The 72,089-nt window shown below is 41.0% G+C and overlaps 1 protein-coding gene and 1 long non-coding RNA gene across 2 annotated transcripts; both read left to right on the top strand.

Moving 5' to 3' along the window:
- The first annotated feature begins 16,748 nt into the window (after positions 1-16,748).
- LOC309974715 lies at positions 16,749-41,097 on the top strand. Its single transcript, XR_014326900.1, has 3 exons — positions 16,749-16,789; positions 18,605-18,670; positions 41,053-41,097. It is a non-coding gene; the product is annotated as an uncharacterized lncRNA (long non-coding RNA).
- A 69-nt stretch (positions 41,098-41,166) lies between these two features.
- SERTM1 (serine rich and transmembrane domain containing 1) lies at positions 41,167-41,554 on the top strand (the record flags this gene model as incomplete). The annotated part of the gene is made up of 1 exon (XM_082859412.1): positions 41,167-41,554. The coding sequence occupies exon 1, from the start codon at positions 41,231-41,233 to the stop codon at positions 41,552-41,554; it is 324 nt and encodes a 107-aa protein (XP_082715538.1). The 5' UTR covers positions 41,167-41,230.
- Positions 41,555-72,089: the final 30,535 nt, after the last annotated feature.

Genomic DNA, 72,089 nt, shown 5'->3' on the forward strand with positions numbered 1-72,089 from the left:
TAACAGAAAAAGATTCCATGGTCATAGTGAGCCCCAGGAGACTGTAGGCTATAACTCTTGTGATACTTTAAAAATTTGAAATGGGGTTGGATGGTCATGAAAGTCAGTCCTTCACATATTATGGGCAAAAAACACTCAGGCATCTCCTGAGATTCTTCCTTAAAACACAGCTAGTAGGACATGCCACCACTTTCCCTTTTTTCTTTTTCTTTTTTTTTTTAAACATCTTTCCCATTTTTCTTTATCCCTTCCTCGATCCTGCTGCTGAGAACATGGCTGAAGCTCTTAGCACCATCTTGGATCATGGGGACAAAGGTCACATCTTAGGGATGGCGGGATAATGAACTGGAAGGAGCCAGGGTCCCAGGGGACCTCAAGGAGTAGTTCTGGGCTTTCTATTCCCGGATCCCTATGTGAAACAGAAACAAGCTTCTATCTTGTGGGTCTTTATTATTCACTGTCAAACACAATGCTAACAGCTACAAGCTCAGGTAATAACAATAACAACAGCTAATATTTATTGACCTCTGACTTTGTCAGATACTGTGCTGAGCACTTTATTTGCATTACCATCTTCAACCTTCAGAACAACCTGTGATGCAGGCACTATTATTTTACAGAGTAGAAAACTATAACTCGAGGAGGCTAATTAACTGACCAAGGCAATGCAGCCAGTAAGTGGTAGAAATGGGATTCAAGCCCAGCCATCTGACTCCAGCACCCATGCTCGGGTCATTAACCATGGTGGGGAATATCTTTGTGACTATGACTCATGGTTCCTCTTTACAGTACATCTATTTCATTTCAAGCAATATTTTTTGCCTCAGTTCTTGGAACTTCCCTACTTCCAAACACCCTACCTGTTAATCAAATACTTACTTTAATAGGTTAAAATACTCTGTGTTATCCAAGGTTAAGGAAGACGGATGAAATTTATTCTGATGGAGCATACACATAACTGGCTTGTGCTTTGTAGCAAAAGGCATAACTTCATTTTCCTAACTGCTGCACAATGGGGAAAAAAGAAGTAAAAGACAGAGACAACATCTTGAAGAATGATTCAGTAAGGAAGGATGTGGTCAGAGAACAATCTGCATTCAGTACTGTTCCAGTGCAATCCTCCACAACATAATATTTAAAGTACTTTATAGGCCAGCAGCCTAAATCCTTCTTTAAAAAGAAATTGTCATTATCCCTAAAAGGAAAATATATTTACTCCATATTTAGGGTGGGTTGGAACTTAAGGTCATTTTATACAAATGACATTTTTGTTGATAAAGTCTTGGACAAGGAAACCCAGTTTCTATGTAGGTACTAGACTTTTTTCTGGACTCAGGGTTTTTAAAGATAATTATGATATTGGAATGTCCAAAGAGAAATATGGTTGAAGGATGAAGGAGATTGGAAATTAACCCTTTAACCTTATTCCACATGGCTAGAACTTCATATCAAATGCTAGGCTTCACAATTTAAGGCTCAGAATTTTGAGAGAGAAGGAAGTCATGAGACCATAATCTGGTGCCTTAAATTACAGAGGGAAATTGAGGTCCTGTAAGGACCTGGTCAAGACTACACAGTAGGAAGAATGACAAGTAGAAGTCAGAACCCCGAACCCCTAATTGAGGCTCCATCCACTAGGCCATATGGCTCATGAGAGACACAGAGAGCTTGGAGAGTCTCAGAAAAGGCTGAGGGCTGGAAAATAGGGTGTAGAATGAAAGGTCAGAGGATCTGGGATTATGTAACTTGAAAGGAAGAGACCGAAGGGATGCCTGAATAATTTCTCAGTACAAAAAAAAAAAAAAAAATCTTTTTATCTCTCCTAATGAGATAGATAATAAAAGTTTTCTACACAGTGTTGCCCATGCTGTTCTTTCCATTTTAAATGTGGCTTTCCTTTACTCTCCACCTACCCAAATATAACTTCCCTTCAATGTCATTAGACAAGACCTAGGTCTTTCTAAACCTTCCCCAGATGAGTCCGTTAACATTGAACTTTATCTTCTCAGGTTTCCTCCTTTAGTGCTTATGGTTGGGACCACAAAGATTGACACATACATTGTCATTATGACTAAATGTTTCACTGGGGTGTTTCTCCTTTGGAGAAATCTATCCCAGTCCTTCAACTTGTAATCCTTCTGTCATGTAACCCTCCATGGAACTTCTATCATGGTTAGGACTGACCTTAGAATAGATACTCAACACTTGTAGAATTTAATTAATCTATGGCATTGTATCAATAATTTATGTTAAATATAAAATATATTTTTCTAATGGTGAATGTTATCATTAAGTAGTATACAAAATATACTGTAAACTTCCTTAAAAACAGATATATTATCTATCTGGAAAATTTAAGGTCTGAAGGCAGAAGGATGCACGGATGAATTACAATCCTTTTTCAAGTCTGAGCCTTATGATTCTGTCATTAACTACACTGAATTAAAAATATGTATTATAGATCTCAAATATACTTCATTAAGAGATGGACATAGAGGTTTCAGCTATCTCTAACATTGATTCAAACCACTGCAAAGTCTAGCTGATGAATTAATTGATGAGATATTTGTCATGATTTTTCTGTGGCACATAAATAAATAAACTGAATGGTTGATTCAATAATCATATGATTAGAATGTTCTAGTTCTATCCAAGTAATGAGAATCACACTCTAAAAGCCACATATATTGCTCTGATGTTACAAAAGATGATGGATTATAGATGTGTTCACTCTTTATGACTCTATTACCTATAGTATTTATAAAATATAATTTTTTCACAAATTTTTCTGTAGACTTTTTTTTTTCAATTTTCTTATTTGTACTTACGCATTTACTGAAGTAAGTGATACGCTGGAGAAGAGAGGATACCACTAAATAACCTTGGCAGATGAAAAGAGAAAATCCCTTATAAGAGACCACCTTGCTGCATGCTTTAAAAGATCACTCTTACAGATCTCTGCGGCTGTTTTAACTAACATCACTCTAATCTCATCCTTCCAAGGGTTTTACTTTCACTATAAAACATAAGCACGGGGACTTGTCCTTTTATTAGCATGTAAATCTATTAATATAATAAACATGATATTTGGGATAATGAATTATCTGATCTCCAGTGGAGCTCATTAAACTGTTGCCTCTCAAATTGCCTTCCTAAGAGGCAGACCTCTTTAAAAAATTAATGGGAGTCATGAATTGAGTTTGTGAAATCTGTAGCATCTCCTTTCAGTAACAGCTACAAGTTTCCTATAGAAAAAGATGGTATTTGGCTCACTCTGGGAGGTTTTCTTGTTTAATAATGTTAAATATAATATAATTTTAGAATAAGTAGTACTTTTAAATGTCATTTTAAAATGACATTTTAAATGCTTAATGAAAAGCAAGAACCTAAGTGTCTTTGTCACTTCAACATATTTCAGGATTCTACTTTGTCTGATTTAGGGTCACTTGAAAAACAGCCATGCTTGACAGCAGGATTTGAAAGGTGGCAGTGTCTGGAATAGATAGTTCTCTCAACGCCAACATGGATCCACAGTGAAGTTAATGAAGCTGACCCTTCAGGGTCTCTCCCTTGTACAGAGCTATGAATGTCATGAGCTATGAATGTCCTAATGTCCTAGGAGGGACCAGCAAGCAAGGTTCTAATCAGAAAGCATTCCTATGTATTCATTTCTGGTAAGTTGCCTAAAGAGATCTCTGAATCTTCAAGCCTTCCATAATTTGTTGTGATTTATTTCCTCATTTTAATGAAGATCTCTTTTATAACTTTGTAGTTTTTTTTCTTAGAGGCACCCCAAAATCATGTGTTTCAGGCCCTATAAAACTTAGATCTGTCCCTGTCCAACAGCAAGAAGGATTTCACTGCAAAGGAAATTTGTTGCAAAAAATCTGTTTAGTTGACATTTTCTAACTAAGTTTCATTAGCTTCACCAAGGCCCCCAATGTAATTTGTGTGAATATAGCCAAATGGTCTGCATAAATCATCATTTGGATATCTGGAGTTAAGGACATGAACACTAGGCCTCAGGGGCAAATGAGGGCCCTAGTTTATATAGGTGGATTAGTGCAACAAAAATGATCAAGCAGATGTTAATTCCAATCTTATTACCAGGTAGGAAACTTCTACAGGGTCTGCATGAGGTTCTGACACATCGACTAAAAGTCAAGGGAAAAGGCATAATCTATCCTGTGTCAAACAATAATCACTATTGAGGCTGCAAAGAACAAAGAGCTTCATTTGAGGTCTTAGGAATTGCAATTCAGGAGACACAGACTCTGATAAAACCGTTTAGAATGTTCCTGGAGATCAGAAAGAGTTGGGGGCTTATAAAGGCAAAAGCCACCACAAGGTTGTTCAAGAACTATGACTGACTTTGATACAATAAAGGAAACATTTGACCTTAAGGGATAGGCTGTCACAAATTGTTTCAGAGTAAGGGTCGGATAAGCATCTTGAGTTTCTGGAACATTGGGCAGATGTTCTGGGTGCCTATGTTAAGATAAGAAGTGGTCCAAGTTCAGATTTCTCCAGGCTGAGAGGTGCTTGAGTCACACATCTTAAGTTCCCTCCCAGCTCTATTTTAGATATGTCTCTTGTCAACACCAACTCCATTTTGATTTTCCTTTTATACCTGAAATCTCTCAGCAAAAACTGAGTTCAGAGACATAGAAGATTCAGCAGTCAGTGCATACCATGACAAATAACATGGCACAGAGATTCAAGCCAGTATGAGGAAAAAAAAGGTATCAAAGACTCACAGAGCCCTCTGAACACCATGTATTCTGCTGACTCTATTCTGCTGAGCTAAGGCATCACAACTTGTATGTGAATCCATTTCTGATTCACTGATACTTGTCAATTATCCTTCAAGAGATGAGCTAAGAGCACATAAATGGTCGGCACCCAATTAGGAAAACATATTCCTCTCACTTTTAATTTTATGACTTAGTAACATGTCTTATACCCTAGAAAATTCACCCACATTAATAACAAGGATATGGCAGTCCTCCACTGTAGTCAAGATGGAGTAGGTTGTTTTTAAAAACAAATTATTTTAAGGTAACTTCTATCATTTGAATGAAATAAACTTTCAACATTTAAAATAAATATTTTTCTAATATTCTCCACAAAACTTAAAAAGTCAGAAGACAGTCTCTCCTAAGATAAGAAGTACAACTGGGCTTCCTTGGTGGTGCAGTGGTTGCGAATTTGCCTGCCAATGGAGGGGACACGGGCTCGAGGCCTGGTCCGGGAAGATCCCACATGCTGCGGAGCAACTGAGCCCGCGTGCCACAACTGCTGAAGCCCGGGCACCTAGAGCCCGTGCTCCGCAACAAGAGAAGCCACCGCAGTGAGAGGCCCGTGCACCGCGGCAAAGAGTAGCCCCCACGTGCCTCAACTAGAGAAAGACCACGTGCAGCAATGAAGACCCGATGCAGCCAAAAATAAATAAATAAAATAAATTTATAAAAAAAAAAAGTACAACTTCTCAGCCCAATGGGTAAAGGCATTGGTGGTGGGAGATGGGGGGTGGCAAGGGGTGGCAAGGGGTGGAGGCAGGGAGATAAAAGATCAAGGTTAAAACTTGTGAGAAGACTCATTGACTTTCTCAGGAGAAACTGGCTATTAGCCAACACCTTAGGACAGCAGTACTCCAAGTATAGGCCATGGACCTCTGAGGGTCCCTGAAGCCACTTGCAGAGTATTTGAAAATTCAAAACTATTTTCATAATAATACTAAGACATTATTTGCCTTTTTCATTGCATTGTTTTGCATCAATGGTACAGAAGCAATAATGGGTAAAACTGTTGGTGGCTGAACACAAATCAAGGCAATGGCCCCAAACTGTACCAGTATCATGTACTAGTTTAATGTGAAATCAGTGCGCTACTATAATGTACATTGTACTTCACTGCCACTTACTGGTAGGAGAAAAAAAAAAAAGCCAGAGAAGAGTTTCACCTTACAATGAGTGTTATGAAGCAATATAAATTATTAACTTTATTAAATGTAGGCCCTTGGATGTACATCATTTTTTATACTCTGATGAAATGGGAAGTATGCAAAAAGTATCTCTAATATATACCGAAGTATGATGTTTGTCTCAAAAAGAAGCACTTAGATGGTTGTTTGAGTTGTGAGCTAAACTAGCCACTTTTTTCACAGAACACCATTTTTTACTTGAATTGGTAAAGAATCATGTTTATTTAGACTTGGGTATTTGGCAGACAGTTTCTCAACAATGAACCAATGAGACCATCACTTCAAGGAAAACAACTGACAGTTTTGTTTCCAAGGATAAAATTCAAGCTTTGCAGTGAAAATTAGAATTTTAGAAAAATTGTATCTGTCAGTGTAAGCTTGGCAGCTTTCCAATGCTCAAAGACTTTTCTGATGATTAGTAACATTAACAAATATAACAGTTTACACTGTACAATGAAATATGCCAACATTTGAAAGAGCTGCATAATTCAGTGAATCAATATTCCAAATTACCAATGCATCATGTTAAAAAATGCATCATATTACAAAACATATGGGTAAAATATCGATTTAAAGTACAAAATAAACGAATAAATTTTAATGTAACAGAATTTGAAAAGTTCATGGATATGGTTTCAGATTCCATAATGCAACTCACTTTTCAGAAACCAGCATCTGGTGTCACATCTAAGAATACCCACAAACTATCTGAGAAGGTTATTAAAAGACTCCATTTTCCAAGTATATATGTGGGATTTCTTAAAACATATCAACCAAAACAAGACATCACAACAACTTGGTAGTAGCTTTAAAATATGTCCACAGATTCTCTGACAATCCTCCCCTCAACAGGTGAATTCTGAGGGTCAGACCTTTTTTATTGAAATACAGTTGATTTGCAATGTTGTGTTAGTGTCAGGTGTACAACAAAGAGATTTGGTTATATATGTATGTATATATATTCTTTTTCAGATTCTTTTCCCTTATAGGTTATTACAAAATATTGAATATAGTTATCTGTGCTATGCAGTAGGTCCTTGTTGGTTATCTATTTCATATATAGTAGTGTGTATATGTTAATCCCAAACTCCTAATTTATCCCTCCCCTGCCCTTTCTCCTTTGATAACCATAAGTTTGTTTTCTATGACTGTGGGTCTATTTTTCTTTTGTATGTAACTTCATTTGTATCATTTTTTAAGATTCTACATATAAGTGATATCACATGATAATATGTCTCTGGCTTACTTCACTTAGTATGATAATCTCTAGGTACATCCATGTTGCTGCAAATGGCATCACTTCATTCTTTTTTATGGCTAAGTAATATTCCATTGTATATATATACCACATCTTCTTTATCCATTCCTCTGTCAATGAACATTTAGGTTGCTTCCATGTCTTGGCTACTCTAAGTAGTGCTGCAATAAACATTGCGGTGGTGGGGGGCGGTACATGAATCTTTTTTTTCTTATTTGGCTGAGCTGGGTCTTAGTTGCGGCATGCAGGATCTTTCGTTGCAGCGCGTGGGCTTCTCTCTAGTTGTGGCACATGGGCTCTTTAGTTGTGGCACACGGACTCCAGAGCACACAGGCTCAGTAGTTGTGGCACACGGGCTCAGTTGCCCCACGGCATGTGGGAACTTAGTTCCCCGACCAGGGATCGAACCTTCATCCCTTGCATTGGAAAGCATATTCTTTACCACTGGACCACCAGGAAGTCCCACAGGTATCTTTTTGAATTATGGTTTTCTCCATATATATGCCCAGGAGTGGGACTGCTAGGTCATATGGTGGCTCAATTTTCAGTTTTTTAAGGAACCTCCATAGTGTTCTCCATACTGGCTGTACCAATTTACATTCCCACCAACAGTGTAAGAGGGTTCCTTTTTCTCCTCACTGTCCCTAGCATTTATTATTTGTAGACTTTTTGATGATGGCCATTCTGACTGATGTGAGGTTATACCTCATTGTAGTTTTGATTTGCATTTCTCTAATAATTAGCGATGTTGAGTATCTTTTCATGTGCTTTTTGGCCTTCGGTATTTCTTCTTTTCTGAGGGTCAGACTTAATGACTCATTTCTAGCAAACAGAATGTAACAAAAGTGACAATGTGTGACTTATAATAGTTCATAAAGGCATTGTGGTTTTCTCCTTGCTCTCTCTCAGAAAACCTGGGGGAGGCCAGCTGCTTTGAGGACACCAAAAGATTTGAGAATCTTAGCCTTCAGTGACAGGTCAAAGTATCAAGCCAAACGTCTGCATATTGACAATGTGAGGCAAATATTCCCTTTAGGTAACTTCAAGATTCAGCTACTGCCCAATAGAGCATCAGTCTTCTTGTGGATCGTGGATCATATATTATACCAGGATTTGGCTAAATCCAGCCCACTGTCTGCTTTTATAAATAAAGATTTATTGGAACACAGCCAGGCCTATCTGTTTACATATGGTCTATGGCTGCTTACAACAGCAGAGGTGAAGTTGTCACAAAAACTCTACAGCATACAACCTGAAAAGCTTAAAATAGGTACTATTTGGCCATTTACAGAATAAGTTTGCTTACACTGATGTGCTTTGATTTACTCTGTTTGTGCAGTTTGTACTAATTTTTTCCCAATGAAATTTCAAGGTATGGCTTTTTCTAGGGATCAGAAACTTTCTCCTCTCTCCCTCTTATCCTTGTCTAACCAACATCACAGATGAGTAACTGATCAATGCCAGAGGGTGGTTGGTTAATATTCCAAATGCCATTACATTGAAGGTTAGTTTTCAATTTAAAAATTATGAGGGTACACAAACATTCAGTCTATAGCAGTAATCAAGGAATTTTAATACCATATAAATTTGTTTCCCACCATCATCCATTTAAAAATACATAAAAGTGCTTTTTAAATTGACAGTTTACATCTTCCTTTCTATGTGAACCTGTACTTCCAGTCCATGTATCCTCCCTGGCAACTAAATTTTATATTGTATTTTTGTACTCACAAGTTTTGTATTTATCACCTTCATTTCTCTGCAACAAATATATAGAGTTGACCCCTTGAACAACTTGGGATTGAACTGCTCAGGTCCACTTATACACAGATTTTTTCAATAGTAAATATGACAGTACTACAGGTTCTGGGGTTGGTAGAATCCCAGGATGTGGAACTGCAGATATGCAGAAACAGTGGATAAGGAGGGCCAACTATAAGTTAAACTCAAATGTTTGACCGTGCAGAGGGAGGGTGCCCCTAACCCTCCCATTGTTCAAGGGTCAACTGTCTATAAACTGAAGTTTTAATGTAAGTTTACATTTTCTGTGAGCATAAGGCTCTAAGTGTTAAAAATTTTCTTCCAAATCAATTACTATTATAATTATTATTAATGTACAATTGACAAAATTTTTCATATATTAAAGCTTTTTACCAAAACATAAATTTATTTTAAAATTTTATAAATAACTATTAAACATAAAAACTAATATTTTATTGAAAGTTCTTCTCTTAATAAAGGAGGACACTTTTTTCTAACTAATTATTTCATCCATAGGTGAATTTACTTGTTTCTAGATTAAATTATATCAAATATAGGCCATCGATTATATTATTATTTTCCACAGTTAAGATTTGGGATCATTGAGGTATATGCCTTTCTCATGTGTAGTAGGAGTAGGGGTATTAGAAATGCCTGTGAGTTCTCAGGGGGATCAATTTAAGAAAAATAATCAATATGAAGTTGAAGTTTTCCTTAAAACTATCATTTGCACAAGTTCTCTCTTGGAAAGCCTTCCTGTACCTTATGGGAACCGAGTTTGAAGCTCACTGAAGTGAGGACCCGTGAAATTTCAGAGGGGTAAGGAGAGAAGTGAGGACAAAAGTGAATGATGAACAATCACAAGAGGTAGTGACAATAACTGAAAAGGAAAGAAAAGAACAGAAAAAGGAATAGTAATAAATTAAAAAACAGGATGTCATTAGATTTAGTTCATACTTACTCAAGTACCAGAATTCAAAAATCATGTGGCTCTAAGAGGACATTAAGAAATTTAAGAAATGTATACTGCCTATTTTTAGGGAAATATGGGCTCCCTTCTCCTCCTTCCCCCAAATATGGTATATACATAGAGGAAAAATAAATCACATTCTGTGGGAAAAAAAAAAAAAGAGTGGATGATCAATTGTGAAAAGCTGTAGGGCCACTGGTTTGGAGAATTGGTTAAGTGGAAGTTCATGGTGAAGTAGGAAAAGGAAAACCAAGAGAAAAACAGCAGGAGAATGGGAAATAAAATCTGTTTTAAGAAAAAAAGGAGAGAAAATGAGAAAGGCAAGATGGGAGTGTTTGCACACTGTTATGGGGGGACACAGGGGGAAGCACCAGGACCACAGCATGTCCAGGAAGGTCTGTTTTCTCAGACATCTTCATGATGACCATCTACTCCAGCTCAAGTCTATCTTGTTCATGACTGTGGACAAGTTCCTGGCACACAGGAGGCGCTCAAAAAAGATGTGTTGACTAATGGAACATATTTATGAAATTTAGACTGCAAGGCACTATTCAGGGAAAGCTTTCTCTGCCTATCTGCCTTGACTATCAATGCAAGTAGTGAAAATACAATTACTATATTTATAGTTTTGGAGCAACTCTTCCCAATTTTTGTAACATGTACTTTGTATAGCAATACCTTCTGGGGGTTTTCTAAAAGACATTTTTAACATATGAAAATTATAGCCCACTCTGCAATAGTAGCCCTATTGGGTCTGGTGCTCTTCACTGCCCTTCCCCTGCAGGGTTTGTGGAAATCTCATGCTCTCCTATTCTGCACACATAATACTCTGCTCATATTTATTGTGCTGAAAAAATCAGATCCAATTCTGTTTTCTTCTCTTTTTGACTTTAGAGCACATTTGCTCGATGCATATTTTCCCAGGCTGCTGATTGCTGATTTGTTTTCACCTGGATGTCTGGGGAGGTGGTGCCCATACACCAACTCTCCACTTGACAGTCAACACCACTCACAGTCACTGCTCACATCACTCACACCACTGCTGATGAGGATTCCTCCGAGTAAAGCCACAAAATAAGGCAAAGAATAGAGCAGATGTGTTTGGCTCAGAACCATTTCAGTAACAATTTTCTATTTTCTTGCAGATGATCAACTCTAGTATTGTTAAACTATTATACTTCTGGGTTTTTAACTGTTTTTCCACAAGAGCAAGTATATTTTCACCACCTGAAGGCACATGCCTAAGTAGATTTTCCCAACAATATTTGAGTGTTGGACTGAGGCACGGATAGCAAAGCTATTGTCAGACACTGGGAATTCCCAGTGACAGACAGCCCAAATATTTCAAACCCCTTTAGCTCCCTCCCTTCACCCTCCCTCCCAACCCTATTTCTTGCTAATTCTTTCAAAATTAGCTTTTCTCTCCTAACAGCCCAAGTTGCCCTTTTGCTGTTATGAAATTACAAACCGCGTCAAGGCAAACCCATCTCTGAGAAGTACCTAAGAGGCACATTATGAACTGCAAAGCTCCCACGGAGCAATTTAAAATGATGAATATCCTTTTCAAACATCCTTTTCAAAATTGCACATGGACTTCAGCCAGTCACACGACAGAGATGTGGAGGATGCATTCAACTCCCCATCTGCTTTTCACATTGCTCATCCCTGATTTATAACCCACAGTAAGTCACTTGGCCACACAAACATAGCTGATGGGCAAACGCAGCCCCCAGCATCTAAGAAAGAAAAGATGGGTCCCTAGCTTTAATATTTTTCTCCTACCTGCACCCTGATGTGACTCACTGCTATTCCGAGAAGAGTTCTACCCACTAGTCTCAGAAGAAGAAAAACACCAAACCCTGAGGTACATTTTAGACTTTGAGAAAATAAATAAAGCTCTGTAGGGATAACTTCAGACTTCTGCTTTCATTAAAGCAGCTTCATTACATTTTCTCTCCCTTCAAACACAGCAGCATGCGTAAATTCATTCCTTTCTGTGTCAAGCCTTATTAACAGAATCACTTTTTTTTTTTCTAGAATGTGTACCATTTACTGACTAGGTGAGACACATAGATATTTCCTTTTGCACAAGCCATGAGAGGGCACTGTATGTCGCAGGAGATGAAGTGAAGCCTGCGGCAATGAATGCAAGTAACCCCAAGGCACGACTAATGTAATTTCTGAGCAGAATCTCAAAGCGGGCAGACAAGATGACCATCTTACTCTCCACCTTAGCCCAGCCCCACCTCCTGTAAGAGCTGAAGGGTAACAGAAATTATGCAAGGTCGTACTCCAGGGCCGCAGAAGGCAGACTGTGAAGTGAGAATGTTTGCTGCCATTTTGGCCGCACTTCCCCCAGCACTCTTCACACTGGCTGCCCACCAGGACATTCCCTCGTGGTAATGTTCCATTAGACAGTCCCTTAGAATGTCCCTGGGACCTCTCACCGCCATTTTCTATTATCTACTCCCCACCCTCCCCTCCCTTGTGTCTGATTTTTCTGACCTATAACCAGCTCATCTCCTAAGTATCAGACCTCTAAGCGTTCAAATTTAAGAATGAACTCATTTAATCTGCTCAGGTGCTAATGGCTAATGCAGAGAAAAACACCTCTGGCTCTTCTTTCCCTCCAGGTAATAGAGTACATTTTAAACAGGGACTTCTTATAAATCATTATTTTCCAGCCCAGAGGAAGGGTTCTGCTGCTGGGAGGCTTCAAGGAAGATAGGAAAAGAAAGGACATCTTTGGAGAGGCAGGTCAGTGACTTCTGAGATATACTATTTGACAGCTGTTTCCTGTGTCCTGGTCATAGCATCACTAGAATCTTTGGGACCCTTTGGTCATATGGAATAGTCTTATCCTGGTTACCTCAAATAATAGGCAAGTTATTGTAAGGATATACATTGAAATGAGAACCTGGAATTTCAAGGGAACCCAAGAATACCTATGGCTAATTAGTTTCACAGAAATGGAAATGCAGTTTGGAAAATGGAAAATAGTTCAAGTTCAAGGAAAATCTAGAGCTTGGAGAGCAGGGGTTCATCCATTCCCTCACCATCATGGGGACTTAATGCCTCTGGCTTCTGCTTCCTTGCAGCTGTCAGGCAACCACCTCTTCGTCTCCTCTGCATGTGCTTTGACATCTGCTAGATCACAACTTTTGCTTATTCATAACTCCTGCTTACTCACAATTTCAGCCTACACATAGCCCCTGGGCGTGTGCTTTTAGCTTCTGTTCTGGATTCTAACTGACCCACTCACATATTTCCAGTTTGAATGTCCTAGAAGGAGAAGTTACCCGGATCAGTCTATTAGCATTGTGCTTGTTGAGGTAGAGCCTCTGTACCAGGCCTCAGCCAAAGCACTCTCATTTGCTAAGAATCAGTTTGGCTGGTTTAAGGGAAAAAAAATTTATTGAAAGGCTACTGGATTTTCAGAGAGAGGCTCAGGAAATGAACAGAAACAAAGGGAGGCTGAGAAGCCTGAATCACAGCCAAATCATACCTCCAAATTAGCTGAGAGCAGACATTACTGCCATCACTGAACAGGAGGAGCTGTAACTTGTAACTGACACCTGGGCACTGGAAACCAGATCTCACTGCTTGTCCCCCTGCCCTTGCTGGCCCTGGAAACTGGACATTGTTTCAATCACTGCCAGAAAGAGCCCTCCTCATCTCAGTTCCCTTGTGTGACCCAGTCCCAATTCCAGGTCTAAGGAAGGTATATTCGATTGGCCAAGTCTAGGTCACATACTCTCACCCCAGCTGCATGGGGGTTGGGTGGTGATGGGAGAGCAGGAAAGAGTATACGGCCTTTCAGGCTTCATCAGTGGGAGATGAGCTCTGCCTCTCACCAAGTCTCAAACAGTGGCTAGATGAGGGGCACCTAAGAAAAAATTTGGACACCCAGCACACGAAGCAGAGTAAGTGAGCTCTGCTCAGGGGAGCAGAAGAGTGCTCTTCACTCAGCAGGGGGCTGTGGGCAAGGAGGGCCTCTTGACTGGCCAGTGCAAGACAATCTCATGACCAAAAAGCACCGGGAATTCTTTCCTGTGCACTCTTTGAAGCCTCACAAGGCACACTTATATTCAAAGTAGGTGTTTATAGGTCTGTCTGCCTGGTTGGTCTGTAAGCATTTTAGGGCAGAGACTCTGTTTTCTTTATTTTTATTTCCCTAGTGCCTGGGGCACTGCTTGGCATATAGCAGATGCGCCAAAAATGTCTGACGAATTTAATAAGACTGTGGTCCAGGAATTTTCCCATAGCATTAGATAACACAAATTTCTCCATGCTTTTGGGAAGACCATGATTTAAACAAGCAAATAAACAAGAAGGACTATTGAAACATCATGAAAAGGCAAAAGAAGTAAGAATTTTTATGACCCACGCTCTCCTCCGAGTTATCAGTTCCTTCACTGGGCAGAGATCTCTGAAATTGTGGCAGATGGAAAGTGGGAACTGCTTGAAAAAAGAGACATGGGGGCATGAGAGAGAGGACGGAGTTTGGGAAGGAATCATTAAAAGGGGGGCAGAGATGAAGGAATCAAGGAAAGGGAGCAGAGAGTCCAGCGAGTGTTAGAAACAGAATGTAAGTTTCCTGATAACCTAGAAGGAAATTAGAGAACAGACAAAGTAATTCTGAATGCTGCTTTGATGGCAGCAAGGAAGAAAAGATGGAGCTAATATTTTTAAGCACTTATTATATGCAAGACAATTGCTAGGAATTGTGTGTGTGTGTGTGTTTAACTCTCACAACCTAATAATGTAGACACTATTATTTCCATTTTATAGATAAGGAAAATGAGGCTTAGAGAAGTTAAGTGATTGGCTTAAGTCACAGAGATAATAAATGACAGCATCAGAATGTAATGACTCTCTATCTGATTCTAAATTCCACACTTTTTTTTTTTTCACCAATCCATCTCTCTCTGAATAAGACAGAAAAGGGTTGGGGGAAAGATGGGATGATCATGCTTGCTTGAAGCTTGGAACTATGTCTCTAAACTGTGCCTGCAAACTCCCAGGACCTTGAGTGGTGCCTGACCTACTTTTGAAGACTTTCTATGGAAGCAAATTTGACAATTAAAAATTTTTAGACCACTTGTACATGAAATTTAATAAAATAAAGACATGGGAAGCTTTGCCTCCCTATCAATTTTGAAATAGCTTGTGGCAATTTGTTACAGCAGCCCTAAGAAACCAAGTTCAGGACATACCAAGAAAACCCTTAGAGATTATTTATTTATTACTTACTTTGTATTGAAATGCAATTGGTATATAGCAAAGCAATGATTTCATGGATATTACTGCTTATGATGAATCTAAGTAAAAATCTAAGTACCTAATAGAGCAGGTGGTAGATGGATGTAATAAAATTCATGAAAGTGGCATGTGAACGGGTGAAGTTTAGCGTACAAATGCAAGTGTGTTGGGAGAGAAGCAGGTCTCAGAATCTGCCCTTTGGACAATGCAGCTCATTCCAGCATCCTGCATTTTAGATCCTATATAGAAAGATTCATATAGAAAAGGCTGACACACAGACAATTCTCCTGGAGAAGGAAAGGGGAGAGATAGAGCCTTTGCTCACTTACCAAAGGGGCCTCAGAGTTAAGCCCGCCACCCCCACCCATCTCTACGGGGAGAACCACCGAACATGGGCACAGCTACCATGATCCCAGGAGCTGGGCACTGGTAGATGGCAGTATTTGTGCAAATTTATATGGCCACTGAGACTTGAGCAGCATTTTTTAATATTGATTTGTATGATGTGCTTTCTTGGCCACCGGGGGATGATGTCAGGGGGAACACAGCAGGACAGGAAGGCAGGGACAGGCAGAGCAGGGACTGGAGGAAAAGGTGGCCACACCAACACCTCCCAGGGCTCAGCACTTCGCAGGCCATAGAGCCACCTGGCTTGTTGACTGTCAAAATGGAAGAGACCTCAGATATCAAATAATCCAAGCCTCTCACTTTCCGGTTGAAAAACAGGAATCCAGAATCGCTGGGTGAAGGTCACAGGGCTGACTAGTAACGGGAGTCAGTCATATCAGTTAAGGGCTCCCTTTCCAGAGTTCTTTTAAGATGTATGATTCTCTCTAAGCCAGTGACCCAACAGGGAGTTTTATGATTGCCTGTCTCCCTGGCAGTGAGAGCAACTGCAATCCTACTCAGCTCATCTGATGATCAGGCAGAGGATTCAGAGGGGAAAGAAGAGAAACGCCGAAGGAGAGACGTCTGAGGCGAGGCCCACAGGACCGGGCGAGGGCCCCAAACAGCTCAGAGCTGGGCTTGCTGTGATGCACCTGGACTCGTGGTTTGGACTGGGTGCTGCGCGGACTCATAAAAGATAAGAGGAGAAGAAACTTGGCAGGAAGTAGATGCTTTTGCCTGCAGAGAGAGGTCCTTGAGTCCCCAAGAAAACCGCGTCCCCTCCCTCAATACACACGCGCGCACAAAAGTTGAGGGCACACCTGCCTTCCCCAGATGGGGCTCCCTGCGCAAACGCCTCCTCCTCCTCCAGGATTTTCCAACGCCGGCGCAAGCTCCTCCCTCGCCCGAGCGGGGCTCCAGTCCTAGCCCCAAGCGCCCGCCCGAGCGGCGGCCGGGAGTGGGTCCCGCTCGCCGTCATTGGCTGTGCGGCTGGGGGCGGAAGGAAGACTTTGGCTGCGCCCGCCGCCCCAGTGAGCCCCACATTCCCGCGGACGGCTTCGCGGGCGCGGATCGGCGGGACCCGGACGCCAGCGGGGAGGTCGGCGCAGCCCGGTCCCACCCCGAGCGCGGGAGCCGGCGGGGCAGATCAGCGCGTCCCTATTGACAGGTCAGTGAGGGGCTCCCAACGCCGCCCGTGAGCAGTCGCAGGGGAGTGGGCGCCGGGGACGCCCCGGAAGGGGGCTCGCCCTCTGCCACGGGCGCCCTGTCTCCTCCCGTGGGGCGGCCTCGGGTCGCGGAGGCTCCGCTCCCTCCTGAGCCGCCTCGCAAACTCTCCCCGGCTCTCAGCGGTTTGGCTCCTTGCTCTGGACACCCCCGAATCTGTCCCCTTCGTGCCGGCTACAACCTTACTGCCGGCTAGCAGCCTCCGCTGCCCGGCTCTCCCTGTTCTCGGGGTGACTTCATGGGGCTACAGTGGGACGCAATGTCCTTGGTCCCGGGATGACCCGCTTCTGTCCCGGACGCAGGGAGCCGGGGAGGTCTGCCCTCGCGTCTGCCGCTGCAGAGGTTGATTGATTTCCCTGTGCAAGTGCAGACAGTTGTGCACTTTGCGGAGCGTGTCTCTAGGTGCATTCTGATTATTCCTGCCTTTGTGGTGTGTGCGGTCACGCTTGTGTTTGGCGCCTACCTGGATTTCTGGGGTCATCCGTCCCTTCCTGGGGACTCGCTGCTCACACACTGACAGCCGCTTTGTACCTTACCTTGCTCGCGTGAGTCTTTTCACCTGTCTCCGGCGGCTCCAAATCCGGTAAGTTCTACCTGGCGCAGAACATCCTGGCGTTCCCCAGCCGTGGTTTCCCGAGCTCTTGGTTGTAGGAAAACGCACCAGCTACCTTTCCCTTTTCCGTGATCTGATGAGACGCTGGAATCCTTCGTTTCCCTGCCGAGGTGCATGCATCATGGGCAAATTGTTTGAGTTCTAATTGAGGAGGGAGGTGTGTGATGTGCCGTCCTGCGGGGAGTAGAAGGACCCCTTCATTCACAGAAACATCTTGTTGAGTACCAGACCAGGTTAGCGGGCTGCACCTGCTCGCTTTCCACCGCCAGACGCCTGGGGCCCCGTTGGTCCCAGTTTTGGTGTCAGACTCCAGAGACAGGGTCCGTCTCCTATTGTCCTTCGTTTCCTCTGCCCGTTAAATTTCCTTCGGAAAATTCTCTGCTGAAGTATTAAGCACTTGGGTGGTTCTTTGCGGGGGATAATGGGATCCGATGGCTGCATGACGTCTCAAAGCCATTGCATTTGGTTCAGTCCAGACACCAGGTGCAAAGGGCGGGAAATAAGCAGTGATTAGGTCCTGGGCAAGTCCCAGGCCGACCCGAGGGACCATGCCTCAAGATCTTTCTTCTCAGGTGCTTTTCACTTTAGATTTTTCAGATTCATTGTCAGACAATTGCCTATCAACGGGAGAAGAGTCAAGATAAGCAATACTCTTCTTCAAAGGTTTACCTCATAATGCAGTCTTGCAGCCCAATGCATCCTTAAAAAAAAGAAAAAAAAAGCAGTATTTAGCCTGTGTTTTAGCTTATTCGTGAACTAGCTCCTAGACATGATTAAATATGTTTTGTGACTAAACTGCTTTATTTTGCTAAGTATAAAGGCATTTTGCCCCACTCTCACACCCCACCACTTACACCCTTTATAATCAGCACGTAGCTCATAGGTAACGTGAATGGGCTCTTGAAGCGTGTGTTAGTGAGACTGTCTCGCATTGACACCACCCCACAGAGCACGTCCCAGTAACCTTCAAATGCTGGGCATTGTGGTGATGGGGAACCATTTGCCAACCTCTGAAGTATTCTGGGAATAGTGAGTTCCAGAAAATGGGTGGGGTATTCCATTTTTGTGTTTGTGTTTGAAGTTTATTATTTATTTGGCTTATTTATTTATTTATTTATTTTACTATTTTTGATTCCTCTACATAAGGCAAAGTGCTTGAAGAGCTTCACCACACACACATTTACGGTTCTCATTAAAGAAGCCTCACATAAGGTAAGATCCATTCTGTTCTCCCTGCTGTTGGTTAGTTCAATTCAACAGATTTTACTGGATGTCTGTGATGTAAAGAGATAAATAACGGTATGCTGGTGTGTGGCTTCAAATCTATCAGAAGGTTTATTTGCAGGCTTCCTGAGTTTCTTTTTTATTTTTCTTTTTTAATGAGGGCAGATGAAGGATGACAGAGCTGATTGGTGAGAATGATTAATCACACTAATCATTAAGTAAACTTGGAGTCATACATTTTTCCTAAGAATGAAAGATTAAGCCATCACAGGCAAAATTCTCTGATTTGGCCTCTACTCTAGATCAAGTCTCAGCCCATTTGATAATATTTCTTCTCTGGGCTTACTCTTCTCCCTGTGCTTGTAAAGTCTGTAGAATTTATATTTAACTGTTTTATATTTAAATATTTTTTAAAGATTTACTTAGTTATTAGGGAAAAGCAAAAAGTAAAATTATGGCTGAATTTTTGTGTTTTGCTCATTTGGGTTTTTTAAATAGTAATTTAAGAACCTGGAAAATTATGAAAAAGCCTTTGACATCAGGCACTGGTGTAGGTCTCACTTGCCTGGCTCCTGGCACCCATGAACCATTCAGTAAATATTTGTTAAATGAAACTAGAAGCCAAAAAGTAGTGTGGCAGAAGAATTTTCTTCAAATAGATATATACGGAACATATTGTATAATTACATTACTACATTAATACAAAGCATCACAGACTTAACTTTTATAGGCTATTTCATTATTGTTCATAATGACAACTAACAAAACAATAAAGCCTTCAAGTTAGTTAATGGAATTAGGGAACCCAACAGAGAGGAAGCTCAAATTAAGTGCCTGAGTTGGCAGGATTCCTTTTAGCTAACAGATGTACCTACAGAAATCAAGCCAGAGGCCTGATTTGATTCAGTAGTCCATGATACCCACATGTGGACTAGCCTTTGACACAGAACTGGGTAGTCCATCTGTGCATCCACTGTCTTTGCAGGTCCAGGGTAGCAGGCTACCGAGCCACATTCTAGGGCCTCGTCACCTCTGATTCTGATTTGTGGCAGATGTCTCTGTGGGAGAGAGCACTCTGAGATGCTCAGTCACGTGACACAGAACGCCTTCTTCAAGAGCTCCTTATGAATAGAATCCATGCTCGCACTTGCATTACCAGGAAATAGTTATTATTTAGTCTACACTAAGTTTTGACAACAACAACCACAAAAAAATGGAGATTCTGAGTAGTCAAGTAGCCATATACAATTTAACAGTATCTCTAAACATGACATGGCACAATCCAGCCAGAACAGTGTCAATATTTCAATCCTCTGAATTCATATCAGGAACAGGATAGACTGTCATTAATATTTCCTGAGTTCCTAACTTTTAAATGATTATTTATCAAGTTGTATTAAGATGGGAGATCAGTTGGTCCAGACTTATGATTTGTATTATGGGCTTGAACGTTGATGCTGATGCTGTTACAGGCAACAGTGAACAGGTCTGGAAATTGTTAGCCTATAACAGTTGTTAAAAATCGTGACTTAAGAAGGTAACAGCCCTGAATACAATTTTTGATGGGAAACAAAAGCATAGGTGGTTGTAAGAACCTGTTTCAGACTCAGAAAGACAGGAAGATGACTTAACCATAGTTAAAATACTAAAGTAATTCATTCAGGGAACATTTAACATATAGATTCCTTCCCCAGGGGTAGCCAAGACAGCAGCCTTCCTGATTCATTTGTCACGGTAGTCTAGTACTGATCAACAGTGCCTGGCTATCTATCAACTGTTGCCAATTAAGCTGGTTTTGTTCTTACTCGCTTTCACTTTTCCTATGACCAGGATTATAGCAGAGGGATTTATCTTCTCATTTCTTAAATAGAACATTCAGAACATGCTGTAAAATGCAACTGTAACAGAAAGTGCAGTCAAGTCCTACTGGGCAGGTTGACTTACTGGCCTCAGACTGAGAGTCTTAAACTTTGAAATAAAAGGTACATATGAATCATTTCAAAGGCTTGTGTTAAGTGTATACATTACAAAAAAAGAAGGAAGAGGAGGAAGAGGAAGAGTTCTGGGCTCAAAAATCAGTTATGTTTTCACTGCGTAAGCTATAATTAAATTTTATTTCTATTTCTTAATGAAAATACCCATATTGTTTTTCTGATTAAAATTCAATTCATATTCTTTGTACCAACATTCAGATACAGACATACACAAAATAGAATATGAACATACCCATAATATCACCCGCTAACAAATCATATGTTAACAGCTTGGTGCATAACCTCTTACTTCCTTTAGTTTAGTTTAGTCTGGTTTGGTTTGGTTTTGCATGCCTCTAAAATTGTGGACGCATGTGTAGTAGCAGTGGCCGTGATAGTAGTTTTTTTTTTTTTTCTTTACAAAAACAGAATCATACTATGCATGAGTCTGAAGCTTACTTTTTGACTCTGCCATACATCTTTCCATGCTAGAACATATAATCCTTTTGATTACACCAGAATCCTCCATTTGTATGACTCTTCCATCATTTATTCAACAAATCCTTTACTCATGGTCATCTTGGTAGCTCCAATGTTTAGCTACAGCGTACATCTTTGTGCATGTGCATCTTAAATGTGTCTGATTTTGTCCCCATAGGGTAAATTATCAGAATTCATTATTTATATTATTAGCCTATATGCCATATATTTTTGGGTAAAAAAGGAAGCACTCAATAATTCATCCAACAAGTAGTAGATATTCCCCACTGTGACCCAGAGTGTCTTCTATATGCCCAACATTATTTTTTGCACTTAAATAACAATTTTTATTGCTGTTTAACATTCATAGAGAAAACACACAAGTCATAAGTACATAGTTTATGATTTATGTGTTCAACTTGAACACACTCATATAAATGGAATCCAGGTCAAAAATAAATATTTACCAATCCCCTCCTTTGTGCTCTTCATGTGCCTTGGCAACCAATTGATTATTCTAACAATTACTCACGAGAAAGTCCTTCGTGAGTTTGTTGACCTTGATTTTCATAGTTGAGTGCTAAATTATGGGAACTATGCCTTTAAGATTGACAGTGGAATATTGACTGATGCTTCTCAGACCTTCAAGGACTCCTTGTCGACAAAGTTGGCCTGGTTCAGCTGAATTAGTTTCCAAGATCCTTCATTCTGTCCTCTTATCACTTTATCATCCCTAGCAATTTTGGTCTTATATTTATCCATTCGATCCTGCTTGGCTCATATTTGGATTGATATGATAAACTTTCGATAACAAAAGAAACTCAGTAACTTGTTTTTCATTTGATTTCCTCTTGTTGGCCACCCAGCTCAGATGAGTATAGATGGATTTAGAGTTGGAAAAGGAATCCTGGGCTCTCAGTTTGTGGTTTCTGTCTCCAGCTGTCTCCTTCTGCCATCCTTTGTCTTAAGGAGTACAAATAATGACCTTCAAAATTTACTTAACTTTTGGAGACCTCAGTTTCTTGATTTTTAAGGACTTCCAGCTTCTCAATTCTATGAAAAACGTTTCCCTTTAATGTTGTGGTTGTTGTTTCTTGTTTGGTTTTTGTTTTAGTATTGTTAGATTTGCTTTTTCATAGAGGAAAGTTAATATTGAGTGACTGTAAGGAGAGACGGAATGAGTTAGATACATGAAAAGTGTTTTAAGTTAGTTCCACAATGAATGAGAAGAGGAAATATTTGCTTCTTTTCTGTCCATGTGTTTTCATTCCTTGTGTTATTTTTCTAAGAAGCTGAGGTCTGGATGCGTTTCCGAGCACAATACTGCTGATACTGATCACTCTCAGGCTGAGCACAGTAGTGAGCACAATACTGATCACTGCTCACATCACCATGGCTATGATCTAGATGAAGTACTACTCAAAGTAGTTCACGCACCAGTGCCAGCCCTTGAATTGTTAATTACTCATTCACCATGAGAGCTGGAACTTGAGTCAGAATATAAATCAAGTAAGGCACTAAGCACACTTTCTAGTTTAGATGGCTTTTTTGGTGGTAAGACCTTCTTGAAGAAGGAAGCAGTGCTTTGCAAGTTCCTCTTCTCACAAGGACTCATAACCCATATATTCCCGAGGGACCCAAGTGGCTACTCTGCGTGGCATTGATCTCTAATGTGGGGCTTTGTAGTTAAATTGAGAAATTTATAAAAATGTAAACATTTTCTCCTTCTGTACTGATTTTCTATTGAAATTGGGGTTTTTTTGAGGGGAGGGTGTGTTTATCCTTGAGATAGAGTGACTAACAGCACCATGGTACATGATGTTGCTGAATGCAGTAAATTATAATACCCTTCCCTACAATGATCAGCATATTGTCCTTGACCCTTTTTATCTCCACAGACGAGCACAGGGACAAAAGTTGTGATTATAAGGGACTTGGTAATTTTCAAAGGATGGGATTATCATAGAATTTAACTTAACACTTTAAATAAAAAACAATGCATCTTACTTCCACATCCAGTCACATCTTCACTGACTCACTGTGGTAAACTCCCTTTCGATTTTTATTGTGCTCTTCAGAATACATTCGTTCCAACCACTCAGCTATGTTCATGATAATGTATTTCAGTATTAACAGCAGATTCCTCCATCCTTTCCTCAATTATCCTGGTGGACACTTGACTCAATAAAATCTTTGTTGAATATTGTTGAGAGACACAATCGTTTGATAAAAGTATGGTCAGAGTTTCCTCTAGAGCCTGGAACTATTAATTTTATTGCCATAACTATTAATTTTATTGCCATAAAATATTTATAAATTTAGTGAGTGTGCATAATTTTTATTTACTATTGAATAATTACCCTTTGACTAATCAATATGAATACAAGATCATGTATTCATTCATTCATTCAATAAATATTATCATGCAACCAAAAACAGAACAAATAGGAACTACCTCTCCAAGAAGCTTCAAGTTTCATCATTCCTTTATCCTTTCAATCTTGCAAGCATCCAACAGATACTTATTGAGCATCTTTATACCAGAAACTGTGCTGAATCATGGATAGAAAGATGAATCCTTGGAGAGACCTTCAAGATGGAGAAGGAGTAAGATGTGGAGATCACCTTCCTCCCCACAGATACATCTACGTGTGGAACAACTACAGAACACCTACTGAAGACTGGCAGAAGACCTCAGTCTTCCCAAAAGGCAAAAAACTCCCCACGTACCTGGGTAGGGCAAAAGAAAACAGAAAAAAACAGAGACAAAAGAATACGGACGGGACCTGCATCTCAGGGAGGGAGCTGTGAAGGAGGAAAGGTTTCCACACACTACGAAGCCCCTTCACTGGAGGAGACTGGGGGTGGCGGGGCGGGGGGAAGCATCAGAGCCACGGAGGAGAGCTCAGCAACAGGGGTGCGGAGGGCAAAGCGGAGAGATTCCCACACAGAGGATCGGTGCCAACCAGCAGTCACCAGCCCGAGATGCTTGTCTGCTCACCCACCGGGGCGGGCAGGGGCTGGGAGTTGAGGCTCGGGGTTTGGAAGTCAGATCCCAGTAAAAGGACTGGAGTTGGCTGTGTGAACACAGCCTGAAGGGGGCTAGTGCGCCACAGCTAGCCGGGAGGGAGTCCGGGAAAAGTCAGGAACTGCCTAAGAGGCAAGAGACCATTGTTTCGGGTGCGCGAGGAGAGGGGATATAGAGCACCGCCTAAACGAGCTCCAGAGAGGGGCGCGAGCCACGGCTATCAGCGCGGACCCCAGAGACGGGCATGAGACGCTAAGGCTGCTGCTGCCGCCACCAAGAAGCCTGTGTGCAAGCACAGGTCACTCTCCACACCTCCCCTCCTGGAGTCTGTGCAGCCCGCCACTGCCAGGGTCCTGTGATCCAGTGACAACTTCCCCGGGAGAACGCACGCACAGCGTGCCTCAGGCTGGTGCAGTGTCACACCAGCCTCTGCCGCCACAGGCTTGCCCCGAACTCCGTACCCCTCCCTCCCCGTGGCCTGAGTGAGCCACAGCCCCTGAATCAGCTGCTCCTTTTTTCTTTCTTTTTTTAAAATTAGGTTATGTGAAATCTTTGTTTTTAATGTAGGCACTTATCACTATAAACTTCCCTCTGAGTACTGCTTTTGCTGTGTACTGTTTTTTTTTAAATTAATTATTTATTTATTTTTGGCTGTGTTGGGTCTTCGTTTCTGTGCGAGGGCCTTCTCTAGTTGCGGCGAGCGGGGGCCACTCTTCATTGCAGTGCGCAGGCCTCTCTTGTTGCGGAGCACAAGCTCCAGATGCTCAGGCTCAGTAGTTGTGGCTCACGGGCCTAGTAGCTCCGTGGCATGTGGGATCTTCCCAGACCAGGGCTCAAACCCGTGTCCCCTGCATTGGCAGGCAGATTCTCAACCATGCGCCACCACGGAAGCCCCAGCTGCTCCTTTAACCCCATCCTGTCTGGGCGCAGAACAGACGCCCTCAGGCAGCAGCGGAACAGACGCCCCCAGCCTCAGGAGCAGCGGATTAAATCTCCACAATCAACTTGATGTACCCTGCATCTCTGGAATACCTAAATAGACAACAGATCGTCCCAAAATCAAGGCGGTGGACTTTGGGAGCAACTGTAGACTTGGGGTTTGCTTTCTGCACCTAATTTGTTTCTGGTTATATGTTTATCTTAGTTTAATATTTAGAGTTTATTATCACTGGTAGATTTGTTTACTGATTTGGTTGCTCTTCCTTTTTTTTATATATATAGATATATTTTTCCTTTTTCTCTTTTTGTGAGTATATATGTGTATGCTTCTTTGTGTGATTTTGTCTGTATAGCTTTGCTTTTACCATTTGTCCTAGGGTTCTGTCTGTCCTTTTTTTTTTTTTTTAGTATAGTTTTTAGTGCTTGTTATCATTGGTGGACTTGTTTTTTGGTTTGGTTGCTCTCTTCTTTCTTTCCTTTTTTTATTAATTTTTAATTTTTTTATTTTTAATACTTTAAAAAATTTTATTTTAATAACTTTTATTTTATTGTATTTTTTTTTCTTTATTTATTTTTTTCTCCCTTTTCTTCTGAGCCATGTGGCTGACAGGGTCTTGGTGCTCTGGTTGGGTGTCAGGCCTGAGCCGTTGACGTGGGAGAGCTGAGTTCAGGACATTGGTCCACCAGAGACCTCCCGGCTCCACGTAATATCAAATAGTGAAAGCTCTCCCAGAGATCTCCATCTCAATGCTAAGACCCAGCTCCACTCAACAAATAGCACGCTACAGTGCTGGACACCCTATGCCAAACAACTAGCAAGACAGGAACACAGCCCCACCCATTATCAGAGAGGCTGCCTAAAATCATAATAAGGTCACAGACACCCCAAAAACACACCACCAGACCCAGTCCTGCCCACCAGAAAGACAAGATCCAGCCTCATCCACCAGAACACAGGCACCAGTCCCTTCCACCAGGAAGCCTACACAACCCACTGAACCAACCTTAGCCACTGGGAGCAGACACCAAAAACAACAGGAAATATGAAGCTGCAAACTGCAAAAAGGAGACCCCAAACACAGTAAGTTAAGCAAAATGAGAAGACAGAGAAACACACAGCAGATGATGGAGCAAGGTTAAAAACCCACCAGACCAAACAAATGAAGAGGAAATAGGCAGTCTATCTGAAAAAGAATTCAGAGTAATGAGAGTAAAGATGATCTAAAATCTTGGAAATAGAATGGAGAAAATACAAGAAACATTTAACAAGGAACTAAAAGAACTAAAGAGCAAACAAACAATGATGAACAACAAAATAAATGAAATTTAAAATTCGCTAGAAGGAATCAATAGCAGAATAACTGAGGCAGAAGAACGAATAAGTGATCTGAAAGATAAAAGAGTGGAAATAACTACCGCACAGCAGAATAAAGAAAAAAGAATGAAAAGAATTGACACAAGTCTCAGAGACCTCTGGGACAACATTAAAAGCACAAACGTTCGAATTATAGGGGTCCCCGAAGAAGAAGAGAAAAAGAAAGGGACTGAGAAAATATTTGAGGAGATTATAGCTGAAAAATTCCCTAATATGGGAAAAAAAATAATCAAGTCCAGGAAGTGCAGAGAGTCCCATACAGGACAAATCCAAGGAGAAACACACCAAGACACATATTAATCAAACTACCAAAAATTAAATACAAAGAAAAAATATTAAAAGCAGCAGGAGAAAAACAACAAATAACGTACAAGGGCATCCCCATAAGCTTAACAGCTGATCTTTCAGTAGAAACTCTGCAAGCCAGAAGGGAGTGGCAGGACATATTTAAAGTGATGAAAGGGAAAAACCTACAACCAAGATTACCCAGCAACGATCTCACTCCGATTTGACAGAGAAATTAAAACCTTTACCAACAAGCAAAAGCTAAGAGAATTCAGCACCATCAAACTAGCTTTACAACAAATGCTAAAGGAACTTCTCTAGGCAGGAAACACAAGAGAAGGAAAAGACCTACAATAACAAACCCAAAACAATTAAGAAAATGGTAATAGGAACATACATATCGATAACTACCTTAAATGTAAATGGATTGAATGCTCCAACCAAAAGACATAGACTGGCTGAATGGATACAAAAAAAGACCCATATATATGCTGTCTACAAGAGACCCACTTCAGACCTAGAGACACATACAGACTGAACCTGAGGGTATGGAAAAAGCTATTCCATGCAAATGGAAATCAGAAGAAAGCTGGAGTAGCAATTCTCATATCAGACAAAATAGACTTTAAAATAAAGACTATTACAAGAGACAAAGAAGGACACTACATAATGATCAAGGGATCAATCCAAGAAGAAGATAGAACAATTGTAAATATTTATGCACCCAACATAGGAGCACCTCAGTACATAAGGCAAATGCTAACAGCCATAGAAGGGGAAATTGACAGTAACACAATAATAGTAGGGGACTTTAACACCCCACTTTCACCAATGGACAGATCATCCAAAATGAAAATAAATAAGGAAACACAAGCTTTAAATGATACATTAAACAAGATGCACTTAATTGATATTTATAGGACATTCCAACCAAAAACAACAGAATACACTTTCTTCTCAAGTGCTCATGGAACATTCTCCAGGATAGATCATATCTTGGATCACAAATCAAGCCTTGGTAAATTTAAGAAAATTGAAATCGTATGAAGTATCTTTTCCGACCACAATGCTATGAGACTAGATATCAATTACAGGAAAAAATCTGTAAAAAATACAAACACAGGGCTTCCCTGGTGGCGCAGTGGTTGAGAGTCCACCTGCCGATGCAGGGGACGCGGGTTTGTGCCCTGGTCCAGGAGGATCCCACATGCCGCGGAGTGGCTGGGCCCGTGGGCCATGGCTGCTGGGCCTGTGTGTCCGGAGCCTGTGCTCCGCAACAGGAGAGGCCGCAGCAGTGAGAGGCCCGCATACCACAAAAGAAAACAACAAGAAAACCAAAAACAAAAATACAAACACATTGAGGCTAAACAATACATTACTAAATAACCAAGAGATCACTTTAGAAATCAAAGAGGAAATCAAAAAATACCTAGAAACAAATGACAATGAATACACGACAACCCAAAACCTATGGGATGCAGCAAAAGCAGTTCTAAGAGGGAAGTTTATAGCAATACAATCTTACCTCAAGAAACAAGAAACATCTCAAATTAACAACCTAACCTTACACCTAAAGCAATTAGAGAAAGAAGAATAAAAAAACCCCAAAGTTAGCAGAAGGAAAGAAATCATAAAGATCAGATCAGAAATAAATGAAAAAGAAATGAAGGAAACAATAGCAAAGATCAATAAAACTAAAAGCTGCTTCTTTGAGAAGATAAACAAAATTGATAAACCATTAGCCAGACTCATCAAGAAAAAAAGGGAGAAGACAGAAATCAATAGAATTAGAAATGAAAAAGGAGAAGTAACAACTGACACTGCTGAAATACAAAGGATCATGAGAGATTACTACAAGCAACTATATGCCAATAAAATGGACAACCTGGAAGAAATGGACAAATTCTTAGAAAAGCACAACCTTCTGAGACTGAACCAGGAAGAAATAGAAAATATAAACAGACCAATCCCAAGCACTGAAATTGAGACTGTGATTAAAAATCTTCCAACAAACAAAAGCCCAGGACCAGACAGCTTCACAGGCAAATTCTATCAAACATTTAGGGAAGAGCTAACACCTATCCTTCTCAAACTCTTCCAAAATATAGCAGAGGGAGGAACACTCCCAAACTCATTCTACGAGGCCACCATCACCCTGATACCAAAACCAGACAAAGATGTCACAAAAAAGAAAACTAAATGCCAATATCACTGATAAACATATATGCAAAAATCCTCAACAAAATACTAGCAAACAGAATCTAACAGCACATTAAAAGGATCATACACCATGATCAAGTGGGGTTTATCCCAGGAATGCAAGGATTCTTCAATATATGCAAATCAATCAATGTGATGAAACATATTAACAAGTTGAAGGAGAAAAACCATATCATCATCTCAGTAGATGCAGAAAAAGCTTTCCACAAAATTCAACAGCCATTTATGATAAAACCCCTCCAGAAAGTAGGCATAGAGGGCACTTAACTCAACATAATACTGACAGAAGCTGGCTCGAACTCACAGTTATTGCAGCAGAGGGAAGGGATATGGCAAATCTCACATGAAGTCTTACATTTTCTACTCAGAAGTGACATGTCACTTTTCCCCAAATTTTATTGGTCAAAACAAGTCATGTGGCCACCCTCATTTCAGAGGGGGTGGAAACACGCAGCCCTACAACATACCTGGACAGAGGGAAGAATGGCAGAAACATGTGAACATCACCAAGGACCATAGGTCTCAAATTTATCCCTCTTTTACCTCCAACCTCCCCAGAGAGAAGAAATGTAATGAACATAAAATTTGGAGACATAGGGGTATAGATTTGAATGCCAGTCCTGCTTCTATGTGGCTGGGTAGCCTTGGGCAAGCTTTTAAATTCTCTGATCCTTAATTTTCTCATTGGTTAAAGAAAGGTGAGGGATAATAATAACTAGAGTAGAGAGCTGTGAAGATTGAAGAATATACACCTGCACCATGTACACACACACACACACACACACACACACACACACACAACTAGTATATGCTTTTATTTAATACATATTGGCTGCTGTCATTCATTTTGTTGTTGTTTTTCCAAACTAGTTTGTCTGGACATTCCTTCTCCTACGCAAGCATCCCAGGTCCACCTTTCCCTGCCTGTCATGTTCTGTTCCCATTCCACAATGATTTGGGGATGCTCCCACCATCCCCTCCCCTCTACTTCCTACCACTCTTCTGGCATGATGTGCCCCCCTACATCCCAGGGCACATGACTGAAATAAAAGAGAACTTAGATGTAAGAGCAGTGAGTGATGTGTGAACGTGTGTTTCTGACCAAGGCTATTCCTACAATTGGATAAAAAGCACAGGGCACACAACCTTAAATGGTAAGGTGAAGAGCTCAACCCTGATAAAGGGCAAAGCCAAAGTCTGTTAAATCTTGTATAAGATACTCATGATTTCCATGAGTAAAACCATATTTATTTATATTTTTTAAAAGAATGTGTAACTCTTTTATATAGGTCATCAGTGTAGCAGTCTGTTTTCTATAAATAATTACTCATTATTTTCCAATTTGACCTCCTTGCATTTTTAAGTTGAAATACATTCTGGGAGAATCTGAGCCTACACTTGTTTACTGCATCCATATTGTCTTTGACAGATTCTGGTCTTGAGTTGTTATCTCATATGACAACAGGCTGCTGGGGACTTGATTTCCTCCCACACTTGATAGCCTGCCATGTCATTTTGTTCCATGTTACAAGGAACATGTAGACATTCTCTTTGTTAGCCAGACTTTTGAGTTCATTGTGCTGCCTGAGAGAGAGGGAGAGGGAGAGGGAGAGGGAGAGGGAGAGGGAGAGGGAGAGGGAGAGGGAGAGGGAGAGGGAGAGGGAGAGGGAGAGAGAGGGAGAGGGAGAGGGAGAGGGAGAGGGAGAGAGAGAGAGAGAGAGAGAGAGAGAGAGAGAGAGAGAGGATGCATGAGAGAATATTAAGGCAAGCTCTGCTGCTCTGTTCACACAAAGGATTAGCAGGACGGTGGGAAGTCCCACATGGGAACTTGCTTTCCTGATAAAGGACACAATGTCCTCTTTTCTGTCTTCTGCCTTCCCTGGTAAACCTGGAAGTCCTGGTAGAAGAGTAATTTCAAACCATGAGAGAGCACTTTGTCTCCTTATAGGGTTGGTGTTTTATGTAACCTCTGCCTAAAATCTGACTCATCTGGTACTTATCAATTTAGGGTACCTAGCTAGAGCCTCAGTCATATGATTGCTGATGACTGATGAAAAGCACTGTTAATATCAATGCTCCATATTTTCTTTTCATTTGCAGCTGCATTTTGTGACAACTAGATTTTCTTAAAATTGTTTATTGGTTCCTATTTCAAAAGATACTGGACCCTGGACTGTAAGAGAGTTCATGTGGTTGGGTTTAGCCTCTTGCCACACTAGAGGATTCACCCAAACCAGGGCAGTCAGAGGTGGTTGCTAGTTTAAGTTGTAAGGAGTGTGAGTTCTTTAATCTGCTGAACTTGGTGTTTGAAGACTGTTTGGCACTTACTGCCTAAATCAAGTGTCCCACTTGTACTGTGTTTATTTGCTGCTGTTGTTTCCTTCGGACCCTGTGTGGAAGCTGGAGCTCACTGTTTATTGGGGGATCTCAGTGAGCTTCCCCAGAGTCCACCTACACATTAGTCCTCAATAGAAGACAACTCTCTCTCAAACCTTGAGGGAATTTTGCTAAGTGAAATAAGTCAAACCAAGAAAGACAAATACCACACAATCTCACTTATATGTGGAATCTAAGGAAACCGAAAACAAAAAAAACAAGCTCATAGATAGAACAGATTGGAGGGGGTAGGGTGTGTGTGAAATGGGTGAAGGTGGTCAAAAGGTACAAATTTCCAGTTATAAAATAAATAAGTCATGGGGATATAACATACAGTATGGTGACTATAGTTAATAACACTGCATTGTATATTTGAAGTTGTTAAGACAGTAGATCTTAAAAGTCCGCACCGCAAGGAAGAAAATGTAACTATGGATGGTGGCAGATGTTGACTTACTGTGGTGATCATTTTGCAGTATACAAATGTCAAGTCATTATGTTGTACACCCCAAACTAATACAATGTTATATGTCAATTATATCTCAATTTTTTGAAAAGAAAGAAAACTACTCTCTCTTGACTCAAGATGACTCCAAAGCCCCTCCCTTTGACTGGGTATTTAAACTGCAAGAAAGATATCCTTGACTTCCTCTGAAGATGACTGATGATGTAAGATGAACATAACTGGATCCCATTGATCCTGGAGGCCCAGATTGAGATTCAGACCAGTGGATGGTGGCAGAGTGAAGTCATAAGCAAGGCTGGATGGCCAGTCACCATTCCTGGTCTTCAGGCAGCATCTCCCACCACCATGGATCCAGTTCCCTTGGGCATATTAAACTTCCTCTAACTTATTCTCTGATGCTTCACCTCCTGTACCTGTGGATTAGTGGGCATGATGGTATCAGCAAATATTTGAACTTCTCCAATGCCCATTGAAGAATCAAGCTTAATCAGTGTATTTCTTTAGAAGCTTCTAACATTTTGGCTGACTTACTGCATATTATACTAAGCATATTTCTTAATATCCTTGGGGATAAATCATTTTTCCCCAAGTCGTATGTAGAAAAACTCCAATCTTACTGAAAAGTTGCAAGAATAATAACAATGGACACCTATATATCCTTTAACTAGACTAATCAGTTATTAACATTTTAACACATTTGCTTTATCATCTTTTCTTTCTGTATGTATATGTGTATGTGTACTTATTTTTTTTATTTTGGCTGAACCATTTGAGGGTTAGCTGCTGAAACTGTGACACTTTATAGTTACACACTTTGAACATGTACTTCCTAATAACAAGAACATTCTCCTGTATCACACTTAGGAAATTTAATATTGATATAATGCAATTATCCAATGTACAGTCTATGTCCAGATTTCCCCCGTTATCCTAATAATGTCCTTTATAACAATGTTGTTTTTTCTTTTAATTGGTCCAAGGATCTTTCATCACATTAGAGGATAAATCTTGAAATCTGCATCCTACTTTTTCTTCTCTGATTATTCAGCTGACTACTAAATAATGTAATATGGCCAAAACTGTATGTAACCAGAACTTAGCCTGCCTAAGCTGCCGATTACTAAGCATTATTCTTTTTAAATATACATTTCACTATGGAAAGCATCATCATATGTTGACTGCCAGCCATGGAAGAATGAGAGAACTTATTTAGCAAAATTCATATGTATGAATTATGCTAAGCACTGGACTAATATCCAGAAGGGATGGGCAACGTATACACTATGTAATCAACTAAGGTTCTATTTGTAGCTGTATTATGAGGGACGATGGTTCATTATTTCAAGTAAACACTACGCCTTGGTTAAAAATGTCATCATGTAGACGACTCCATGAGCTTGAGTCCCCACTGGGAAATGCAAGACTTAAAACCCTTATACATACTTGTCATATTCCAATCCATTTCTAAGGAATAGGCTACAAAACATCTTAGTTTAAACAAATACATGACTATAGTTGTCAATAGAGAAATATAAATAGTGGCCTGTTTCATTAATTTGCTAGTACTGAAGTTCTTTTTAGACAACCTATGTCATCACTTTTTCTTTTTCCAAATTGTACCTGTACATGTTATTTTATAGATAGAGAATGGTTATTAGTTTTTGGCATATTCTTAAGTGCAAAATTAGAGAAGTGGATATATTAGATAATTTATGTTCTTCTCTTCCATATGCCTCAATTCTCAAGATATTTTAAGTGGAAATTAAGTTTGGGGTTTAAGTTATGGAGTGAATGAAACATTTACTATAGATCCATTCTTATGTTGAAAATTTACAAGACGAATATTTACAAGAGAATGTACACAAAACAATAGACATTTACAGAAACATACACAAACAGAAAGGTTTTCACTGAACACATTAACCTGGATGCCAATGGGAGATGAAGGGAAATGGAGTGAGGAATTCAGAGAAAGAGGGATCAGTGGTGACAATTAGCCACAAACAGAGGAATATGTATTTAAAGAGGGAGGTAACAGTAGAAACAAGAAAAGAAGGAGTGGCATTTGTCGGGAGTCGTACAAGCTCTCTTATTTTTTCTTATACTGTGTGGCACCAGTGGCCCATGGCTGCCCACTTCTGAGGAGTCTGCTTAAATTTAGGGTGGACTTCATCAAATGCTTATAGAAAACCCATATTTCCAAGCTCTTCCCTGTTTCCCTAGAGCAGCTTTAGAGGCACCCAAAGGCCTCTGGAGCGTGAGAGAGTAGACTGGGGGATACCTTGTGGTCTACCTATAAAGGTTTCAAAAAAAGAGTTATGACAATCACAAAATTAAGTTTATGAGAACAAAATCTTTCCATGTATCATATTCTATAAGGAGACTGTTAAGAGCATTTCCTGATTGGACAAAAACTATATTTGATACAAATTATTTTAACTGTGGAGACAGAATGAAAGACAATGGAAAAGGAAGAAATGCCATTCTCCAACCAGAGCATGGTTGAATGAGAATTTTCAAAAACATGTCTAGTATAATTAAAAATAAGCAAGCTTTTGTGTATACTAATGCTATAATTTAACCAATTCTAGCTGCTCCAAGAATAAAGAGTATTTTTTCTTACTACTCTTCTAAAATATTAGAAATGATCCAAGCTGAGTGGAGGGAGAGAACTGAACCCAAAAGTCCTCATTAAAAATGCTGTAACATCTTGAAGGTTGATCTTTCTTCTTAACCATCTTTCTTCACACTGATTCATTTCAACCTTGTATGATCTTCAAGTCATTATTTCTTTGGCTGTTTGTTTTTTTTCTCTAAATCAAGTGTTTAGCCAATAGCCTTTTCTCCTCCTCCCTAAAGATGACTTTCATTGTTTTGCTACTTCTTAACCAGTTCATGCTTCCTTCAACCTTTAAGTTGCCACTTTTCTCATTTTGGTTTAGACTAAGTGTGTTAACCAAGATGGGTCCGGTTTCCCCAAAGCACAGGACAGAGCCCTCCTTGGTCTTTTCTAGACATCATAAAAGAATCATGAAAAATATTATGCCTAGAACTGGTTTTATATTTGACCTTTTTATCCAGAAAATTATCCACTTAAACTCTTTTTCTAAGGGAGTATCATTTTAAAATAATTATTCTTACTAAGGCAGTGATTTGGACATAAAATCTTCACAAGAAATTTAGATACAGCAAAAATTTATTAAGAATAATAGTTTGATTTCCCCAGGAAAACACTGCTATATAAATGCAAGGGAAGTCATACCTATCAATATAATTACTTTTTAGGCTATACAAAGATAAGATGGTCAAAACAGTTACATTCATTCCCTTCTGAAATACTTTCTGGTGTGTTTTTTTTTTTTTTTTTTAGTAGCTTTACTCAGTCTACACTGTTTTGCATGTCAAGAAATGTATATTCTGAATGTCTGTGGACTATACCTTATGTGGATAATTAACTTTTAAAAATGAGGACAAAATAATTAGTCTAACAGAAAAGTATTCTGAATATAATATAATTTAATTATTTTGCTGAGCCTTAGGCTAATCCAGAGAGATAAAAGTCATCACCAAGGGCTTTCCTGGTGGCGCAGTGGTTGAGAGTCCGCCTGCCGATGCAGGGGACACGGGTTCGTGCCCCGGTCTGGGAAGATCCCACATGCCGCGGAGCGGCTGGGCCCGTGAGCCATGGCCGCTGAGCCTGCGCGTCCAGAGCCTGTGCTCCGCAAAGGGAGAGGCCGCAGCGGTGAGAGGCCCGCGTATGGCAAAAAAAAAAAAAAAAAAAAAAAGTCATCACCAAGGTAAAGAGAATTAATAAGAGATTGGACTGAATCCAAAGCCACCTAATGACCTACCCTAGAGATTGACTTTTAACATAAATCACAGATACCAAGCTGTTACTTTGCCATTTCTTTAATTTTCACCAAAGTACCATAAAAAAGTTCTGATTATATTTTCTGATCATTCTTTGGAACCCCAGATAAAGATGACTGTTCATTTTAATTTTTTTGGCTGCCATTGTCCAGTCTAGACCATGAATTCCAGGGCTTATTCAGAATCTTCATCTCTCCACACTTCTTTTCATGAGATGGTTCTCGAACCCTATGAGATAGCAGATAGACTCAGTTTTTTTTTTTTTTTTGCGGTATGCGGGCCTCTCACTGTTGTGGCCTCTCCCGTTGTGGAGCACAGGCTCCGGACGCGCAGGCTCAGCGGCCATGGCTCACGGGCCCAGCCGCTCCGCGGCATGTGGGATCTTCCCGGACCAGGGCACGAACCCGTGTCCTCTGCATCGGCAGGCGGACTCTCAACCACTGCGCCACCAGGGAAGCCCTAGACTCAGTTTTTTTTCTTACTTGCTTTTGCTTTTTATTGCGCTGATACTGGGAATCACAGTGAGATTCTACTCATTTTCAAACAAAATTCTTCTCTCAAAGCGTTGTATTGATTAAGTAGGAGCAGTTCTCAAATAGGCGAATATATGGATGGATTTAATCAGCTCTGAATAAGCTTAGTAGTAAGATAATAAATAAACTTTATTTTCAGTATTGCAAGCCCAGGGGTAAGTGCTGCCATTGACTGCTGGTCAAGATTTATCTTTAGAGAAGAGTGAGTGGCTAGTCTGTATTGTCAGCACCAATCTTCTCTCACCTAGCACAACCTAAAAGGCCACTAGGCAAAGAGAAAGTGTTGAGGGAAAAGATAATCATGCAAATTGTAAAGGAAAGCTCAAGGTCTTGTATAAAATATTTAACATTTAACAAGGTCTTGTATAAACATGCTGTTTTCTAAGTAGAACTAAAAGCAGCTGTGCTCAGATGTGACAAATTCCCTTCTAGATTCTGGAGATGGTAGTTTCTGTATTCTACAGAGAAAGAAACCCAGTTTATCATCTAAAACTATTCATTACGTTATACTGTTAAATTTTACATTTGTAGACCAGAAAAAGCCTTTACCGTATCACATTAATACTTTATCAAATCGTTGCTAATGGTTTGGGAGAACACCTTTTGGAGAATGACACAGCAGGGCTTGATAAGGATGAAATGTTGATTTGACATCATAACAGCTAGGGGACTCTTTGAATAATGTCTGCAAGGGAACAAAGCAGCTTGTCCCAGTTTTCCACAACAAAAAAAACTTTCAAAGAGTTGTTATTCACATAGAAATGTATTTAAATAAAGGTCAGAAACTCAAGAGATTGCTGTGACAGGTTTGAGGTTGACTGTAGGCAGAGTTTTATACATGTTGCATTGTAGAAGTCAAGGCCCTGGCAGAGGCTCTGCCCACAGACAGGCTGGCGGCCAGGGGTCTGGAGATGCTTAGGTGAGAGAACTCAAGAGTTGAGGGCCTGTCAGCTCTTCTTCCTTTTACCAAGTAGCAAGGTACACACTAGAGAGTATGCTTTGTTCCTCCAAAACTTTAGAGCCCTAATCACCCCATGGGAAGGAAAGCTTCCATTCTTTCAGAGGAGTCACAGTGGCTGGGCGCTGAGTGACATGGAAGCAGAGACCCACCCCCACCCCCCGCCAAGGTCTGACTTATCCGTGCGGTCCCTCCATCTCCCAACCCGCTGGGCTCACGGTGAGATTATAGTCAGTCCTTGCTCACTTCAGGAGGTGACTGCCTTTTGTAGATTTCTCCTCAGCACAGTTCTTTATTCCAAGAGACAAAGGGAAAGCTGGCTGACCATGAACTTAAACATATCCACAGATCTTCATTTATAATATTGTGATCTCACTGTCTCATTTTCCTTTCTCAAAAATCACTTTCTGAGAATGGCTCAGAAAAAAAGCATCACAATCCCCACATAGCTTTACGTGCTACCTGAAATGAGAGTCTGCTGTCGCTGCCCCTAGATAGGTCAAGGCTATGCATTTAAGATGAAGTTGCTTTCTTCTTTCCTTTGAACCCAATCTGTTTGGAAGAAACAGCCCAAAAAGCAGCATCCTGAAACACACTTGTTTGATTTTGTTTCCACAGTACCTCCTTGGGCCTCATTCACACTGTCCCAGTGCCTAAACACACACAATTTTGATCGTCCTCAGCATTATACATAGATTGTCAAAACAGTCACCAGAGAGAAAGAAGATTTATCAATTTTTAAAACATCTATAAGAAAATGAGAACTAATGTCATCAAATTAAAATGATTTCTAACACTTCATATGCTCTATTGTTTCAGAGTAGAAAAGTGAAATGAAATTCGTATATCTGTCATTTTAAATTAAGAAGTATTCTGGAAGTAATATTAAATCTAAAGTATTGGGGGAGGATGTTTAGAGAAGTTACTTAATTGTGAAATGTCAAATAAGGACACAAGGTTTCATCTGTTGATTCCTACCATCTTCCAATGTCACTTGGAAGATCAGATGCTTTCGCCAAATCTTAACCTCATTTGCTATAAACTATTCCATACACATTTGAGGCTCACAAGTGGGCTTTTGTCTGAAAGAAGGTGATCTTCAGGATGTGAAAAGTGCTCTTGGAATATTTACACTGTAAAGAGATACCTTTGTTTTAGCAAGTGGTCTGGCAGCCAGTTGTGAGCCCTGCCACTGAATTGCCAGTGACATTATCTGTGCCTCCAACCTCACCTCCAGAAAATTATACGGTTCTGGGTAGCGAAGGTGGTTTTAGAAAAATCAGCCAATTCCAGCTGAATCGATGACCTGCACGTGTCAGAATTATTGGACTAGCAAAGACCTGGAAGTTCCTCTAGTCTTTCTAGGCATCGAGAAAGAACTGTCTACCAGCCCTTTACTTGGATGGCCTTTTATCATTTTCGAAGTATGATTTTGGACACGGGATCACATCCTAACTTAGGATCTCGTGGAGAGGTAGGAAAGGTGTCATTGGACAAATGGGAAAACTGAAATATCAAGACTGAACTGTGAGCTTGTTCAAAATAAGTGGCAGGTGGGAACTAATTACCTGAGTCTCATCATTTTCTCTTCCTACCATATTTGAGGAAACTAAGAATGCTGTTCAGGCATGGGTTCTTGTCAGTCCTCTGTCGCTGACTAGCTGTGAACCCTGAGTAAATCACAATTTCTTTGCTGATCAGTTTCTTCATCTGCAAAGTGGGAATAATAATTTCTGCTCTACCTCCCTTACAAACTAGTTTGTGTGAGGAGCAACATAAAATGCACAGCCCCTACCTTCTTGCCCATTCCAGAAAAAGAGTATGTAAAATCATTACTACCAAACGGTAGGAAAATTGAGACCGGATGGTATAAAGGGTGAGGATGGGCAGAGCTGAAAGTCCCGGCTTATCTTCTAATTAGATACATTTCTTTTGTCAAATCGATCAGCTTCTTTGTCCCCAGTTTCCTCAGCTAGACTTAAGAGGTCTTACCAAAACATCTTGAAGATTTCTTTTGATCCAGCCCATGAGATTCTTTCCTAGTTTTCTTGCCTATACATCATGCTGTCTCTGAGATGCTGCTGTTTTCCCCTAAAGCATTTATGTGCTGTATGAGACAAGGTATTGCCAGATCACTGTGACACATTTGCAGTCCCACCGTGATTCTCTCTCTCCCTCTCTCTTTCTAAGGGTTGTTAGGAGCCTGTAGCAGACTTAGTGGAATTAAAATCAGCAGGCAAAGTGTAATGAGGACTAGGAGTCAAATTATTTTAGGAAGCGCTAGAACTGCCTGTGGCCCCCTCTGAGGAGCCACTAAGATGAGTAGCCTGCTTGACTGCCGACAGGGCAGCCCTCTCAGGAGGGTCCCCTCCTTCCCAGGGATCATTAGTGCCACTCAGCCACAGCCACAGCGGCCACTGTCAGCCCCTCAAGGAATCAGCCACTTAATTAGATTTGGGGAACGGAAGGGAAAGGCAAGTTTTCAAGGTAAAATGCAGGGCAGAGGTTAGGGAAAGGGAAAGCCAGGGCAGAGTGGATATTTTCGCATGAGCGTTTCCCTACATCTGATGCAAGGAAATTGGAAATTTACAAAAAAATGATCTAATGCCATAAAGAGCTAGGAAGAGCATCTTTTCTGGATTTGAGGAAAGACAGTCATCCATCGGGAGGGATCATTCTTCCTCAGGCTGCCTCCCTCGCCCCCGCACAAACTAGGCAGAAGCTGGCTATGACTTCTCCAGTCACGGACGCGAGGGTGTCAGAGACACACGGCACCCGCCCCCACGCCTGGAGCCTGCAGAATCATGCTCTGCCCCAGGGCTATCTGCCTGATTCAGTCCACTTTGTTTCCAGTGTTCCTCATAGGGACCCCGTGAGGAGGGGGAACATGGCCAAGAGCATTTCTTTCTCAGCACCCATTCACACACACACACACAGACACACACACACACACACCACACCACATACACACAAACACACACAACCCACACACAGTAAACTCATTTTGGCCCAATCTTAACAATTTACAAAGTGCTTCCCTGTCTATTATCTTGATCCCTGCATAACACAGTGAGGGAATGGGGCAGGTACTATATACCATTTTACAGATGAGAATAGTGAAGCTCAGAAAATGTAGGCAATTTGCCCAACTTCCCAAAGATAAAGGAGAATTCAGGCCTCAAACTTAAATCTCTTGACAGCCAAGCTAGTACTCTTTCTACCATTCAGAGGAAATCAAACCTTTATTCTTCTAAGTTAATCTAAAGGTTTTTTACTGAATGCCTAACATATGCAGAACAAAGTACAGAGGTAGACCTAAAAGAAAAGAACTATGTAGAAATGGCCCCCAAACTCAAGAAGATATATTTTTATAAACAAATTAGCAAATTATGAAAAGCAAACTTACATGTGCAGTGATTCTCCTAAGCATACTAGAAGGAAATACTGGTCTGGAATTATGCTAGTGGGCTGGAGAGTGCGGGGAATTCATTTTCTGGAGGAGGAAGGTTTGGAGCTAACTTTTGGGGTCCTATTCTCAGAGCATGCACTTGGAGCATCTGTTGAAATCTCAGCAGATGGAACGCATCAGAAATATATTTTCCTTTTTATTTCCTTTTTAGTTCCTTGCAGAAACCTGGCACCTAGGGTACTGTGGAGATCAGATAAAAGTGCATTTTTATGTCATCATTTGTAATAGAAAGACAGAAACATTACTTGTTCCTGGGGAAATTATTTCATTCTTTTCCCTCCCCGGTTGATTTTATAATTAAGCCTTTGCTGAAATGAAAACTGGAAGTGAGATTCAAATGTAATTTTTTCTGAATAATGCACTCAGTTGTTTTGGTTTTTTTGTCTTTGTTTTTGCAGTGATGGACACCTGATACCCTTGCTGCCTTTGCTTGGAAACTGAGTTTTGCTGTACTGATTTAACCACCCGCAATGTTTGCTGATACTATCATGACAAAAAGAATGCTGATTCTGTCCCTGTTGACCCCTGTGTGAAACGGCTTTTCATATCCTGTGCATTCTTTGACCTTCCATAAAGATGTCTGAACCTGACTCTTCATCTGTATTCTCGGGGAGTATGGAGAATGGAACTTTCCTCGAGCTATTTCCCACATCCCTGTCCACATCGGTGGACCCGTCCTCAGGCCACCTGTCAAATGTCTATATCTATGTGTCCATATTCCTCAGCCTGTTAGCCTTCCTGCTTCTACTTTTAATCATTGCCCTCCAGAGGCTCAAAAATATCATCTCCTCCAGTTCCTCCTACCCGGAGTATCCAAGCGACGCTGGAAGTTCTTTCACCAACTTGGAAGTCTGCAGTATTTCCTCGCAAAGGTCCACTTTTTCAAACCTTTCCTCCTGAAGAAAATGTAAGAATCCTTCAATGCTGCGGCCCTCGGGGAGTTTTCCCTGGGAAGTGTCGCATGAAGTACGTGCCTCAGGAAAGAAACGCCCATTTTGTTCTTTTCTACTGATTAGACCCAGTTCTCCTTCTCCTTCAGCCCTGATTTCTTTTCCTGTTCATGATGCTTTTCATTGTGAATGTCGGAGTTGATGCTGACAGAAATGCATGCAAGGTGCAGAATTTCACCCAGACTGCTTGGTGAATCTGGGGCTGGCTTCTTCTCAGTGGGTCAGGCCACCCTGTTGGACACTTGAGGCAGAACTCACCTGAGGCGGCCTAGCAGAGGATGCTGGATCAGGGCTCTGCACTTGGCTTCTCTTACAAAACCGTAAAATCAACCGACTCAGCAGAAACTGGCTAAGTGAAGTCTGAGCAATGTGGAAGATATTATCCATATTTAAAAGATAAAGTGGAAACACCAATTTAAAAAAAAAGACTCAATTTAGATTTCATGTATAACATCTCTAAAACCGGGGACAAAAATATTTTAAATGTTTTCTAAATCACATTTATTGATGAATTAAGTCATATGTGGAAAAGTTCTGGAAGACTTTAACTTTTAATAGCAAGAAAAATATGTGTTATAATGCCATTTGTAATGTATTTCTGCCTCTTGGGTTTTTACCTACTTATGTTATAGTCATAATGCCCCTAACATGGTGGAATTCTTTGTGATAATTGCTGTTGCTATTACTAAGAGAAGCGCCAGAACAGACACCAGGACGTTTATTTTATATCTGTAATTCCCATCAATGGAATCACACATATGGAAAATACTAATTTAGTTGTATTTTGTACAGTAATAACTCCTCGCAGTTGTATATGTTCCTTTATTCAGTTTCACAGTCTTTATAAGTTTAGTGCAGAATTATAGTAAGACTCCAAGATGTCAGATGTTTGTTCACTCTTATTAGGTTGCAAAACTTAGAAGACTCAATAGCTAATATCCATGTTATTATATACTCCATGCACGTTACAGGTCTCTGATAACTTGTTGTTGTGTGTTAACATAATACTCTACATTAGGATTCCAGAATGTGGATTTATGTTTAAAATTGTAAACACTCACGTTGGGTAGCTGCTGGGAGCTTAGTGATCCTGGGGCTGCCATACTGTGGTCAGCCAAGCACACCTGAACTCAGGCTTTGTCCATGAAATGAGCCACACACCTGAACATAGACATGGAATATGGAGGGAATCAAGCTGCCCCTAAAAAACTAACAAAGCAAGCAAACTATGGCTTCTTAAGAGTAAGAATTTTAAATTAATTTTTAAAATAAATGGTCCACGGTGTAAACACTGAATGTATTCAGCCTACGAAGCCCACTGCATCAACATGCCCCTGTCTGCCCATGGCAACTGGATCCTTCTTGTCCAAAACATTTACTAATCTTAAGTGGTGGGCCTTCAACCCACCCTTTGGTTTGGTTGTGTGGCATCTCCATCCAGAACTGGGATGGGATGAAGAATCCGCCATTTTCACAGGGTCTATCTTTGTCATTCTAAAATGCTGAGATAAATGCAGGATCGGTAAGTGAGGATCAGAAGGTTTTGTTTTTTTTTTAAATCCATAAGCCTCACTTAAATCAGACCACATTGAAAGGTTTATATATATCAAAAATGTCCTCAAACACCATAAGACCTGCACAGAGTTGCTGCCCTAAAATGTATAATTAGTGAAAATTTTGCCTTTGCTGTCATTTAAAGCATGGCAGTGTGTTAGAATGTTATTATGTAGTATAAATGCTGGACCAGAAAAACTCTGCTATTTTAGACCATTATAGCATTCTGTGTGTGTATATGTGTGTGTGTGTGTGTGTGTGTTTGTGTGTCTGTACACAACACATTCTCAGAATATATAATATATATATTCACACACTCCCAATTAAGAGTTGTGTGAAAGCTGCACAGGATTACAGAGGCATCTATATTCACTTTTGCTCTTTGATTAATCTTGTGCTATTTTGGTTACCAAGGAAGAAAGGACTTGGATGAACTGATTTTAAAAAATAAAGGAGCAAATTTGCCACACAACAGTACAATCTTAGTATGATCTGTTCTAAGGGGTAACTTTATACTCTTTCCTTCTGGAAGAGATCTAAAGGCTTCTAAAAGTAAAACTAACATTTTTTTTTAAATTTGCAGTCACACACACCCCTCCCCCTCCCCCTGCCATGATGTTTCTAGCTCTCAAGGTTAACTAGAGTGATTGGAAGCAACATTCAAAGATGTAAAACAGGATTTGTCATTCCCAGCTTGTCAGGATAACAGATTGTACAACTTGAGATGAATTTGTGTTAAGAAGTTCAGAAAGGTTGGAAGACTCGTTTATAAATAAAGAAATCAAGCCCACTGAAAGCCTGGCTCTTCTCTTATTGTTTGTTCTCAGTGAGGTCGTCTGCAAGCTTCTCTCCTAGGGAGGCTTTTCCTTCACATCCTCTCTGAAGCAGGGTCAATAATTAGTGGCCCAAATGTCAGCCTCTCCCCACCTCTGAAGGGTCCCCTCCCTCTGGGGCAGTGAGACCCACACTTCCCTGATCAGAAGAATCACCTGGATGCTTGGGAAATATTCAGGTTCTGGGGCCACAGTCCAGACCTCAGGAGTGGAGCCAGGGAAGTGGTATTTTTAACAAGGATGCTGGGTGATGCTCATGGTCAGTAGGACACACTGTGGCAGAGAAAGGGTCGCATATATTGCTCAAGCGTATTTGTGGAGGACAGGGAGGTCTTACCTCTGGACCGCTGCCTAAGTAACTGCTGTCTCTCCAAGCAAAGTGTCCCCTCGCCCCTTACACGGCTCACAGCCCTGCCCACTGGGGGGGTGCGGGGCTGAACTCCAGGCCACCTTCCTAGGTGGAAAGTGGCTGCCATCACACTGGGCTCCGTCGAAGAGGGACCTAAGGAAAGTCACAGCCCTTCTTCCCCACAGCACCTCTTTCACAAGATCATGTGCCTATAACAGGCTAGGTTAGAGGACTGGGGGGTCACTGATGAGGTTTATCAAATGAGAGAAAATGTTTTACACAGTATCCAAACTAGACTATCCCCACAATGCAAAGGAAAACAACAGCACATGAATGAACAGCGAATGAAAAGGAAACGTTCTCCAAGAAAAACCCCAGTTTCTAGACTTGCTGCCTGAGGTCTGCCTCTCCCCACTGAAGAGGCTCCCACTTCAGACCAATGCCAGGTCCCCCTGTCCTTTAGGAGGCCCTCTAAGATCCGTCCTACTTGGTACAACACACAGAACCCAAGCCTCAGCACTGCAGTTCCCAGAACTTGAGTTACTCAGAACAGGGTGTGCGGGGAGGCGGTAGTTCCCGTGGGTGATTGGCGGGAGGCTGAAGCGGAAGAGTCCAAGGGGAGCTCTGGGGCTCCCAGGCCAGCTCCCTTCAGTCTATCCCCCTGAGAGGGTAACTGTGCTCTTTCTTCCTGGTCACCAGTGGGGAGCTCTCAGAATCCCACGTGTGTGTGTGTGTGTGTGTGTGTGTGTGGTGTGTGTAGCATACACTCTCGCACACACACAAACCTCCCAGGAACAAACAACAATTCTCAGTGTTCAAAGACAACACAGTTTACACAGTCCACTGACTTCACTATAACGCTGCCCTCAGCAGTGAGCAGAGCACACGAGCTCCTCCTTAACCATTCTTCAACTTCAAAACCATGCCTAAACATCTCTATTTTGTAAGAGACAATTCCTAGTAACGCTCCTTTCATTACAACAGAGCTCACTGATTCCTGTAGTCACTTCACATCTGACTATTCAGAGTCCTCATCAAACCATTCCAAGTACTGACTGCCTTTCTTTATCTTAGCTCTGATCCTTTCTGAGGGAGGGTGTGCCACCCTGAACACTGTAGGGAGACATCATTATCATCAGGTATTTATTAAATAAACAAGTAAGTCCATTGTCACTAAGTATAACAAGCAGATATAGTTCCTGCCCTCAGGAAGCTTATAATCTAGTGAAGAAAATACAGAAACAAATGAATAAACAATATGTATAATTACAATTACAGTTAGCTCTATGAAGAGAATAAAATGGTGAAATGATAGACAAGAAGGGAAACTCACTTAAGATATGGTGGTCAGGAAGGGCCTTTCTGATGAGATCACATGTAAGCATTGAAACACGCTGGGAAGAGTATTTTTTCAAAGGGAGTAGCATGTGCAAAGGCCCTGTGGCAGGAAAGATCTCAGTTCTTGTGAGCAGGAAAGTCAGAGTGCTGAGGTGCACAGCATGAAGTTGGAGTGGTAGGCAGGGGCAGATTATACAGGGCCTAGTAGGTTATAGTAGGAATTTGAGTTTTATTTGGAGAGCAGGGGGAATCCACTGAACAGTTTTAAGCAGAGAAGTTAAATAACTGAATTTATGTTTAAGAAAGATTACTCTAGCTACTTTGTGGAAAATAGACCAGAGATGGACACAAAGTTCTATTCGGATCCACCATGGGTGGGGTATGGGAGTGGGTGGAGAGTTGTTCTCCCTGCTACAAATATCTGTTCATCTTCTAGCCATGGAAACGGTCTTAGCTTAGAACGAGTGTTACCACACAACTCCGTTCCTCCTCCACACGCTCACCTCTCTCCCTCTCTCCCTCTCCCCTCCCTCCTTCTCTCTCTCCCTCTCCTTCTCCCCCAACCTCCCCACCTACTCAGATTCCCCTCCTCTCCTCTCCTCACTTGTCCCCATTTGGCCCTGGTCTAAAGTCTTTCAATCATTTTCAGCCCATGTAACTCTTACTCCAGTATTTTTATTTTTTTATTTTTTTTGCGGTACGCGGGCCTCTCACTGTTGTGGCCTCTCCCGTTGCGGAGCACAGGCTCCGGACGTGCAGGCTCAGCGGCCATGGCTCACAGGCCCAGCCGCTCCGAGGCATGTGGGATCCTCCCAGACCGGGGCACGAACCCATGTCCCCTGCATCGGCAGGTGGACTCTCAACCACCGCGCCACCAGGAAAGCCCTCCAGTATTTTTAACGTGACGTGTGCCTAATGTTCCAATAAAACTAATACTGCAGTAAAGTTGAAGTGTTTAAAATTTTGCTACTTTTAAAATTCCATTCCTGAAAAAGCAGTCATGCTTTATCTACTACACGGCTTATTCTTTATTATTCTAGCCTCTTGTGAATAGTTGACACTCTTGGGTAGTTTATGCTCAGTTATCTGCCTGCCCTGTTTAACTCACTCCATGTGCCATGGAACACAGGGTGTAGATTCAGACAGAGGCTGGTTCAAATCCTTAAGCCCTAATTATTACCTCCGTGACCTTAGGCAACCTCTCTGAGCCTCCATGATCTTAATAATGTAAAGAGAACAGTAACTTCCTTACACGATGTAAAAATTAAGCAGAAATGGTATGTAAACCATCTAACACCACATTGCTTAATATGTGGTGAGTAGTACTGTATGTGCAAATATCAAGCAAACGCTGGGTAGAACGTTTGGCTCCTGACAGTTCAAATATCCCTGTATTATCCTGCCTACTATCTACTCTCTCTACCTTCATGAATTTAATTCCTCTTCCAGTCTTCTTTTTTTCACACCTCCAACCTAACCTTTCATTCATTTGGCCCTACCTGTTCTGCTGTCATCTTGCTTCCCTTACTCCCTCTCTAAGCTCCCATGGCCTCAGCAAAGAAACACGAGGCCCTGTTGACTTATTCCAGCCTATCCCCCCACAAGGTCTGCAGGCTTTGGGGACAGAGTCATGTGTCATCATGTGAGCAGTAATGGCGGAAAGACAGTTCAAGAATGAAGCCTACTGGTGAGCACCCTCTGACTTATGAAGCATCATGAATATGCTGGAGAGATTTGGGGTTACAGTCAAAATTGGAATCACCCTAGGAAAGTCAGGGTGGGATGAGACAGTGCCTGGAGATGTCAGGCAACACAGTGCCTCTGCATATTTGCCCAAATCATCCAGTGCTGCCCAATGAACAAGTACCTCTGGATTCCCAGTATGTGCTGTTTAGTTGCACCATATTACTGGTTCTCAGCCTGTCTTTATGCCCTTATATTTCGAGGAGTCTTTGTACTACTTCTCCCTGGCATTCAAGAATGTAAACTTACTGAAGAATTTTTATACATTGCTACTTCTGGAGCATTATATTTCAAAAAAGTATTTTACAGTTTCTTTATAACAAAATCCACTCAACCCCAAAGCTGTAGTAACTTTGATAATTCAGAAGCTAATTCAAGATCTCCCAGTGACCCAGAATTATCATTATAAACATCATTTTTAGCTCTATAGGCATAAATGCCAGTCCGGAGGGAGTTCTGGTTAATAAAATGCCAGATTCATTTGTTTACTATAATATCAGTTGTAATAATATTAAAAGTATTAAACATGCTTACTACTAGCAATAAAAGTAAACTTATTTAGCTCAAGACTGTTATTCAAGCAGGAATAATAATAATGACAAATAACATTAATTGCCAACACTTACATAGTCACTATTGCACATCACTCTTTTAAGAACTTTGTGTATGCACTCCTAACACTCCTTGCAGTAGATACTATTATTATTCCCATTTTACAGATGAGGAAACTGAGGAAAGTCACAAAGCTAGTGAGTGGCAGAATCATCAGGACTCCAACCCAAAGAATCAGGCTCTAAGTTCCGCAACTTAACTACTGCTCTTTACTCCTCTCTTCCTTTCATTCAGAAATCGTCATTTTTTTTTTTTTTTTTTTTTTGCAGTACGCAGGCCTCCCACTGTTGTGGCCTCTCCCATTGCGGAGCACAGGCTCTGGACGTGCAGGCTCAGCGGCCATGACTCACGGGCCCAGCCGCTCCGCGGCATGTGGGATCCTCCCGGACCGGGGCACGAACCCGCGTCCCCCGTATCGGCAGGCGGGTTCTCAACCACTGCGCCACCAGGGAAGCCCAGAAATCGTCATTTTTAATAGATATATTTGGGAAAATGTTTACTCACAAAGGTGACTGAGGAATAACTATATAACCAAATATTAAACTTTGCAATATGTCCCAGGCCAGTATAAATGTGTACCTGCTGAAAATGGAGAGAAGAACACAGGCTATTGCTGTCTTATCTAACCACGGACACAGGTCCCACACAGCCTCCTTTCTCACACACGTGCCCAAGTTGGAGCCAGGAGCACTGAGCAAGGGCCCTACTTCCAGAGCATGGACACAAAGACGTCTCAGCTCCACAGCAGCTGGGAGCAGAGAACACATATACAAGGCACACAGAGAGCCCCTCCTTGGGGCAGACTCATTCCTAATGAAAAGAAGAGATGTTCATTCCTTCAGCAAATATTTATTGCTCACCTACTATATGCCAGGATTTTTCTTTGTTCTTAGGGTTCAACAGTAAGCAAAACAGACCAAAGCCCTTCGAGAAGTTTGTATTCTAGTGGAGGAAACAGACAATAGCATGATAAATAAGTAAAATACATTGTAGATCAGATAATTTAAGTGCATAGGAGAAAAAATAAAGTAGGAAAAGGAAATAGAAAGAATTGAGTGTAACTGGAAGTTTAGACCAGGTAGAAAGAGAGGCCTTTCTGAGATGATGCTATTTGAGCTGCAAAGATCATCTTTTTGGGCTCTCTTTCCCCAAAATGAAATTACATCCCAAAGGATGATCATCTGAGGATTACAGTGTAAAGATAATTATTGAATCTCTATTATTTCAATCACTCAAAGTCGGCCAACAAAAAGACCACAAATCAAAACAGAGGTTTCACAGATTTACCTGGGGAAAAAAAAGGAACAAAAAAGTAATAAATCCTCACACATCAAATTGACCTCTTCTTCCTCTGTCTTCTATCTATTGATTGGGTCTATATGCTCTGCTTATTCACACAAAGGATAAACATATGAAAACAACTGGTTGCAAAGTTAAAAATTATATTAACCATTTGCTTTTGCTATCCATTTCCAAATGTCTTGGTGATTTTTTTCACTTCATAGACACGAATGCACACTTTTGTGTCATGCCAACCCAGCCTCAGCTAAATGCTTAGAGGTGGGAACAAACTGCTATTAGAATTTACAAAGCCGTAAAATTAGCTCTACTGGAAGTAAGTATAAGGTACAGCAAACACACAGAGGAAGAAACCTGTTCCAAGTTGAGGACGCCTGAGCCAGCTCTTTGCCATGTATATGGGCACTGAAGACGGCATTCCTGCAGCAACAGCAAGTTCAAAGCCATGGCGGTCAAGAGGGCTTAGTATGTGTGAGGAATCATACAGTGCTCCATGCCGTTAGCGTATAACACATAGACAGGAAGGCAGATCAGCACTGGACCGGCTTCCAAAGTGTCTAGGCCATCCGCTCCCGGTGCAGCATCTTAATTCCTGGGGTCCTCGTGTCTGCGTGGCATCTCTAAGCCTGTAGCTCAATACCCGTTGCAGCACTTTTACAGGGTGGAGAGAGGGAACCTGAAATCCAAGATCAAGGACAAGCGGCCATGCACAAAGAGGCCATCCTCCTCGCCACCTTCCTACATACACCTCCATCTCTGAGGATCTGAGGGTGAGCTTCCTGCTGGATCCCAGGATGACAAAACGGCTAGTTAGGGCTCTTACAGGGTGTGGTGGGAGATGGTCCCCGCCAGCCAGGATGTAAACCATCAGGCCTTGTCTGCCACAGGAGGCTGGGGCATTATCCTGTGGCTGGGGGCTTGCTGTGGAGCCCTCATAAGCAGGGGAATGACATGACCATATGCTTCCTGAGCTTTTTGAAACTTGGAGTCATAATACATATGAAAGTGCTTTATTTAAAGTCTTTTTTTTCCAGCCATACGATGGCTTAGTGATGTTTGCAGAATGCATGAGGAAGTGAAAGACAGACCAACCATGCAGGAACAAATTCCCTCTACTCCCAGAGGAAGGGCAGCATGAGAACCCTGAATCCCATGAGGAGAACTGATCACAGTGATTTCATGAGCACCATCCAAAAAATCAGTGGCAACGACTTGAATCCGAGGCTAAGAATCTTTCCACGTGTCAATTTCATCCTGGAAGCTCTAGAAAATACTCTTTTGCTTAGAAAAGCCAGTGGAAAGAAATCAGGCTGAGAGATATGTAACCACAGCTTGGATCACTGAGTTTTTTAATTGAGAAGGAGTTTGATAAGGCAGGGCATACCATATGTCATGAAAATATTCATGAGGACATGAGGAAAGTAGTAATAACCCAAAGAACCCAATAAATTGCTGAACAGGGAAAAGCATCTTATTCGGTGCAGTAAATCTGGCATCTTTGAGACTTTAAACCTCTCTTGCTGTCTGTGCTAGGGCAGCTCTCAATCAGCTGTTCCATATAAATATCAGAGCCTTTCAAGCTTATTTGTACTCTTTGCTTCAGTGATCCTGCAGACGATTTATCCTACACTGTTTATAAGGCTAAATGAAATCCACAGTTCTGCCTGACTTCTTTTTCCCCTGTAGAGATTTTACTGCCTCCTGGTTTGGGTTCCCTCCAACTTGTGAGAATAGTGTATTTGGCTACATCCTCCCTCCCCCTTCCTTCTGATACTGTCCTTCATTAACCCCAAAGGTTCCTCTTCTCCAGTGATTCCACTGGCTTCCTCAACTCTTCCCAGGAACAAGCAGCCTCTCATTCAGGGAGTTGTCTGCCCTGTGCTCAGAATCCACAACGCCAGCTGGCTTGTTCTTCTGCACCCTGGGCCATTTAAAAATGTCTTGACTGTGATCCCAGCAAAGCCAATGTTCTAGAGACATTTATACTCCAGTCTATGAAGGTTTCTCCATAGGATCTGATTTTCAGTTACACTGCCATGAGAACTTATTGAAGGAGGAAATTGATTTATGACATCAATATGCATGGTCCTATCTTTTGTGACAGAGCTCACTACTTGATAATCAACTTCACAAAAAACATTTAGAATGATCAGCTTTGTTTTGGTGATGGAATGGCTTTTTCTTACTCTTGGTACTACCTCTGTTCCAAAATATAACTAAAATATGTGTAGAAACAGTTCACTCTAACCTTGATACTACTCCTTCTTCCTACATTAATGCCATGTTCAGCATATCAAATTTTACACAATAATTTAGCAAAGGAATGTCATCATGTATGAAGAGTAGCGTTTTTAAAGGTTGTTTTTCTCCTTATGATACGGTCTCTTATTCTCTGGATGGGCCTCCCTGGTCCTAACTTAAGTTGTGGGGAGACAGCAAATAGGAAAGATGTCAAGACCCTGGGAACATGGCTCTGGAAACCAAGGTTGCTAGGCACAGGCAGAGCAGTTATGGAGGGAAATTATCTAGTTTATAAAGAGTGGTTCTTAGGAGGGCACTTGAGTGAGCCCATGAAATGGTCCAAAGCAGCAAGGGGACCTCAGCCTTCACCCTCTCTCCTCCTCATGTCATCTAGACTATGCAAAAGATCTGTCTCCACCTCCTCTGCTTCCATTCACTCATCAACCTGCTGCAGTCTGGTTTCTGAAAACACACACACACAGACACACATACACACAGACACACACCTTTTACTAAAATCGCTGTGCTCTTTGAAGGTCACCAACAACTTTTTTGTCATTAAATTCAGTGGACACATCTCTATCCTTCCCCCCTGCCACGTGGACTCCCTGCAGAGTCTGACACACTGTTGAACATCCCCTCCTGAAAACTCTCTCTTCTCCTTGCTTTACAAACCCACACTCCCCCGGCATTCCTCTGGCCACTGTTTTCCAATCGCTTTCTCTGCATCTTTTTTCTGGACTCTTCATTTAAATGTTAGTGTTCCTCAGATATTTGTCATTGGTCATCTTTTCTTTTCATCCATAATCACATCCACTCCCATGGAGTCACTTCTGTTTACATGCTTACGACTCTCAGTCAACCTACAGTCCAGCTACCTCGGGGCCGAACTCAGCACATCCAGCCCTGATGTCCTCATCTTCCCGCTCCCTGCCCCACAACCACTCCCCCTCTGAGATCTTCCATGCTTGGTTCCTCCTACTGCCTCATCCACATTCAAACAGTCTCAAAAGCCTGACCATCAGATCTCCAAAGATCTCCTGAATTCACTCACTTCTCCCCAGTACCATTGTTCTATTGCAGGCCACTTAGCTCCAATCCTTAATTAATTGATTGATTTAATTAATTAATTCCAGCTTCCACAGTCATTCTCCTCCAATCTCTTCTCCAATCTGCAGCTAAAGTAATGTTAAGAAAATTCAGATCTGATCCATCATTTACCATCCTTCAGCAGCTTTCCATTAAAATAAAGATAAAATCTCTCCAGTGGTTGGTTGTAAAGCCTTCAGGCAATGCCCCTCTGTTTTTTATTTCTTACAGCTCCCCCAGGCTTCTCTTCTCCTCTTTGCAGTCAGTCCTGCGCACATGCTCCACCCACCCCAAAAGGTAAGGAAGGACCTGCAATACCCCCTTAACCCCCCACTCCCCTCCCACCTTTGCACAAGCAGCTTCCTTTGCCTGTGAACACTAATACCTTTCCCCTTCCCTAAGGCCTGGCTAGATCATACACATCCTTTAGCTTATCACTTAGATGTCAGTTCCTCTGTGGGTCTTCTGTGACCCTCCCAGCCCAGGTCAGGTATTTCTTATGGGTTTCATACCGCTCCCTGTTGGTAAATACACAGTACACATCACTGTGTTGATTCATCTGTCTCCCGGGCACATCATACTCTAAGCTTGCAAGTTATCCTCACAGCCCAAGGCCCAGCACATGAGGTTCCCTCCATAAAGAGCCCACAAATGACTGAGTGTCATCTATGAAACACAGAATTAAATTTCCCTCAGGCTCATTAGTAATTCCATACAGAATTCATTTAGAGTAACAAACAAAATAAAATTCATTTAAAAATATTTGTTTATAAGCTACACAATACTTCATAAAACGAGTGAAAACAGGAAAAAAAATCTTAGTTTAAATGGTTTTCCCAACTCATTTAACTGCTTAAAGCTCAGAGTAGCCTCTTCCAGTGTTTGCACTTCCCAATCTGCAGGCTGCCCAAGGCTTTGGACCTGTTCCTTTCAGCTTCTAGAGGCCAGAGGAGAATATTCACACTCCATCCTACGCCCTCCCTATGGACTGTGTGCCCCCAGCTTCACTGATTCTCTTTTGAGTCCACTTTCTCTTTGCCAAAGGAAGCTCTGTGACTCAGCAGCTTACAATCTGCCTTCTTAAACAAGTAGACTTTTTTGCTCAAGCAAACACAATTAACCACTACATACCACACAACAATCAAGTTAGAAAAACACTGAACAGATCTCTGTATAATTAGAAAATATCTGCTTATAAGCTGCACATAGCTAGAATCATAATTTTTTTTCAGGGTTAGATGGCAATTCAGCCACGCTTGGCCACGTTGTCATAGTGACTGCTAAACTACAACAAAGAATTCTTCATGAAGGAAGTGTGCTACTCTGATTTCTTTCTCGCAGGATAAAGATGCTATTTTACCAAAAATAATCTATACCTTGGCATCCAATGAAATGCAAATCTGATGAAAACAAAAGACTCCATTAAAAGCAAGGACAAGAAAGCCTCTGGTTCATACAATGTGCAGATTGAGAACTTTGGTGGATTTTAGAAATGTGGGCTACAGGTTGTGTTCTGAATGCATTACTGTAGGTTTTATAGGTGGTCTGTTCCTAATACATGTGAAAATACACCCTATGTAAAACCTTAATATTTACTGCAATCACTGTACAGAGTTTATCCTAAATTTGTACCTCTTTGTACTTCCCGACAGTAGGAATACAGAAAGCTGAAAGATTGGTAGCCTCAAAGATTTTTAAATACAGATTTAGAAGGTCTGCATATTTTAGGTCCCTGTTATATAGGTTCTGTGATTCACTAAATAATTACTCCTCACGGATGCAGACCCTGTCTTCAGGTAGCTCACGGGCTGGTGGAGGGGGGGAGGAGGGGAAGGAAAAAGGAAAAGGAAGAAACAAACACAAGCTAAGTGTCTGCTGCAGGACAGGCACGATGTAAGATGTTATATATAATTTCTCTTCATCCTCACGATGACTCCATGTGGTTGCAATCATTAGCTCTGTCAGAGAAGAAAGAGAGGCTCAGAGAGATCTGTTCCCTAAGATTATCCTGGTGGTAACTTGCTGCAAAGCAACGTGATAAGAGCTGTAGGAGCTGGAGAAGGAGGCAGGCCCACGTAACTGAGTGGTGATGATATCATCCAGTGGGATAAGAAATAGAAAGGTGGGAAGGAGGTCTGCAAGGTTGGACATAATGAATTTGGAGGTCCCAATTTTGATGTCTCTGTTGACGAGGTCCTTTAGACAGCTGGATATACGGATCTGGAGTTGACAGGAATGCCAGGCTGAAGACATGAATGAGATTCCCTAGGTGTTCTGTACAAATCCAGAAGAGAAGAGGCTAACGACTGAACTTTGGGGTTAAAACACACATAAAATAAAATAAAACTGATACACCTCTAGGCAGGCTAACTTAAAAAAATAGACAGAAGACACAAATTACTAACATTAAAAATGAAAGAGGAGCCATCTCTCCTGATCCCTATTATCCTTCTAATGATCCCATGGACATTCAAAGGATAGTAAAGGAGTATTATGAACAAACATATGCCTACAAATTTGATAACCTTTTTTTTTTTAAAGATTTTTCACCAATCCTGAATCTTTAGAGTAATAGTAGCAATGGCTTTCATAAAGGTAATTCTATGGGAGAACCAAAGAAATTATGCCAGGGTATAAATATATGTGGTTGTATGAGTTACTCAGAAAGTAATTCTGGGTAGAACAATAAATGCATAGTGAAGTCTTCTTTTGATAACCATACATTTGAGGTGTTCTTGGTAAGTATGAACATAGTCATTTCATTTGCAGTTTAAAGACATACCCCTGTGCTTTGGTCCTGTGAAAGAAACAAACTTAAGTTCATCTCAGTGTGGAGATGGGCTTCTGTTTGAGGAGTAGGTTGGAGGAACACTGAAAAACACAGCCAAGATTTTTCTCAAGATGTAGTTTTATATCTATTCCAGTGCAGAGAGTAAAATCCTCAATACTTTATAAGGGAGTATGACTCAATTTTAGACAGAAAACTGTTAGAAATGAGGTCTGATCTCTTTGTAAAAAGTGAACTATACCTTCAACTCGGTCATAAAGTCATTTCAGTCAATAACCATTAGAATTTTTAGCTCAATGATATAGCTTTCTGATTTATACCTTAAAATGAACTATATAAAACACATACCTAGCTAATATAATGAGTTTATTCTCAAAGTGGAGTTATTAAATACAAGCCAATTAATGGTTGAAGTATATAAACTTACATTTATTCCTTTTGTTTGGAATTATTATTCTGTGGTAGATTTTTTCCCCTTTTCTTTTTCTTTTTTTTTTTTTTTGCAGTACGTGGGCCTCTCACTGTTGTGGCCTCTCCCGTTGCGGAGCACAGGCTCCGGACACGCAGGCTCAGCGGCCATGGATCACCGGCCTAGCCGCTCCGCGGCATGTGGGAACTTCCCGGACCGGGGCACAAACCCGTGTCCCCTGCATCGGCAGGCGGACTCTCAACAATTGCGCCACCAGCGAAGCCCTGTTTCTTTTTTTAATTGTGGTAAAAATCCCTTTTGTTTTGTAATAATCTAGTGGGAGGAAATGTATTGAATTAATTATGAGTAAAACAACTCCTGGAATCAGACTAGGTTTTAACCCTAGATCTAATAATCTACTCAACCTTTTAGAGCAGTAAATGATACCTACTTCATAGGATTTCCAAAAAATTAAATATCATAATAAAATTGCTCAATGCAGTGCATGACCCAATAAATACTACTTCTATAATACAGCTTTAAAAAAAAAGGCACATAAAAGGAAAGGAATCCAGCAATAAGATGAAGCAGGAGTTGTGTGAAATGCAAGGAGTGGGAGAACACAGTATCATGGAATATAAACTACAGAGTAGAAGCAGGTGTCCAAAGAGGGCTGCATCAACTTTGACTTTCAGTTTGAAAGAGCTTGGCTGTGTTATAGGCTGAGAAGGAGTCTGATGGAGTGGAGAGGCAGAAGATGGACCAGAAAGGGGACACTCTTCTCTCCCTGGATGGCAAGATCCATCTAACATGGCAGGCCCAGGTTTGTCTTTTCACCCCTTCACTTCCAGACCTAGCAAAGGGCTGTGTATAGCATTTCAGAAATGTTTGTTGAATGAATGAATGAACAATTTAAATAATTAATACTTAAAAGATCCCAGAGAGGATGGGAGGAAATGAGATGCAGAGTACAGATGGTTGAGATCAGCCCTGGTCAAGAGGAGGGTCATCTCTTCCTTTGAAACTGGAATCACTAGCACTAAGAATGTTGCTAAAACTGAAGAGACACTCAAATATTTGTGGATTAAATGAATGAAATTATATTTAGGGCGTTATCAAAACATAGCTCACCTCATCAGTGTTCCTTAATTTCATAGTTAGAAAATTCTATTTAAAAAATAATAAGTCTAGTAAACTAAATTGAACTTTGGTCATCAACAATGGTTTTGCAGTAGACATGCTAAAACAGCCTTCTCTTGATTTTTCACCATGAATAGCAGAAGCCTTTCTCTATTGATGGTTTAAATGTTATGTCTGAAAAAGGAAACTGATTATTGAGCATTGTAGAAATTAAGTTATTTTCAAATACGATGAAGATTCTCATGTTGCTATAATGCAGGATATATTCATGGATAAATAAAGATGAATGCATAAAAATAAGAATGAAATGTGGAAATCTGCTTTTCTAACTTGGTGTTAATACAAAGGATGAGAGGATAGAGACCACAGGAAGAAAAGAGAGAGATTGTTAAGAAACTCTTTTGAAAATAAAAGAATCCTGTGACTGAGAACAAAGAAATATAAATTCTGTATATTTAAGAAATATAAATTCTGTAGAGAATTCAGAAATCCCTTAGGAGGGTTTACCTTTTCCATTTGTGTCCTCCAAGTGCCATCCAAGGCAACTGGGTAACCCTGGCCCCCAGATAAGAGCAGATTCTGCACTACACAGCTCTCTGTCACAGAAATGCCAGCCATCACACTTCCCTCTGGATCTGAGTTTTCTTCTCTGACTTGGAAAGTCTGCATTTCCGCAGATACTGGCTTCTATATTCCAGCTGAAATACCACTTTGTTCCCTGTCCAGGATTCCACTGACAGGAATGCAAAGCCAGTCATTTTCAAATGAAGTGACTGTTCCTACAGGTTAGGGAACACTGGAGAATCATGACATCGTCCCCAATTGTTCAGTGAATAAACTTGTTTAGCTATTTTCCCAGATTCCTAATCAAACACCAATTTTCTCCCAGCCCCACCCCCACCCCCACCCAATATTTGGATAATAAGGGATGATAAAAGAATTTCTTTTCCTTCTATTCCCATTGTCCCTACATGGTCAGCCAGAACTGAATAATTACAATAACTTGGAAAACTACTACAATTTCCAGACTGTTTTCTCCCATGTCTGATCCAGTCTGTACCACACTGCCAGAGGAATCTTCCAAACATATACATTATTTACCATTTTGAAGCCCTGCTCAAGAGCCTACAATGGCTCCTACTGCCTTCCACATCAAGTCTTTAATTCCTTTGTGCAGCTTTTAATATCCTCAGAATTTGGCTCCACTGCTACTTATTTATACTCCTGCCCTCCCAGGCCCCCTCCTCACGGACAGAACCATCTCCTTTCTGCAGGGCCCTGATGCCTAGCCTGTCCTATCTCCACTCCCCTATCAGTTGATATGTCTTCCTCCCCCCTCCAACCCCCTCCCAACTCCTCCTAGATCCCTCCAGGGCCAAGTTAAACTCTACGCCTTCCACAGGGTTGTCCAACTCTTCCAGTCCCTGTTGAGCACTCTTTCTGCCAGGGGCAGACAAGTCAAAACTAGGTAATATTTGGGAGGGGGAGGGTACTTAATTGTGCTTTGTTTGGAGGGCCCGTTTGGAAATATGTCTTAAATTTCTTTTTGTGTTTCCTATATAATCTAGGGAAGGGCAAGGCAAGTAGTAGATGTAAACACTTGCTGAGTTCTTGATTGTATAGTGTGTACCTGTCCTTTAGCTCTGAGGCCACAGAACTTTATTTCTGGTTGAATGTCAGCAGCTGGAGAACCAGTTACTAACATTCTTACTACAAACCCAATTGTCACGTTACATCTTTAGCAAATGCAAATCTATAACTGGCTGAGTCAGAGAAACTTCTGTAACTTCATTCAGTGTTAACCAAAATGTAATGTTTGCCTCTGGCAAGTTTCACTGTTTTCTCATTTATGTGCAGTTGGTTTGGAATCCGTGCTCTATTTTAAAGGTGATAAAAAGCTAATGAGAAGAAATGATGGGGGAGTTTACGGCTGTGGAACTTTAAGTTTCGGTCAACCCCAACTCCTAAATTCATGTATTCATGTTGCCTGAAAGTCTTTCCATGACCTCATTTAGTGTCTGTTTAATACTTTCGACCCATTGAGGTGAGACACGACTGACGTGGAAAGAAATGGAACTCTGGACTCTTGGTTTAACTTTGAAGTTAAACATCTTCCTTCCTCAGATGCTTACAGAAGATCCAGGCCTTTCGTAGACTCTCCTCAGTCTGTTTCTTCAATCATTTCAAATATTAGAATTAGCTTTCCCCTGGATTTTTATTCTAAATGTTAATGATACATTAACAGAAAAACCAGAAATAAATAGCGTCATATTTTTGGTTTTCTGTGATTATTTATGTCTCTGCCTTCAGAATGAAATCATTTCCTTCCTGCCTCATCAGAAGGCTGAATTTAGGTAACAGAGTGTAGCTGTGGACCTAAGCGAGATTTCAAAACAGAAAAAGAATTTCACAGCTGACTATGCTTGTCTCCATTGCCATTACCAGTCTGTCTTTGTTGAATGCTGGCCCTGTGCTCCCTGGAAACGGCATATTCCTCCCTCAAGACCCAATTTAAATGTCTTTCAGTGAAATCTCCTCTAGCTCCCCCAGACAGAGCTGGGCCTCTCTTCTTCATATTCCAAATATTTATTGAGCACCTGCTTTCCGTTACTTAGTCCCTTATGCTCTTGCCATAAAGCACTTTCTGGAGTCTGTCAGTCCATCTCCTCTCACTCGACCTGCACAGAATGAGTAGTACTGTTTCACTCACTTTCATACCCACCTGCATGATGCCTAGCACGGCTCTGTGGAATGATTTACACCATAAACTACAGGAGGCACTGGCTCCAGAGAAGCTGCTCGAGTAACATCAAAGATGGATGGATCAATTCATCTGGGCTGAGGTTTCGAAGTGAAAGAGTCTGTTTGGGCTCCTGGCCACCAGCAATGAAGGGAATGGATGGGGAAATGGAGTTGAAGGCCTGAGAGTCTGCGCCATCAACAGAGACCATCTAAATAGCTCCTGAATTTGCCTGCTACCGCCTTTCAATTACCACTGCCTCTGACTTCTTCGAGCCTTCCTCCTGTCTTGCCTGAATTTACTAATGAGCTTTAAACTGGTCTCCTTAACTCTAGTATAGGATTCTATTACTCCCTAGTCTCCTGTAATCCATCTATAACATGACTATGGGCCGAATCTTTCTAAAAACCAATCCAATATTCGTTTGCTTAAAATCCTTTTAGTACTTAAAATCTTGCAGTCACACACGCATACACAGGCATTCACGCGTGCATGGGCACACAATACGCACATGCACACACATATGGCTTCAGTCTGAAATCCAGATCCCTTTTTCTGATGTTCAAGTCCATCCATGATCCAGCCCTTCCTTTCTTGTCACTGTGACCCCTCCATGCACACCCTGCTCTCAGTAGCTCTAAGCTACTGGAAGTTCTCTGAAATTTCCAAACTATCATAACTTGATGCCTTGGCGTATGATGGTCCTTCTTCCTGGAACAAAACCCACTGCATCAATCTTACTCGACTTACTCTAACTCAACTTTCAGGTTATAGCTAAAGTGGCACCTCATTGGAGATGCTTTCCTTGACCACTCCCTGCTGCCTGGCTGGGTTAGGTACCCAATGCATGAGCTGCCACACCACCATGCATTCCTCCAGCTCAGAATGTCTCACGTGGTATTGCACCTGTCTGACTCCACCAGGACACTGAACTCTTTGCAGACTGGCCCTCCTTCTTATTTCCATCTGTCACTGCCTCAGTGGGTCCTTCCCTGGCCATCCCACTTAAAAGAACACACACATTTGTCTGTGAACACACACACACACACACACACACACACACACACAAACACCATTTTCCCTGTTCCCATTCCCTGCTTTATATTTCTCTCCATAACATCTATCACTTTCTAATATACTATATAATTTACTAACTTATTTTGTTTATCACCTATTTCTCCACTAGAGGTAAACTGCAGGAGGGCAAGAATTTGAAAGCCCATTATTTTTCTGAACTGTCTTCAATTTCCCTGGTCTCATAATTTTCCATTCTACCTGGCGCTAATGTTGAGTCCTCAAGAAATAACCCCTTGCACCTTTCCCAGGGAAACTGCTGGGGTCCTTTTGTTCTTGCTTGTGACTACCCATATCACCAATACTCTGTTTTGCTAAGAGCTGAAGCCCAGAATGCTTGAAACTGCTCTGGTTTCTGTTGCCAGAATTTCCATTACCTACTCTCAAACTGACTCCTTTTCTCCATCACTTTGAAGCAGCTGCTTTAGAGGTTGTCTTCCTTGCTCCCCATCAAGTTAATAAAGAGAAACCTGTTATTCCTCTATTTGTTTTTTGTTTGTTTGGATTTTCTGCTTATTTCAACATGTCTTGTCTGTTTCCTCCACTGCTGGATTTGGAGAGTCTAGAACAATGCCTGACAGAGAGCAGGTGTCTATGAAATATTTGTCAAATAATAGAATTTGTGTCTTCAGTGTTTACTATGACACCTGGCACATAATAGGTCCTCAATACATGTTAACTGAATAAACTAACAAAGGATTGGAAGAAACAGGGATGCAGAATTACATCAAGGAAGTAGATGAAAATGCAATTCTCGATTCCTTCTTTCTCATATTCTACACCTAATCAATCACCAAGTGGTCAGTTCACTTCTTAAAAACCTTCCTAATATTTTCTTTTCTTTCCTGCCACTTCTACTACTTAATTCATGCCCCTGTTATGTCTATCCTGGACTATTAGTTCCCATGCCTTCGGTCTTGCTCTTCTCCAATCCAGCCTACTCTTAGTGACATTGCTAAAATGTGTCTAGGAGTATCCCTCCCCTGATTGGTGAATCCCACTATCTGAGGGATCAAGTTTAGATTCCTCTGCAAGAACAAGGCCCTTCACGACCTGGTTCCTTTCCATCCTCCCCTTCTACTCTGCTTCCACCCTACTCCACATGTACTCTGCACTCTTGCCACTTCCAAACTACTGCAGTTCTTTAAGGAGCTGTTTTGTGTTTCTGTGCCTCTGTTCTCTTTGCTTGGAACACTGCTCACCTACTTTGTATACCTGAGGAACTGTTGTTTATCTTCCAAAATTTCGCTTAAATGTCACTTCCTCTTTGACTCCAAGTAAAGTCTGTTGCTCCTTCCTATGCTTCTCAAGGCCCTCATCACCCTGTAAGTGTCATCGGTTGCTCCTGTGTCTGTGTTCCTCCCTCTCAGGACTATGTCTTATGCACCTTTGTATATACAGAACTCAGCTCCACGGTTGGCATCCAGTAAGGGGAAAATAAATATTTTTTATTACAAAGACTTACATACTAAGCTAAATGAATCGAAGTCCTGCTTTGTGGAAATTAGTCAATTTTTAGTCTTTATGAAGCCCATCTGGCATATTTCAAATTCTAATAACATTTATGGATTCTTGGTTGAACCTTCCTCTGTGGGTTTCATGGTCAATGATTTTTAAGGATTTTCTTGGGTTAAATTTTATGTTTTTATGCTAAGAAGCCCTTTCCGAGGCAGAACTTTCCACCCACATTTTTCTCCTTCTGTATTATGCACGGTTTATACAACTTGTAGAAAGCCAGGTTGTTTTATAGGTTCAAAACCACAGAGTAATGTTCCTCGTTTTGTACCTGATTCATTCTACACGGTGATATTAATGCTCTGGCAATTCTCCTGAGCTGTCATTGGGACTGGGCTCACTGCTATCCTGAGGTTAAAGCTGAGAATTTGAGCATGGGCTTTTTCTAAACCGTAAGAAGGTAGGCTTAGGGATTTTAAAAAGACTCTCAGCCCATCCTCAAAAGCTGATGTTAACATGAAGAGTTATTGCCCCCAACCCTCATCTTAGTTTATGACATAAATTATACTTTTGGAAGTTCCTGCAACTATTATTGCCTCTTCTTTCTGCTTAAAAAGCAAAATGGAAAATAAAACAATGAAAAATACAATTAGCTTAAAGATAATTTACCAAAAGAGAATTGATAATATTAAGCAAACAAGGTAGAATTAGATTGAGTTTTATCCCAAGAGTTATCTGTGAATGCAGGTCAAGGAAAAAGACAAAATTATATTCAGGAGGGAAGCAAGACTGGAATTCAGAAGAGACAGGATGGGGTAATGGAGTGAAAGGGCAAGACAAGGGCACTGATGGGCAGCGAGGATGATGGCTTGAAGTGTCAAGAAAACAAAGCAGATCAGAGTAGGTGAGACTCGGCTACTCAGGAAAATAAGTCATGAATATTCCATGTTGTAGGTTCCTATCTAGGCACATTTATTAAAGGTACCACACCAAATTCATCACCATCTGTGTACTCAGGGTAGCGTGCTAGTCAGAGACACATCGCACGTCATGTCTTATTCTCAACTAACAGTACAACTTCAGTGATTCCATAGCAAATCCAAAACATTGAAATATAGTCAATATCATCCCTGAATTATATATCTGAAAGTCACATTATAAAATAAAGATTACAGCAAGACTGAAAAACTTTGAAAGTACAACTGTTCTGTTATGAATCTTAAAAACTTGGCTGTGCAGAGACAAAATGAAAATGATCTTCAACCCGAGATGTTTAGAGAGGTAATGTTTTGTGGGTTAAGGACCACTTGAGCAGAAATGAGAATAATTGGCTGAAGGAGTTTCAGTGTTGTCTGAATAGAAAATGTGAATTTCGACTGAGCACTTTCATTAGTGAAGTACTCAATCATGTCCACTGTGGAAATTCTCTGGGGTGGGTGGGCTTTCTCACCCCAGGCACTGACTTCCTAGGTTTGACTACTACAGGCTGCCATCACCATCTGGGGGAAAGCTGAATTGGAAGCCGGTGACTCTAATTTACTCATGTGATAATTTGCCTGGAGGTTTCTATTCCAAATGGTCTCCCAGCTTCCCTTCCAGGAAGAATTAAAAGTAGCTAATTCACCACTCCTGGACTTGAGTGGAAGACCAGAATCAATGGACATGCTCTTTCAAGGGAGAAGAGCCTAATTTTGGAAATGCAAATATTTTAGGGGTGCCGTAACATATATCTAAGGATGTTTCTTTCTTCCTGGTGAAACATGCGACTTTCTATAAAAATATCCCAGACCCAAGCCTTCCAATTTCTCACACAAGGACACCTGGCCTTTTGAGAGGTTGTGTCACTCTTGTGACAGAAGAATCTGTAGCATAAAGAACCCAGTACTCTCTGGGGAGTTTTTCATTCTGAGAACACACGAAGGACTCTCCAGTTCTCTCCCCCTCACAAATACTCTAAAACTGTGCCATACAGTGAGTGGCCACAAGCCCCTGAAATGGGCTGGTCTGAATTGAGATGTGCTGGAAATGTACAATACACACCAGCTTTCTAAGACTTAGTACCAAAAATATGTAAAACATCTCATTAATAATTTCTTACATTGATTACTTGTTAATATGATAATATCCTATCATATGATGATATATTAGATCAAATGAAAAACACTGCTAAAATTGGTTTTACCTGTTCTTTTTTTTAAATGTGGCTACTAGAAAATTACAATTTTATATGTGTCATGCATTATATTCCTACTAGACAGTGTTCCATTAAAATTGTGAAAACCCAACCCTTTCCTAACTACTAGAGTCGGACGGAACCCAGCAGGCATGCCAGCTTTGAAAGGCTGAGCTGGAAATTTAGATTCTAGATGCTGAGATGAAGGGTCACACAAACAACAAAGCAATAGGAGTTACCCTGGTGAGCAAGGTGATGGGCAAAGAAACAGGCAAATAAACCATGAGACCCAGGTTTCCATGGGTGTTTCAGGATGGAAGCTCTGGTTCTCAAATTGTGGTCCTTTGACCAACAGCATCAGCATCAACTTGGAACCTGTTAGACATGCAAATCCTCAGGTCCCATCCTTGACCTACTGAATCAGAAACTTTGAGAGTGGGACCCAGTAATCTCTGTGTTAATAAGCCCTCCCAGGTGATTCTGACACACTCTTGATTTTAGAACCCCTTTGATATCTCATGTAACATCTGCCTGCTCTGTGGGCTGCAATTAGCTGTCACCCCATTGAACAAGCGAAGAAGCTGTGTGATAAAGAAATGAAGAAACTTGCCACAATCACATAACCTTAAGTGGTTAAAAAAAGAAAAATCAGGCTTTCAGTTCCTGAGTTTCTAATCCTAGGGTCGATACACTTAATCAGATGTAAAATCAATAAGAAAAACAAAAAGAAGAGAAACAGGGGATCTAGATCAGTGATTGTTAAGTTTTTTGGAGTCACCAACCTGAAAATCTGAGGAAACTCTGGTCCCTCTTCCACAAAAATGAACTTTAATGCAACACTGATATAACTTCAGGAGGCCATTTGACCCCTTGAGGGTCCTGCCTGCCTTCAAATTTATAATCCCTCATCTAGAAACCCAAATTGGATGATGAGTCATTCTTGGTAGTAAATTAGTCCCCCTTTATAGGAATAGGGTTTTGCATGGATAATGCTTCCTACTAATATACACTGAAGGAAAAATTTTGTCTTAAATGTTTGCTACTTGAGAACTGTGTTTCTTCTATTGGCTTAACTGGGAACAAAATGCTCATTAGTGGCTTATAACCTCAACTGCCTTTTAGCAGAGGAAGTAGCAGGCACCAAACTGATCCTGAAATCTAAAACAGGCTGGGTCTTGGGGACAGAGGGCCACGGACCTTGATCACATTTGGCTGTAACGTCAGAGTTTTGCTACAAAACGAGTAAAGGACCTTGCTTGTAGCGTCTGTCTCTGCCATTTGAGGATGGTGTTAATGACAGGAATTTCTACCTGTGATAGCTTTGGAGCAAATCAGGCTGAAAAAATTAATGTGCAATAAATGTGCCTTTGTGTTGGCAGCACAGAGGCTATTTGCAGAGCCTGAAGCTGTCTGATAAGCACAGCACAGCTCATTTTTAACCTGACTTGAAACTTTTATAATTTATTCCCAGACAATGGTGATCTAAATGCTTGGGGCTTGTGGTAAAGGAGAGGCTGGTCTCTTTTTATCCACCTGCAAAAATAAAGCTGAACATTTGTTCTTTCATAAAAGGGAAAATCGGTTGTCTTGAACTGTATTGGTAAATCCTTATTGTTTCTTTAATAAGTAGTTCTACATTTCAGAAGATAGGAAAGTATTAAGTGTGAATACATACCTCTATTCATTCGGCATTATGCCTTAAAGTAACAGGCAGTAACTGATGTAAATGGATTGAGTTCTGAAAGTTTGTACTTGGGAAATTTTTTCCATAAAAAATATAAATAATATTTATTACATATATTGGCCTTGTTTTTTTCTAACTACATGAAATATTAAACATGTCTTTGGAATCACCCTGCAAAACCTAACCATTATTCATGGCACTATTTCCATGGGGCAATACAATTAATGTTAGAAACCTATTTAAACCTACCACTGGCAAAAAGAGAGACTTTTACTACCTTCTGTGACTCTGGAAGACAGATCAGGGATTTTTCTTTTCATGGGCTCTGGTGGAAGCACTTTTTCCTTCCCTCTGACCGCTAGTTTAACAAGCGGGAGGGAATTCGCCCCCTGGTGGTGATCACATATAAGCATGAAATATTCATAAACCAGGTGTTCACTCATTACAAACTGCTTATGCATTCCTTCACTCCTCCACCATGAGACTTTAAAATACATCTTTATATCTCCCCAAACATCTAGAGCATTAGCTTGCATCTGGAAGACAATCTGCAAGTTTGTTGAATAATTATTAAAGACACTGACTCTTCAGTGACAATTGAACAAGACTAAATGACATTCTTGCAAGCTCCTGGCATAAAATCATAAGCAAAAGGGATTTTCTTCCAATATGAGTGTACTGATATAGGATTTACTTTAAAATGGCTCCCAATAGTACTAATAAATTTCTAACATACTAGTCCCTAAGTTGAAATTTCTGTGCCCAGCTTTTGCAAACACCCCCCCACACACACACACATACACACACACACACACACACACACACCCTACATATCACATTTAATGTTCCAGTTAAACTGGTCTTCTTGTCATTCCCCAGACACAATTTTCACTGCCCCTTCCCCTTTGCCTTTATTTATGGTTTTCCTTTGGCCCTACTGCCTAGAAGGGATTCCCTTTTTCTTTCTATATTGCCTTAAATCTCATGGTCTAACACTTCTATCTTCTAGCAATATGAAGAATAATTATTCTACCTTTCTTTCCTGAGATATATTGAGAACCTAGAATGTCCAATGCTCGGACATTGTGATCTCTCTTGTCTTAAAAAATGAAAACAGAAAACAAATCAAAAACATGTTGTCTGAACTACCCTGCCTAAATAATTAACACCTTCTTATATTTTAGCTTATCTCTAATTTTCTATTCCACACAGTCCAAAACTTTATTATATAACATCTTGTTCAGCTGTTTCCAAACTAGATTACAAGTTCCTGGGCTGAAAACTTTACCTAAACTTCTTGTACTTCTTCATTTATTAATTCACTCCAGGCATTGCTTACCACATTTATTCATTCATTTACCTAATTCACTCATTCAATGAGCACCTATGAAATATAAATAAGATATTTTGATAATATATTGGGTTTATTGTGCTTAGTACAGGGCTATTTCTCATTATCTGTGAGATGAAAGGCTTGTTGCTATAAAATCAAACAAAAGTAACCATTAAATGGTGTTTGCCAATATCCTGACATAATGATCCTGGTTCTGCTTCAGTTTAGCATAATCCCCTTACATCTAGTTGAGATCTTACTGTATGTGTCAGCCAAGAGGTGTAGTGGGGAAAAACATGGACCTTGAGGAACAAGAGTGGAGATGTTCATGCCTGAAAGCTTCATCTTTTCACTGTGAAACATGGTGCAATGTCACCCGCTGAGAATGAAGATGGCAGCAGGGAGCTTGGGACTTAAGGAAAAGTGAATAATCCCTGGGAGGAAAGCAAGAGACTGCTCCCTAGAGAAGCACGAAAGGATTGCTTTGAGGGTCTCACTGAGATTTGGGGACCAAAAACATATAGTAACAACAATCTGTGTTTTCCACACGTAACATTCAGTACCTAGGGATAGGGGCAGAAAAGACCAATTCTACGTTTAGCTGAGGTCAAGACTTGGAAGGCTGATCCATTGGAGGAAATAGTTGGAAAGAGACTTGTAGTCAGGGAAGGGAGGGAAACGATGAGGCGAAGAGGAGCTTGAGGGACTGAAGAACTCAGTGGGGTACGGTGGGTGAAAGTTGGACCACTAAGGAGCTGTGGGCAGAGATTATTTTTGTATTGGTTTCCAGCTTCAGAAATGAAGCTGTTCTTGGTGAGAATGAGGTTGAGGATGGGTTGCTCATGGAGAACGGCAGTCCAGGTTTTGTAAGTTAAGGAGGTGAAGTTGAAGCTTGATGGATTGCTCACCAGATGTGAATGCTGTCTATAACTATGGCAAGAGCTCTGGAAGTCACGACTCCTATGAGTCAGGTGCCAAAATCTTCAATAAATGAAGACTGGTGGGATGGGGAGAGTGGTAGAGCCACATGGCCATGAAACCCAAAGAAGGGCTATTAGAAAAATGCAAAAGGGAATTTTGCCTATTAGTGAAGCTTAATTGGTTTATAGTTTGTTTCATTCTATGAAGCTGCTTAAATTTCCCATTTAATAAATCAGAAAACATAAGTATGGCTGATAAGTGTGCCAACTGAAGAATGTCTCTAGCCATCCAGCTCTACAAGGATTGATTCATTAACCCTGAAGTTGCTGACCTTTAATACACCTTGAAAGGAGTTCAGGGTGGACATCAGGAATGAGACACTCTGTGCTCTGGGAAAACTGGCAGAACAGACCTTTAGACAGTGTGAAATTTTCAGGAGAAAGTTTTATGAACCCAAACTCATGCATCTTCCCATACTTAGAAAAGCCCTAAAACCATTATCTAAGGTGCCCTAAAACCATTAACTAAGGTGTCTGTTCTTCATGACTAGCAACAAACTTCTACTGGGATGTGTGCTTGGTTGCTTGCACCCTCTGCCAAACTCACATATATACTGACCTCCCCTCTTACCTGTTGCAACAATTTCTCCGAGCTATCTGAGAGGCTATCTCCTGGGCTATAGTCCTCAGTAAGACACTGAATAAACTCGACTCACAGCTTTTACATTGTGCTTTTTTTTTTAAGTTGACAAGTATATCAAACGTATACAAATTCAGAAATAAATACTTAGAAAAAACTTAGTTCTCTTGTTTTCTTTTAATGAGAGGCAATTTATCAGCCATCATGCATTTCCTATCTCATTTAAAAATATCACAAACTGACATTTTGCTAATGTATTACACTTAATCAAAATCATATTTTGTTTGATCTAAGCTTCGGGTAGCATTTAAGTGTTGTCCTGGGAAACCTGTTTACAAGGATTAAGCCCAAGATTAAATATTTTAATGACTAGATGGGGGAATGTTTTCTTTCTGCATCACTTCTCACCCAATTTAGGATATAAAGTATAAATCTTTTTGCAACAAAGCTCCTTGAGAATCAGAGTCTGATTTCAAAACTAAGAAAATGTCATATTAAGTTTTTTAAACTTAAAACAGAAGCATAGTATGGAAACTCATACTAGTTTAAATGTTAAAGCCTAGGCATAAATCTTTATTTCTTCATCTCCTATAGGAGGAACTATAATCTACTGGTTAGAATTTCATTATAAGTGATCTCTATATTGTAAGAGAGCCCATAGAGAGGGCTGTCACCTCCATCATTTATGCTCCTTTAAATTCTCAAGAATATCACTGGACTTAGCTAAATAATAATCAGGTCACTATTGAGAATTGTTTCTTCTCAGCTAAGCAGTAACCAGGAAAGATCAAGGCATATAGCTACAATTCCAAGTGTATAAGGCACAAGCAAGTTGTTCTTCCAACTGTTCCCTTAAACTCTTCTGGATTTTTAGTGCATGGAACTGAATTAAATGGCAGGAATTTGCAGAGATAACCAGCCCAGGTCTCTACAAAAAAAGAAAGAAAAAAAAAGAAGGAGGCAGTGAACCCCGTTAGTATCAAGTCAGACATTTTGGTCGGGGCTGGGCAGGTTTGGTGAGGAATGGAAGAAGGGGCTGCAGGTCTGTAGAGTTGGAATGGTGACCTGGTCCTGGCTGGTGATCTCAGAGTTTCCACAGGACTATCCTGATGTGAACTTGAGCTTCCTGTTAGAAGAAGGGGCTGCAGGTCTGTAGAGTTGGAATGGTGACCTGGTCCTGGCTGGTGCTCTCAGAGTTTCCACAGGACTATCCTGATGTGAACTTGAGCTTCCTGTTAGGCCCTTGAACTATGCAAGAATGCTTCCCAAGTGATAACCCTGGACTCCTGTGCCTCAGCCCAACTCTACACCTGCTCCTCTAGGCAAACTCTCCACCTCACCCGTCACCTCATCACTGTGAGTAACTTCATGGAACACATTAGTTATGTGCCATGCAAACTAAGTTAAAATCTCTTTTAGGCCTCATCCCCACCAGCATCAAATGGGGTGATGTTGATGTGGAGTTCCCTTGTGTCTTTGAGAAGGCTGAGGTTTACTTGAAGGTAAGTCTTCATCTTTGCCCCTTCGGCTGATTCCCCATGTGCATGCAATGGGAGTGAACCATGAGAAACCTGAGAGCTCTCTCAAGATCGTCAGTAATGCCATCTGAACCACCAACCACAGTGGCTCTCCTGCCCAAGGTTATCCATGAAACTTTCACGTCACGGAGGACTCACCATCACAGTCCATGCCATCAACGCTACCCAGAGACTGATGGTGGCCCCTCTGGCAAACCATGGTGTGAGGGTCATGGTGCTGTCCAGAGCATCATCCTTGCAACCAAAGGCACTGCCAAGAGTGTGTTCTAGATCTGACCTGCCATCTAGAGAGAGCTGCTAAATTCGACATCAAAAATGTGGTGGAGCAGGTGTCAGAGGGCTCCTGAAGAGCATCCTGGGCAACACTGAGGACTAGACGCTCTCCTGTGACTTTAACAGAGTCACTCACTTCTCCACCTTGATGCAGGGCCTGGCATTGCCCTCAGTGACCCTTTTGTTAAGCTTATTTGTTGGTATGAATTTGGCTACAGCAACCATGTGATAGACCTCATGGTCCATGGGTACCAAGGAGTAAGATTTCCCTGGAAAACAAGTCTAATAGCCTTGAGGTAGAGAGAGGTTCTCATCTGCTGAGAAGTCCTTGCCTCACCTCTAGCCCCCACCACAGTGAAAAACTCCCCTCCCCCACACAATTCCCATTCCAAGCACCTGAAGAACTCTACCTTGTCGGGTAGCATCAGCACAATCAATATGATACACTGTACCCAGAGGAGGGAAATCTACATGAGTTCCCCTCTGAGAATCACATCCAAGCTCTTTTGGCCTTTCTCTTCCTAATTGAGCTCTCAGATTACTTTTCTGTGCTCACTTCTAACCATTCATCCAATCCAATATCCTATACTTCAGCCATATTGACCTATCTGCTGCATTTTAACGACTCTGTTTTAGTGAATACTATTTCCTTTCCTTGAATGCTCTTTCTATGATCTTTGGCTACCTGATAGATGACAGCTAATCTTGAGGTAATTAATGTAACAGAGTGTCAAAGAAGGAAGTCAGAAAGGGCTGTGGAGAAAGGTCTTGATAATGAAGAGTTAGCAGTATATTATTACTCACTGATAAGCAAATCACTGATGATTATTGGTTGTGAAATAGCTAGACATATGATGTTACTGAAGAGGCATGACCCAAATGTCACCTCTCCTTCATTGTTTTCCCTATCCCCATTCCCCACCTCCTAATAAAATATCTTCCTGCTAGAATTATTTCCTCCTCTACTATAATGAGAGAGCCAATCCACCACCTGTGAGGTCTTTCATTCCTAAGGTTCTAACAAAGAAATGAAGTTTCTTCACTTCTAAGGTTCTCATTTCTAAGGTTTACTTAGAAGGATTCCATTCCTTCCAGCCTCTTCTCTGAGTCCTTATAATATTATATTCATCTTTCCCTCTTTATTGGGGTCTTCCAGTCTATCTACAATTATGCAGAGATGCCCCCACCCTGAGTCACTTGACCTTAGTTCCCTGCTAGCTAACATCAGTATTTCTAAACTTTCTCACCCAACTGTTCCAG

The sequence above is a fragment of the Leucopleurus acutus genome (genome assembly GCF_964270905.1).
Source record: "Leucopleurus acutus genome assembly, chromosome: 18".
Taxonomy (NCBI): Eukaryota; Metazoa; Chordata; class Mammalia; order Artiodactyla; family Delphinidae; genus Leucopleurus; species Leucopleurus acutus.